Source organism: Quercus lobata, chromosome 8, assembly GCF_001633185.2.
Source record: "Quercus lobata isolate SW786 chromosome 8, ValleyOak3.0 Primary Assembly, whole genome shotgun sequence".
Classification (NCBI taxonomy): domain Eukaryota; kingdom Viridiplantae; phylum Streptophyta; class Magnoliopsida; order Fagales; family Fagaceae; genus Quercus; species Quercus lobata.
Genome location: NC_044911.1, coordinates 36,817,226 through 36,879,037, shown reverse-complemented (window position 1 = coordinate 36,879,037; position 61,812 = coordinate 36,817,226). Strand labels below are relative to the sequence as shown.

General features: G+C 38.7%; 1 protein-coding gene and 1 pseudogene across 1 annotated transcript; one reads left to right on the top strand and one right to left on the bottom strand.

Moving 5' to 3' along the window:
- Positions 1-34,612: 34,612 nt before the first annotated feature.
- Positions 34,613-36,414, bottom strand: LOC115957696 (annotated as a pseudogene).
- Positions 36,415-42,941: 6,527 nt separating this feature from the next.
- Positions 42,942-46,050, top strand: LOC115955782 (receptor-like protein kinase FERONIA). Its single transcript, XM_031074116.1, has one exon. The coding sequence runs from the start codon at positions 43,089-43,091 to the stop codon at positions 45,795-45,797; it is 2,709 nt and encodes a 902-aa protein (XP_030929976.1). The 5' UTR covers positions 42,942-43,088; the 3' UTR covers positions 45,798-46,050.
- The last annotated feature ends 15,762 nt before the right edge of the window (positions 46,051-61,812 follow it).

The window sequence follows — 61,812 nt, the reverse complement described above, 5'->3', positions numbered from 1 at the left end:
AGTTTTTATCCTAGCAGAATTATGAGCAAAAATAAATTTCAAATGACTATAGCATGAAAAAGAGTATGGCACTTGCCTTGACTGGAATAAGAAATGGGCCAGGTCCAGCTAAAACAAGGAGGGCCGTGCGCCTATGAAGGACTAACCCAATCATGCACAGTGAAGAAATCTAATAAATTTGTCAATGGGCCGAACCTTACTGTATTTCTATTGCCAACATTTTTGTTCCCCTAATTCTCATCTTTCTGACAATGCCATCCCTTTTTCTTTTTTCTTTTTTTGGGTTTCTTCAACCAAAAATAAATAAATAAATAAAAATCTTTCCACACAATAACTGAATTAAGATAGTTTTTTTTTGCCTTTATTTGATAACAATGCTGCTTTCACAAATTTTCATCAAAAAATGTTTTACAAAATTCGAATTTCACCATTTCTATCACATTTTTAGAATGGAAGTGTTAGAGATATATATTAGACATATTAGCCCAATGTAATAGGCCCAAACCCATTCCTACTTGTACTAGTAGTCTAGGGTTTAGTCGCCTATATATACTCATGTTAGGGTTCATTGTAACATAGGAAGTTATTGCACTACACTCTCAGACAATAAAGATGTAGCCCTTAAGGGATTCCTCCGTGGATGTAGGCCATCAAGGCTGAACCACGTAACCCTCGTGTTCTCAGTGTTCCTATTCTATGCTTTCTCTTCCGCATCCATTCTAGCATACACAACATGATATAACACATCTCAATGCTAATAATATTTAACATGGTATCAGAGCCAAACTCCGTTCTTGGCATCAAACAAAACATCTCTAGCAAGTAAAGAAGATTCTCACGTGCATACCACCATCTGAAGTCACACATGTTTCTCTGCTGGATCTAGAATTCATCGCATCTCGCAGCCACCGTGGCGCAGTGCTGTGTCCAAGATCCACAAACTCAAGCAAAGCGAGGACTTAAATTATCAGATCTGTGCACATCAAGCCTTCGCCTGATGAAACCAACAAGACATAGGTGCTCCACGGCATATCGCGGCCAAAACCCAGAAACCCGACCTCCAACGGCAGCCGCACGCGCCACCACGCGCGACCAATGGCTCCTGGAACTCTCACACGCGCCGCCGAAGATTCTCAACTCCCAGCTCGGATCACAGTCACACGCGCCGCCAAGCCGGCCTTGTCGTCCACCGATCCACTTGGCCTGAGAATCTGGTAATCATACGAGCTCTCACGCGCTTCCACGCGCCACAGTTGTCTTCGGAAAATCATCCACGCGCCGCCTCAGATTCTGACTTCGGATCGTGTTCTTGGTACACGCGCCGCCATGACGGCCTCCTCGTCCACCGATCTACAGAACCTGAAATTCTGGGGCTCAACCGAGCTCACACGCGCCTTCACGCGCCTCCCTATTTTCCGGCTTCTCCTCCACGCGCCGGCTTCTCCGTCACGCGCCTTCCACTCGCCGGAAATCTGCTGCTGACGTCATCTGGATGACGTCATCACTCCACGTCAGCAGCCACGCAAGCACATCCACGTCAGCCCTAGTCCACGTCAGCGACACGTCATCAGCCACGTCAGCAGTGTCGTCTCGTCAGCACCACGACCCGGACCGACCCGACCCGGACCACCCGGATCTGACCCGTGAGCACTTTGACTGTTGACTTGACTCTGGACTTTGACTTTTGACTTCTTGCGTTGACTTTTGACCAAAAGTCAAAATTTCCAAAAGGGCCTATCTTGCTCAGTTTTTCGCGTAGATTCCGATTTTGGCCTCCGTTTCTTCATTTGAAGCTCCAAAATTGGACATTTGGCACATTCTTCATTGTGGTTTCTTCAAAGGCATTCTTCAAAGCATCTTCAAGTGATCTTCTCATGCTTATCCAACCTCAAGTCTTCATCGAGCTTCCGCCTTGAGTTTGAGGGAGGGTGTTAGAGATATATATTAGACATATTAGCCCAATGTAATAGGCCCAAACCCATTCCTACTTGTACTAGTAGTCTAGGGTTTAGTCGCCTATATATACTCATGTTAGGGTTCATTGTAACATAGGAAGTTATTGCACTACACTCTCAGACAATAAAGATGTAGCCCTTAAGGGATTCCTCCGTGGATGTAGGCCATCAAGGCTGAACCACGTAACCCTCGTGTTCTCAGTGTTCCTATTCTATGCTTTCTCTTCCGCATCCATTCTAGCATACACAACATGATATAACACATCTCAATACTAATATATTTAACAGGAAGGTTGGATATTACACTTTCTGAGAAAATTTTCAATAAAAGTTTCTCAAAATAGTATTATTTTTACTTTAAAATAAGTAATTAACTAATCTATAACCAGTGTTATGCACCGTTATCTTCTTCTTTTTTCTCTCTTTTCTTCAATTGGCAAAACTTTTATTAAATTCAGTTGATTTTTATTATACTTAATATTTATAGACAATTTAAATGGGAATACGAATTTAAAATGATAGGTATGGATTTTTTTTTTTTTTAAAAAGGACTTATATATTATGATTTACAATAAAATCGGTACATAGAGATTGACGGTAATTTTTTTGTACTTTATTAATGACTAATAAGGAAAAAAGATAATTAGTTCATTGAAAGAACAAATCAAAATAATTGATAATGAGAGTGTAGGGTCACGTTTTTCAGCCCCTAGGCCCAAGATGTATGGGACCTTAGACCAGTGAGCCCGGTACAATGAATTTGTAGAAAGTGGATCGAAGAGCTAGGTTTTAGTGTATGGACAATAGTTGGCATGGTGTTCTTCACGATCAAGCTGAGATGAGCTGAGTTTACCAAAGAAGATTGGTCCTCGGTATGGTCCAAGGAGCGTTTTCTAGAGCCTTTGGTATGATAGGGGTCTCAGCTCCCCTCACCTGTCTCCCTCTACCCCCTCTTTATAGTAGTTTCCTTCCTCCTGAATGGGGTTCCTAGGGTAGGTACTTGTCCCATCAGCTCTTCCCTCCAATTGTTGGGAGTGGTTGTAAAGGCAGAAAAGCATGACTATGTCAGGCATAAGGCACTGAATGCAATAATGGCAGCCTTTCCTTCAGACACTTCCATTTTCTCCGTTGTCCTTTTCTGCTTTAGTACTTTTCTTGTTCCGTGGAATGGTCTGGAATGTCACTACCAGTAGCAAGTTACCCCCTTTGTCCTCGGCTACATCCATGCCGAGGAGGGTTCTTCCCATGGCCGAGGAGGGGTTTTTCCTTGGACTGGGCCATTAGCCCAATGTAGACAATGACATGGACCTCCTGATCTTTTACCCCTCACAATAGCCCCTTAAAATCCTGTTGTCCAGCTCCTCGGATGGAGAGGAGGATTTTGGTGACATCGGGCCTCTGTCATGGCTTGCCAAATCTTGTCCTCCATCAATGCCAGAGCCTTTTCGCTTGCCTGAGGCACATTCCTGACTGTGAGACATTCTTTTAGTTTATCTAAGCCGCGTTCTTGTCGTTTCAGTACACGAGACGCGCTTTCATTAAGGTCTCTTCACGAGGTGACGCAAATCCAACGATTGAAGACTAATTTGGAAATTGAGCGAGATTTATCTCACTTGTAATTCCTTCTTGGAGATTTGGGCGAATTGATTGCCACCAGATTTGCCCCCTATATAAGACACATGGGGGGAGATCATTCTCCTTTATTCGCAAGCCCTTGAGTTTTTCAAGCTCTAAACTCTCCGAATATTCCCAAAGTCCCCACTATGATAGTGATTGAGATTTAGGGAGTGAAATGGTCAAGGATAAGGGTGAGGGCAAGGGAACCAAACCCTCTTCAGAAGCCACGGATGTCTCCGAGATTCAGAATGACCTAGTCAAGGCAAGAGAAACAGAGGCCAAAGATATTTCTCCCCCTTGATTGGACAAGAAAGAAGTCTCTCTTCCTTCAACCAAAATCCGAAGCAGGTGTAGGTCGCATCAGATTTTTGGTATGAAAAAATTTGGATTTTCATCCAGCGCTGTATGTCACGTGTGTGCGGATTTGGATTTCTCATCACCGGTACCATCCGTACTTGCTCGATTACTGCTAGAGCAATACTTGCTCAATAGCTATTAGAGCAAGTATGTGGATTTGGCGTTCCTGCTTCTTCTTCTCTTCCACCGCCGGTGCCATCCATACTTGCTCGATTATTGTTGGAGCAAGATTGAGAATTTATCATTCTCGTGTACTGCTTTTTGTAGTTAGCTTCTGATATAGGCTTATCTAAGCCCTTTTATGTACATTGTATTTCTTCTTTATCTAATAAAAAGAAAATTTTATTTCATTTTGCGTACCTTTTCTTTTCTGCAATAATTGTTTTATGAATGGGTGTGCTGGTGTCTTTTCTTTTGAATAGTACTTAGAATTGATGCCGTTGATAGTAAAGAATTGTCACCCTGAGCTTAACAAAACTGACGGGCCCAACAATGCCGACTTTAAGTAAGTTAACTATATAAGATTAATCAGGAAAACAACCGCATGTTCTGTATTGTGAACAAGGTGATCGCCCAAGGACGTGTAACCTAAGGTAAACTGTCCGAGGGGATCGCCGAGTATTAGGGTTCTTTTCCATGTTTCTGATAATATTTATAGCTTTAACTTGCTTTAGGCATCTGGTCCGAGGAAAGAGGCATGATTGAACTTAGCTTAAACGCTTAGAAAGGTAACATCGCGTGTTAGTTTCCACAAAGCCAGAGGTCCGAGGACTACGCAAGACCTTTGTTCCGTCTAGGACTTAGGTTTTTCTTGAAGTAGGTAGTTTCCCCATAGGTTTGAGTCGGAGGACCATGCAAGATCTTGGTTCTGTCTAGTACTTAGATTTTCTTGAAATAGCTAGTTTCCCCATAAGTTTGAGTCCGAGGACCATGCAAGACCTTGGTTCTGTCTAGTACTTGGATCTTCTTGAAGTAGCTAGTTTCTCCATAGGTTTGAGTCTGAGGACCATGCAAGACCTTGGTTCTGTCTAGTACTTAGATTTTCTTGAAGTAGCTAGTTTCCCCCATAGGTTTGAGTCCGAGGACCATGCAAGACCTTGGTTCTGTCTAGTACTTGGATCTTTTTGAAGTAGCTAGTTTCTCCATAGGTTTGAGTCTGAGGACCATGCAAGATCTTGGTTCTGTCTAGTACTTGGACCTTCTTAAAGTAGCTAGTTTCCCTATAAGTTTAAGTCCGAGGACCATGCAAGACCTTAGTTCTGTCTAGTACTTAGGTTTTTCTTGAAGTAGCTAGTTTCCCTATAGGTTTAAGTCCGAGGACCATGCAAGACCTTGGTTCTGTCTAGTACTTGGACCTTCTTGAAGTAGCTAGTTTCCCCATAGGTTTGAGTCCGAGGACCATGCAAGACCTTGGTTCTGTCTAGTACTTAGGTTTTTCTTGAAGTAGCTAGTTTCCCCATAGGTTTGAGTCCGAGGATCATGCAAGACCTTGGTTCTGTCTAGTACTTGGTCATTTAGAAAGTTGTCAGTGCGCGTTAATTTCCCTAAAGCCGAAGGTCCGAGGACCTGACGTAGCTAAGGTTCTGCTTAACCGCTTCAAAAGATTCTGGTTTGGCCCTCGGCTTCTTTCTCCAAAGGGAATTCAGCGAACCGGACTACTAGACTTGCTAGAATTAGCCCCTTGACAAGTGCTCAAGGCATACACCTGACGTCAGAAGCCCCTAGAACCGCGCTCCGTTTAGCAAATCCTTCCCGTGTAATCAACATTTCGAAATGTAGACCTAAGTGGAAGCTAAGTTTTGACAATGACAGTGTGTTCTTGGAAATAATAGGAAAGGCTTTCGCGTAGCTTGCACCACCGCCAAAGTGGTCCTTTCGAGGGACTCTTGCTGATAGGAGCTTGATCCCACTATGATTAACCGTTGCATTCGCTAACGCACAAGCTCTTCCCACAAACGGCGCCAATTGTCGGGTCACGTTTTTCAACCCCTAGACCCAAGATGTATGGGACTTTAGACCAGTGAACCCGGTATAATGAATTTGTAGAGAGTGAGTCGAAGAGCTAGGCTTTAGTGTATGGACAACTGTTAGCATGGTGTTTTTCACAATCAAGCTGAGATGAGCTGAGTTTACCAAAGAAGATTGGTCATCGGTACAGTCCGAGGAGCTTTTTCTAGAGCCTCTAGTATGATAGGGGTCTCAGCCCTCCTCACTTGTCTCCCTCTACCCCCTCTTTATAGTAGTTTCCTTCCTCCTGAATGGGGTTCCTAGGATAGGTACTTGTCCCATCAGCTCTTCCCTCCAGTTGTTGGGAGTGGTTGTAAAGGCAAAAAAGCATGGCTATATCAGGTGTAAGGACGCGATTCGCGGCGGACCGTAACAGTGTCGGGTTCGCACGTAAAAAGGCCCCTAACAATATCATTTGTAGAGCGTGGGTTTGGAAGGCTAGGCCCAGGCTGACAGGCGGTGGGTTTTTCGCGGTGTTCGTCCAAGTTTAAGTTTTCCTTCACCCCTGGAGTCTTTCTCTTGGAGGTGGGCTGGGAGGCTTTGGTTTTTGGCCATTTTTCCCAACCCCCCCTTTAGGTTACTTGTTTTTCCTTTTATATTCGCCTGCGTTCATTGTCCTTCGTCCACGTATAGGGTCAACCTTTCCAAGATTGATACTTGTCCCATCAGCCCATATTCAAAGTCGTTGGGGGTGGTTGTAAAAGCCAAAGAATGCGGCTCTGTCAGGTTCAGAATATTGAATGGCAGTAAGGGCAGCTTTCCCTGGATATTTTAGATCTTTCTTCCTAGTTTCAGTCCTATACCGTTTTTACCCTTCTTTCAGGGGGGACTTTGGGTCGGCCGAGGACTGAGTTGTCCTCGGCGGTATCCAAAGGCTATCTTGTCAAGCTTGGGCCATAGCCCTCCTCGGCTTGGGCCTTCGGATTCTCCCTGGGGAGATGGGCCTGGCCCATAAATCATTTGAGCCCCACAATAGCCCCTCAAAACCCGGCTGTCCAACCTCTTGGTTGGAAAGAGGGGTTTTGGTGATGCCGAACCTCTTCCCACGACCCAATCAATTTGGCCTATTAATAATGCTGGCAGCTGCCATAGCCCTCCTCGGCTTGGGCCTTCGGATTCTCCCTGGGGAGATGGGCCTGGCCCATAAATCATTTGAGCCCCACAATAGCCCCTCAAAACCCGGCTGTCCAACCTCTTGGTTGGAAAGAGGGGTTTTGGTGATGCCGAACCTCTTCCCACGGCCCAATCAATTTGGCCTATTAATAATGCTGGCAGCTCTTCATCTGTCCAAGAAATGCGCCGGTCTATGAGACAGTTTTTGATTTCGCGCTTGATGCGCTCTTATCGTTTGGGTTTCCCAAAACGTGCTTTTAATGACCGCTATTTATGAGACTACTTTAATTCGGCGGTTTGTTTTGATGGGGTGGAGAAACGGAACCGGCATGTTTGTGTTGGCAGATTCCTTTGGAGATCTGAACCTATTAAATGTCTCCCGCTCCACCCTCTGTATAAGAAAGAAAGGAGGAGGTTATTGTTTTTGTAAAGAATTCCTTCTCATCCTCCTGAGATTTGAAATACTTGGCCTCCCCTAGGGTTCATTTTGCCCATTGATTCACAAACTAAATCGTGATACACTTTATCATAACCACGAGTGATGCAGGAGCTAAACCCCTCCCATAAACGCCATGTTCCAATAAAGCTCATTATGGCTCGATCGGGACAGGGATGGCGAAGACTCAAAATCAACCTCACCCTTCTTTCAGTCAAAATCCGAAGCAGGGACTTGTCACGTCCAACTTTCGGCGTGACTGAGTCGAGAACACCTATCATCAGTACCAACCGCTCTCCTATGAGCATACCTAGTATGGCTCCAGTGTGTTGGGAGTCAGGATCAAGGCAGGGACTTGGTGCCCCTACTTCTTCCTCTCTTCCTTCACTGGTGCTATCCTTCGTCTCCCTTTCTTAGTCTTCCCAGCACCAGTTCCATCCTGGTGCTTTCACTTCTCCCTCTTTTGCTCCTTTTTCTTTCTTTTCATCTCTTCTCTCTTCTTCTCCTCCTTCTTTACTCATGTCCTCCATCTTCTTCATTCATCTCCTCCATCTTCTTCATTGATTTCTTCCTTACTATTTCCTTCTCCTTCATTCATTTTTTTTTCAAAGAAGGTTCTTATCGTAATATGAGCAGTATTGAGGCAGAGATTGGAGAGACTTTGAAGACGAGTTTAAAAGACGCCTGACAGTTTACTTATCTGTACTACGGATGTAATTGTTGCTTAGGCAGTTCTCATTTTGTATAGGCTCGCTTGAGCCCCTCTTTGTACGTTGTAATAATTTTTCGTATTAATAAAAATTGTTGTTACTTTATTTCGCATGTTTTGTCTCTATGGCTTTTCTTTTCTTTTCTTTTTAAATTTACAAACGCTGCTCGGCACAATAATATAGCATCTAAATCAATGACGACTAAGACCAAAATACTTGATAATAAAAAGATGTCGCCATAACTTTAATAGAAACGCTTGGCACAATAAGGCCGACCAGTGAAAAGTAATACTTACCCCATGCTAGCCGAGGAGTAAAACGAAGGTTTGATGCCGTGTGAGGAATAACCATTTGAAGATATCTCATCCACCAAATGAACAGCCTTCTTATACGACTTAATGCTAGGGCGTTTCACCACCTTCCTCACAACTTTACTGGTCTTAACCTTTTTATGGTGTTTAAGCCGTGGATGAAGTGACCTGACATTTTTATCAAGTAACCCATCTTACAAAATTCAAACCTTTCCTTGTCCAAGTATTTGGTTTCCCCATTGGCCTGGGTCCGAGGACCATACAAGGCCTTGGTTTTGTCCAAAACTTGTGATTTTTTCGTTTTTGTACTTGGTTTCCCCATAGGCTTGAGTCCGAGGACCATACAAGGCCTTGGTTCTGTCCAAAACTTGTGATTTTTTCTTTTTTGTACTTGGTTTCCCCATAGGCTTGAGTTCGAGGACCATACAAGGCCTTGGTTCTGTCCAAAACTTGTGATTTTTTCTTTTTTGTACTTGGTTTCCCCATAGGCTTGAGTCCGAGGACCATGCAAGGCCTTGGTTCTGTCCAAAACTTGTGATTTTTTCTTCTTTGTACTTGGTTTCCCCATAGGCTTGAGTCCGAGGACCATACAAGGCCTTGGTTTTGTCCCTGGGCCCATATGCTAAACGGGCCTGGGCCGCGAATTTACTGGGCCCACAAATTAAAAGGTATTTCCATAGTCTTTGATCACGTGGTACTTTTTGGCGTCCCAGTGTTCGAGGTGCGCCTTCTCGAGACTCCTTTAACCTCAGGGTTGCAGACGACGTTGGAAATCGAGTCAGAGACGTTTTGTCCGTAGCGTTCCTTGGGACGCTGCGTGAATTAAATGCCACCGGTTTACTTCTGGGTATAAATGGGATAGGGGGTCACTTCACTTGCACATGAACTCTCCTGTTCCCTTCAGAACCATATTTCTTCCATATCCGCGATCTCTCTTTCTAGTGCCACTGCTTCAAAGCAAGATGTTTGAGGCGTGGATGGGGATGAAAGGTCTCCGCACGCCTCAGAGGCACCGAATCCTTAAGGTGATATGGTATGGACAAGGATGGCACAGATTCAAGCCAGTCCTCCGTCTTGACAGGAGGAAGATGGTATTCCTCCTTCTTTTAGCCAAAATCCGAAGCAGGTTCTGGTCATGCCAGATTTTTGGTATGTCAGAAAAAGGAATTTCCGCCATCAGCGCCGTCTGCCTTGTAGCAGGCAAATTTTTGTGGGGGCTCCCCAACTTCCGGCTCCCTGCACCTTTTCTGTAGATGGTGTTAGCCTGAGGTCAGGTTCCCTGCACCTTTTCTTCATCGGTGCAGGCCCCAAGTTAGGTTCTTTTGCTGCCTGAGTTATGGGCGTGCAAAAGCATTGAGGAGGAATAAGGTCTAGAGGCAGCAGCCAACTTCTCCTCTGTGCCACCTCCGCGGCTTTATCTTCACTCTCTTGTATTTTTCGTTACTTACGTAGTTAGCTTCAATGTAGGCTTTATTTTAGCTTTTCATTGTACACTGTACTGTTCCTTTGTCTTAATAAAATATGTGTCTATTTCTCTATACATATCCTTCTTCTCCGTAACCACTACTTTATGCATGAATATTAAATATAAGCTTGCCTTGAATGATATTCTAGGCAGAAAAATGCCTTAACACAGATTCCTACTAGTTTAAACTTACAAATATTATCAAGCATAACAAGGTTAATCATCAATAAATTAAACTCTTGGAACTAACCGGGATAACCGCTGAGTGTTGCGCGATGCATACTAGAGCGATGTCCGAGAACGATAAACTCTAAGTCATTCGTCCGAGAGGGTAGCCGAGTAGCGAGGGACTTCGGTTGTGCTTTTGGGTAATATGTTGCGCCGTATCGCATCAACCCCTTTGATACTGGGGATCTGAGGGTAGACCGAGGAATCCGCGCAATCAAGGTATTAACCCATCTGTTGACGTGGAGTTCTCTTCGGATGGATCTCGAGATTTATGTGCCAAAGTTTTTTTTTTAGATGGTTGGTTCCTCATCCAGGTAGTTGGTTTTCCCATAGGCTTGAGTCCGAGGACCATACAATGCCTTGGTTCTGTCCAAAACCTAGTTTTCCTCATCCAGGTAGTTGGTTTCCCCATAGGCTTGAGTCCGTGGACCATGCAATGCCTTGGTTCTGTCCAAAACCTAGTTTTCCTCATCCAAGTAGTTGGTTTCCCCATAGGCTTGAGTCCGAGGACCATGCAATGCCTTGGTTCTGTCCAAAACCTAGTTTTCCTCATCCAAGTAGTTGGTTTCCCCATAGGCTTGAGTCCGAGGACCATGCAATGCCTTGGTTCTGTCCAAAACCTAGTTTTCCTCATCCAAGTAGTTGGTTTCCCATAGGCTTGAGTCCGTGGACCATGCAATGCCTTGGTTCTGTCCAAAACCTAGTTTTCCTCATCCAAGTAGTTGGTTTCCCCATAGGCTTGAGTCCGTGGACCATGCAATGCCTTGGTTCTGTCCAAAACCTAGTTTTCCTCATCCAAGTAGTTGGTTTCCCCATAGGCTTGAGTCCGTGGACCATGCAATGCCTTGGTTCTGTCCAAAACTTAGTTTTCCTCATCCAAGTAGTTGGTTTCCCCATAGGCTTGAGTCCGTGGACCATGCAATGCCCTGGTTCTGTCCAAAACTTAGTTTTCCTCATCCAAGTAGTTGGTTTCCCCATAAGCTTGAGTCCGAGGACCATGCAATGCCCTGATTCTGTCCAAAACCTAGTTTTCTCTTTGTGTGGGATCTTGGCTTTATGGGAGTTAGCTCCTCAACCAAGCCCCTAAAGTTTATCCATACGATTAACGCTATCAAGTACCTAATTTGCTCTTTACGGGGGACCCTGGCTTTAAGGGTGTTAGCTCCTCAGCCTAGCCCCTAGTCCAGAAACGTAGCCCCTAGTAGAACTTTATACTAGAACTCTATAACCAACGGTCAGAAATAACGAAGAAACTCTATCGACCCACATCTTATACCTACACACAAGCCTTTCCCACAGACGGCGCCAATTGTAAGGACGCGATTCGTGGCGGACCGTAACAGTGTCGGGTTCGCACGTAAAAAGGCCCCTAACAATATCATTTGTAGAGCGTGAGTTTGGAAAGCTAGGCCTTGGTTGACAGGCGGTGGGTTTTTCGCGGTGTTCGTCCAAGTTTAAGTTTTCCTTCACCCCTGGAGTCTTTCTCCTGGAGGTGGGCTGGGAGGCTCTGGTTTTTGGCCATTTTTCCCAACCCCCTCTTTAGGTTACTTGTTTTTCCTTTTATATTCGCCTGCGTTCATTGTCCTTCGTCCACGTATAGGGTCAACCTTTCCAAGATTGATACTTGTCCCATCAGCCCATATTCAAAGTCGTTGGGGGTGGTTGTAAAAGCCAAAGAATGCGGCTCTGTCAGGTTCAGAGCATTGAATGGCAGTAAGGGCAGCTTTCCCTGGATATTTTAGATCTTTCTTCCTAGTTTCAGTCCTATACCGTTTTTACCCTTCTTTCAGGGGGGACTTTGGGTCGGCCGAGAACTGAGCTGTCCTCGACGGTATCCAAAGGCTATCTTGTCGAGCTTGGGCCATAGCCCTCCTCGGCTTGGGCCTTCGGATTCTCCCCGGAGAGATGGGCCTGGCCCATAAATCATTTGGGCCCCACATCAGGCATAAGGCATTGAATGCAATAACGGTAGCCTTTCCCTCAGAAACTTCCATTTTCTCCTTTGTCCTTTTCTGCTTTAGTACTTTTCCTATTCCGTGGAATGGTCTGGAGTGTCACTACCAGTAGCAGGTTGCCCCCTTTGTCCTCAGCTACATCCATGCCGAGAAGGGTTCTTCCCATGGCCGAAAAGGGGTTTTTCCTTGGATTGGGCCTTAGCCCAATGTAGACATTGACATGGACCTCCTGGTCTTTTACCCCCCACAGAGAGAATATCTAATAGAAGTTTAATGAAATTAATAATGAGAAATTAATCTCTATATATAAAATTAAATCATTTTACTTTTTGTTTACATTTTTGAATGTTGCTACACAAACTTTGAAATTTAATATTTTTTCCTGTCATTATTTTAATATAAATTTTTAATCAAGTTTTAATTTTATAATCTCATATCTACATCCTTCATCTGAATCTTGATATATATATATATATATATATGTGTGTGTGTGGGGGTAGTTTCACATACAAATACAATTGTAATAAATATTTATTATAATAAATGTCTATTATAGCGCTATCATAGTTATCAAATTTTATATTTAGAAAAAAAAATTAAAGAGATAATATCAATTGTTTCTGAACTTTTTGGTGTTGTAAGAACCACGAACTGGAAATCCTATTTTGTGTGGTTTGAGGATGATGCCCCCCACCGTTGCTTTAAAAATAGCGACTTTTACGGTGGAGATTCATAGGCTGATATAATTCCCCCCTTGGTTAAGAAATTTGTTTGTTTTTTCCTATCTATTCCTTCGTCACCTCATCATCTTCTTATGGCTGTGTGAGTTGTATCAAGTTTTGTAGCAGGGGTGGTCACATCAATTCATGCAATCTTTTGGCATCTTTTTAACTTTGTCGCTATATATGTGCACTATTCATTCTTGTGTTTTTAGATTTTCCTAAAACAAAAGGTCGAAATTTCATTTTTGATGCTTTCATTTTCTTAAATTAATATTCCACCTATGAATTGATGGTTTGTTTCATAATACAATTTATTGTTTGGAGAAGGATTGTAGTTCTTAAACAGAACTCTTCCTAGGGTTGTGACTCTCCGTGACAGGGGGTATACTTATCTATGAATAGGAGGGATCTTAGAACACACGTCATTCTAATCTCCCTCAAATTTTCCTTCATATATAATATAATTACCACTTTCAAAGAATCCTCATCTTTATTTGGTAATAAACATAGTGATGTTTATCTATGATGCATGTTTATAAGTAATATATATATATATATATATATTAATAAAAAAAAAAGCATCACTAAGAAGTAAAGAGTTTTTTCTCTTTCTAAAGTATATTTTTGACCTTAGTGCGAGAGTATAATTAAAGTGTGTGTGTGTGTTTTTAGCAATTAATATAATTAAAGTTTTGAATTGTTTTCGTTTTGCCCCTTCATGTTTTCATATTAACCATGACATCCATTTTTAGTGGCAATCTTACGGTTAAGTGACAAATAAGTGTCATCCACTAAAACATGTCATTCATATAAGTTCATTATGCTAGGTAATTGGAAAGTTAAATGATAAATAAGTGTCATCTATTAAGACACGTCAATAGAATAATAACATAAATAGATGACAATATGAAAAGCACGTAGCTAAACTGAAAGGATAAAAATTGACAATTTTGAAACTCATGTGAATGTCCAAATTAAAAATAACCCTAAAGTTTAAGGAGAAAAAAAAGGCACCTAAGTATATTTTTGGGGAACAACAAACAAAATAGAATTTTTTGGGTACCCAAGTCTTCCTCAATGCAGAATATAATTTTCCTGATATTAACCTTATACTTTCAAATATCGTTGTCTTGACTTTCTCAAAAAATAATACTCCGTATATATTGTTATCTTGAGATGTCTTTCTATGGAGAAAATTCTTAGGAATGAGACTTATCGCATCATTTTGATAAAATGTTGATATTCATCTATATATATATATATATATATATATATATATATATATATATAAAACCAAAGCCTCTGCTGGCACCACAATTTTCCACGTCAACACAATATTTAAAAAATAAAAAATAAAAATAAAAACATTATAACACCTCAAAACCCTAGCAACCTTCCTCTCTCAAGTTAAGAAATATAAAGCCACAATTTTTGCTTCCACGTCAGCACAATATTTAAAAAATAAAAATAAAAATATTATAACACCTCAAAACCCTAGCAACCTTACCCCTCTCTCAAGTTAAGAAATATAAAGTCACAGTTTCTGCAAACTCTCTCTCTCCAAACGTAAAAATTCAACCCCTTTAATTTCTCTTTATATTTTTGAGGCTTATATAGAGTAATAGTGAGTTATGCTGATTTTGTTTTTTTTTTTTTTTTGTGTATAGATGGTCATAATACTCCGGTATTCCAAGAGAAGTTTGTGTTTTCGTTAATTGAAGGCCTTAGAGAGATAAGTGTTGCAATTTGGAACAGCAATACTGAAAGTTCAAAAACGTGTAAAAACACCCTTGAACGTTTAGACCCCCAAATTACAACTTAACCAATTTAAGCAATATGTCAAACAACTAATGTGCGGAAACTTAACATATACTATAATATGAAATTGGTTAAAATCTATCTAAGCCAACACAAAATAAAATCCACAGCAGATAGTATAAAGGCAAAGATAGAGAGGAAGGAAGATGCAAACACAAAGACAACACGCGATGTGTTATCGAAGAGGAAACCGAAGCCCTCGGCGTAAAACCTCTCCGCCGCCCTCCAAGCGGTAAACAATCCACTAGAAAATACAGTTGGGATACAAGGACAGCAATAGACCCTTCAAGCCTAATCTACCCAGTGCACCTAAGCCCTCCAAGCTTCTTGCTCCAACGAGGTTGCGCCGAACCTTTTTCTTTTCTAGCTTCCCGGATTCCGCTACTAGACCGTAGCATCAACCAATGAAGATTGGTTCCTTCTTAACTGCTTCCCAGAAATCCAAACAGCTATCTCACAGTGATGATGATGGTGAGAACCAGGTTTGGTATAATGCCTCTCAAGGATTTGACAATGGAGAGGAAAAGAGTTGAGGAATTTGAAGAGACTCTAAGGCATAGATTGTGGGTGAAACAATCTGGTTTTTCTTTAGGGTTTCTCTCTCAAAATTCTCTCTGGAAGCTCTCTTTCAATCGTGGGTAAAAGGGGTATTTATACTGGAGTAGGAGAGGAATGTGAAACGTCAGGTTTTACAAAACAGGGGTGGCTCGCGGCTTGACCTCGCGGCTTGACCAAGTCGCGAGATCCAGTCGCGAGATAACCGTATGGCCAGTTGTCCTGTAGTGCTCTAGCTTGCATGACTGTTCACCTTCCAGCATGCTTGGCACGTGTGCTGCGTCTGGTGGCTTTCAGCCGCGAGTCACCCGCGAGTCCCAGTCGCGAGTCTCTGTTTTCTTGCACACTCTTGAGCAATCTTCACTCTATCTCACTCACTACCCTTACATCAAACCCACCTAAATACAGGGTTACTAAATGCTGAATTACAAGCAAATTTGGCACGGAATAAAGCCAATTAGATGGTTGAATAAATTCAACCTTACAATCTCCCCCTTTGGCTATTCCGTGACAAAACCCTAAAACAGACTCTAGACTTAACATGTGAGTTGGGAACAGTTTAACAAAACTCACTCACACCTAACTCTAGAAGCTGTGAAGCACTTGAAACATATGAACATAATACTCCTGAAACACAACAATACACCATGATCATTGTAAAGCAGAAAATCGTAAAATGCATATGAAACAAGCAATATGTGATCAAGCAAAAAATGGAGTTAAGAAACAAACCATGACTTGATCAACCAAGTGAACACCACAAGGTAGTGATCACAGTGCTCATTCACACTTGGAATGAACACAAGGACATACAAGTTAACAAGCACGAGTCAAGACACTTGTATGTACAACACTCAACCAATGCATACTACACAAGGTATATGCATCTAGGAACAATCCTACAAGGGCACAAGAGTGACAGTACATAAACCAAAATGCAGGACATTTAGATTAAAGTACTGATATCAACATAGCATAAAGGCTGCACTAAGCAAGGTACAAACCATATAGCCTACAAGCTATGCATAAAACATTAACCCTAAAAGTTTACAAAAGCACATGGGTACAAACCACAAAACATCCTGAATAACATCATCAAAATATATTAAAGTTTAAACTAAGAGTATAGGTTAAGAGTTAGAAACAACTATACACCAAAAAACACAGTGTCTCAAAAAAAACACAAATACCCAAAACATAAGCATATATAAACAAAGTTTCTGATATTGATAACTTTGACAACTCCCCCTCAACACATTACTCCCCCTTAAGATTTGCTTTTCTGCTTTTCATCATCAATGACATCTCTCCCTTTTTGACCGGAATGGCCAAAGAGTCACTGGTCATGCTGAGTGGTGAAGCTGTCAAGTTTTGCAGACAATACATCAATCTGGTCCTGCATGGCTCTCATCCTGTCAGAGTGCTCAGTCTGGACTTCTCTGATCCCATCAAGTCGTTCCAGAATGATTTGGAAAGCATCTGGAGGTGTATCTGAAGAAGTTGATGCTCTAGACCTTTTGTCACTCCTCCTGGGTGTTGAGGTTGATGCATGCCCTGCTGCCTCTGCTTCAGTCTCCATTGGGACACCCTCTCCTTCATCACCTTCATCTTCTTCTCCTGGAAGCCTAACACTTATCCTTTTGCAGGTAAGCTTGTTAATTGCAGAGGGTGTGGACATGGGACTGATGTCTTGAGGGATTGGAACACCCTTCCTTCTAAAAATCCTCATTAGCAAACTAGGAAAGATCAATTTTGGCCTAGAGGTTGTTCTTGTCTCATCCACAATGGTGTCATATATGTGGGAACTTATGTCTATGAAATTCTTTTCTTTGAGATCCATCAGAAAAACTGCTCTAGCACAATTGATTGTTGTCAATTTCTTAATGGGATAGAGGTTAAACATCATGATTATTGTTAGACACCTCATGTCCACTGGAAAGGCAGTGGTATTCAAACATTTCCCTTCTCTCTGCCCACCTATCCTTTGTTGAACTGTTTCAATAGAAACACCCCTATCCTTGTAATTGATAAATTCATCATCTTCTAATCCTTCAAGCCCTAGTACATCATCTATGACATGTGCATCCAAAATGAATTCTTTACCTCTAACCCAGCAACTTAACTCATTCTCCTTTATCACAGCATTTGAGTAAAATTCCCTAATCAGGGGTTCACACACAACAGGGAAATCACTCAGAAGCTTTTCCCATCCTCTTCCTTCAAAACAGCTGGGGATAAAGGTTTGTCTTAAGTCCTCCAAATCTACAAATCTTTCTTGAATAATTCCTGCATTCAAGAAGTTATCCTTGTATCTCTCAAAGTGATGAACTGACCTAAACAGTTTAGAATCCATTTTCAATCTTTTGTCAGCCTTCTTTGCAGTAGATTTCTTCTTCGGAGGTGAGGGAGTCATCTGTGAACAATCAGAAAAGGCCACAACAGCATAGAACAATATATGTGCAGAACCAGTCAGTACCATGTAATTAACAAAGAGATATCATCCATACAAATGAACTTTGAACACTTAAACAATAAGCTACTTAGATCAATCACATGGATAAACCAAGCCTAAGATAGGAAACACATGAACAACATGGAGAAACTATCCTAAAGGCAGATATATGTCATTGAGACATATAATGGAAAAATGATATGACACACAATCAGTATTTTGAAACTAACAGAAGCTCCCAACAGATTAACACAATAGAACAACCACATTCAGCACAGTAAAAACACACAATATCCAACGGAACATTTTGAAACAACACAACAGCTCAAGATCAGATAAAATAAAAGACACACTAAGCTAAGCACAGGATGAAGACCAAAAAGGAAACGACTATCATCAACACTAACTTTAGCAACAGCATCCGCAAGCTAAGCATGAACAAAGAACAATGGCCAAAACACAAACCCATTTCTAAATCAAGAACATATGCGAAAGATCTAAGGGAAAAACACAAAATCAAGTAGAAATGAGTTCAAAATTGAAAACCCATACCTGAGACTTGAAGAATTCGAACAAAAAGTATGCAACAATGGAGAATGGAAATGGGAGCACGGAGTGTTTGGAAAGGAGATAGTTTAGAGAGAAGATGAACAGTCACAAAAGTTCGAGGGAAAACTGAAAAAGATTTAAAAACTGCTCCTGTTTCTGCCAAACACGCGTTTTTCGCGACTTGATTAAGTCGCCACACAGTCGCCAGTTCAAGCCGCCAAAACACTCAAGGACAAAAAATTGGAAAATTTTTCTAAGTGTTTTTCGCGACTGGAAGGTCTACCCACCAGTGAGTCGCGAGCTGAGCCGCGAAAATCTCTGTTTTCTTGCACACTCTTGAGCAATCTTCACTCTATCTCACTCACTACCCTTACATCAAACCCACCTAAATACAGGGTTACTAAATGCTGAATTACAAGCAAATTTGGTACGGAATAAAGCCAATTAGATGGTTGAATAAATTCAACCTTACAAATACAAAAGACGATTTCATTGGCAGCGGAAAGTAATTACTTTGTCTCATATTTTTATTTTTTGAATTGATTTTGTGTGCTTTTTAGACCCTTTTGGATCAATTTTGTTAATTGGGTGTTTTTTATTTTTGATAGGGTCCAATTGGGGAAGTTTCTTTCAAAGGGTTACGACGACCGCACTTGGTGTCTGTATACTAATAATGGGGGGTAAGTGCTATAAATTACTAACCCTTTTAAGTGTATAATCTGTTTCTAAAATTATCTATAATATTTTGTCCTCCAAAAATTTTATCTCTTTAATTTTAGTATATTGTATTTCTTAAGCTATAGACAAATTTTCTTTGTTTCTTATTTTCAATAATAAATCATTTTATTGCAATACCGGTAATTATTTGAGAAATCCAATATGTTCATATCTCTATAGAATAGAGAATAGTAGAAGCCAATTTTATTACAACTACTTAAATTGAGTTGACTTAATTCCGTACAATTACAAAGTATAACATGAAAGATAATGGAATTAATTGTTGTAATTTTTATTTTCTTTCCATGTTTTGAATTTCCATGTTTTTATTGTTGATGAGAAATTAAGAGTCAGTTGCACAATATGTGTAAATTCTTCAGAAGACTACTTTAAATAGTAAGTCAATGTGTCTCTTACATTTGGGTATTAGTTAGAATTATTTTCAAATGATTGTACCAATAAAAGTGAATGTGTATAAATTTTGTTTAACTATCTCGTGCATCGCACGGATTAGCGACTAGTTAGTTTAAATTACGTAGTTTGATAATGATTCTTAGAATTTATGGTAAATGCACAAACACCTATGTTAATTTGTGGAAATTATTTTCTGCCAAACTCATACGCATATTTGGTTCTTTCAACAACACCGTTCATTGATGTCCATTTATTTATTTATTATTTGAAAAAAAGAAAAAGAAAAACGTTTATAGTCCATTGTTGGATTTTTTTGTTCTTTATTATTTTTTTTTTTTCCCATGAGATAAAACATCAATTATTGGTAGTAAAAAAAGAGAGTGTAATGTAGTAACACGGGTATAGAACTAAAGAAGGCATAACTCAAAGTAGTAGTGCCTAGGTGGATTGAAAGTTAAGCCAGTATTCCTAGTGGAATAGCCGCCCACCCAAATTAGTCATGGATGTGGTTTTTGTGGTCATAGGATTGATGGAAACTCATCCATTATCATTGGAGGAGATAACTCAGATAAGCTCTTCAAAGTTACATGAAATTAATATATTTTGGTCATCTTTGTTATTACTCTATTTTGTTCTAATATATTCTACTCTACATTTCTCGCCTCTTCCCAGGACCCTAAACATGTTTGGGGTACACTGAGTTGGGGATAACCTAAAGAACCTAAGGTAGTTCTTAGTAATAGTACCCATGGGGATGGTCAACCTACCTTCTATGAAGGCAATCATGGGAATAACCACTTCCCCTGTTCTTCTAGCACTGGCTCATTCCCTCTAGGCTGCGTACCTCATACCCACTATTAGGGGGATCCTATACTTAGCGCGGAAACTTCTCATACCTTCCTCGAACTCAACCAGACATTGAAACTTACCCATTTTCCCCATTTTCCTAAAGGGTTTCATAGAAAAATTAAGGAGTTTAAGATGAAAGCTGAAAAGGTTTTAAGAAGACTTACAGGTTTGAAAGAGGGTCCTCAGACAAGATTCTAGTATTTGTAGATGCACAGGGAAACGACGAAAAAGGAGAAAGATAGGTTCAGTGTATAAGCTCTAAAATTGTGTGATCGCTGAAGGTAAGAAAGAGAATTGATTTGAAAATTCATTTATAGTCGTGCAGAAGTTATGAGCGGGAAAGTTCCTGCTCGCAAAACGAGACAGACCCTCCACCGTTCGATTTACATCTTATCGTTGAACGTGGGGGATAGGGGCGTCGCCAAAATTTAATGCTGCCGCGCTCGAGATGCTGAAGCGTCAGGAGCATACCCAAAACATAAAAGGATATGGGCTAGGGACATCAAAATCAACCTTTTCTCCCGAGGAGTCGAAAAGCAAGATTTTGAGGAGTTATTTTTGGGGGCCAGTTAATTAATAATTATTAAAACCGTGTTAACTGGGCCTGTGGTCCCATCCGATGACGTTAAACCATCCGAGGAGGCCTACATAAGGTTATAAGGGGAACCAAATGAAAAAAAGAGTAGATATCACATGAGATGGGTCTAGTATTTGTTCGAGGACAAAATCTTTCTTGGCAATATGTGTCCGAGGACGACCTGAACGCCGTATCATCACAAACTCACTTTGAAGCTACATTACCACTAAAGGTGGGACATTGGGCCAAGGGTAAGAAAGGAAAGATAAACAAATATCTTAAACAACTGCTGCCTTCGCATTAATTGCCTCTCAATCAACTCTCTGGCCGCATTAATGTGGAGGTGATGCTTGAACAGTGATGAAGTAGCCTTATAGCTGCTGGTTGAAGGTTCTAGGAAGTGTTGGATGGGATAGGAAGGGATCCCCCGAATCCAACCTACACGTGTGTGGTAAAGATGACACCAAGAGGGCAGTATATAACATGGAAGAATGCATTGAGAGAAGGGATTGGAACTTTGATACAATAGACTTCTGGAAGAAAATTATATGAAACGAAATAACATGCTTGGTCCTGAGGAGAAATTCGATAATCTTGTCTGTGTCATATCATCTTGAATCGTTAAATTTAATCGTTTTTCTACTGGAATTAATCTAGTTCTTCTACCCACGCTCTATAAATTTATTGTTTGGGCCGTTAACGTTTGAGCCCAATCCGGTTTTGGGATCAATACAATTTCAGTCCCTACATTGCTAATATATTAATTATTTTTATATCATTTAATTAAATAAAAATATGTACTTGTAATTATCTCAAATAATAGAAAAACTTAAGCATAATAATGATTGTACAGATCTTAATCAAATTATATCACAGTTAAAAATTTTGATTATACTTAACATAAAAATGATTATCTTAAGCATAACATATAATTCTTCAGGATTTTTAATTTAAAAAAAAAAAAAAAAAAAAAAAAAAAAAAAAAAAACCACATAATTTTAAATATACAACTTCAACTTCAAACGCCACATTTTCATTATTGTGTTAAGCACTTGAAAACCAAAAAAAAAAAAAAAAACCTTGAGACTGTGGAGTTTTGTTTAGCACAATAATGATTGTATGAGCTTTAATTCGTTACTAGGATAAAACCAAAGCTTTTAAAAAAAAAGTTTTCCTATTTTTTTTTATTATATGCATATTAAAGTGCAAGAGTGACTAAGTTGATACTGCTTTCTAAAAAAAAAGTAGGTTGATACTAAGCATGACAAATAAATTATAGCTTGAATTGAAATTAAATTTGTGGAGACATTCCTATCCCAAAAAAAAAAAAAAAATTGTGGTTGCATAATTTTTTTATATTATTGTTTCTATTTAATAAAATTTCATATCACTGTAGCCACTAAGAAGATACTCAAAGTAGTGGGGCACCTAATAGCACAGGAGCTTGATCCACCTATACTGAAGCTACCCTTCCACCCAGTGTTTGTGTTTGTAAAAACTAGAAGTGGTTCCAAATTGAAATTGATGTTTCATTTGAATGAAGATCCCTGATTTCAATTACTGAAATTCCTTTATGATTACTGTGTGTACTTTGCGAAATGAGTCCTTCATAAAGATCTTCTTCTTGTGACTGTGACTGTGACTTGTTAAAGCTAGCAACATCAGATCGTGTATTGTAAGCCTCCCCCATGTTATTAACTCATTGTTGTTCTTATTATAGTATTAATTAATTTCTCTGTTTTTTGTATTTGGAATTTTTTTTGAAAATTTTGTTGTTGTAATGGAAGCAGGACTAAATAAAAATGAAATGATACTAATCACTGCAATGGTTGAGTCCACAAAACCAAACCAAAAATAAACAGCAAGATTTCTTGGCAATAGCCATTGACTAAGACTCCTAGTGTAAGTGTAAAAAGTCATAAACAGTGCACAATGATCCCATTTTAGTGGGTCTTGGAGAGCTCATTGGCAGTGGTAGATCTTCTTCTTGTAGAGACTTTTTCATTACTCAAACAGACCCACTCTACACATATCATGTATATTTGATATAAGGTAGTGCAGTGCGTATTATACAGATACTTGGACTATTCCCTTGTGTGCAGGAAATCCTTGTCCATTGAAATCTATGATATTTTGTCAAATTAAATGGTACTAATTAGTTGTCATCATAAATAATTATCTTGAGAAAGTAGAAACCAATTGGTGAAGCAATTATTTCTATATTTAAAAATGGTCACTTCGCTTTTGCAAGAGTGGCAGCTTGTTTGAAGTTTACCTTCTTCTTTCCGTGCAAGAGTGGCAGCTTGTTTGAAGTTTACCTTCTTCTTTCCGTGGGCAAACAGTGGGATTGCTAAAGGGTGAGTAAAATCTGCTTCTTAATTCTCTTAAATTGTAAAATGATGTGTCTAAATTATTATACTTGTGTGCACCAAAAATGAGACTATTGGGTTGGGCCTCACTTGGGCTCACAATCTATTTATAAAGTGGGTTTGGATTTCCTACGTTGGGTTGTTCTCAGCACAGAGACTCACCGAAACTATCTCTCTTTATCTCTCAGTTACTCACCTCCCTCTATTCTCTCTTTCTTTGCCAGTCTTTCCAACCCCCTTTCCTCCTTTAGCTTCTTATATTTATAGTCAAGCGATAGTGAAGGGATTATAATTGCTTTCAAAGTTAGTGCATTAGGAGGTCCAATATTATTAATCGTAAGTGGGTGTTTAGGTGGGAGTGGGGTGTGGTGAAAGTGGCCTTGGAACTGGTTCCCACTTCAGTAGATGCACTCAGCAGTGATATTCCCTAGTGCATTGTCGGGCATACAAGGGATGGTGTATCAAAATGCCGTTCTTATTGCTCGAGAACGGCTCGCCGAGCAAAGACCAAGTGGCAAAACGAGGTGCGTGCCAATGTAGACTGTCTACTCTTCAGGCTTTTGGGCAGTGCGAAGCTTAGGCCCATGGCTATTGCAGTTTCGGGCTAGGGCCATGGGCCGCACTGCTGAGTCAGAACCCAAGGTCCAAATGGATCTGGGTACCACAGTGCCGTACACTAGCCCCCTCCTTGATTCATATCCGACCATTGGGAAGAATCAAGGAACTCCAAAAAGGCACTCGCTATCAGAGAACCTTAAAGGGTGGATATTCTAACGATTTCAGAAACTTATTAATGCGCCCTCAAAAGGCGCGTTAAATCTAGCCGCTTAGGTCAGTCGTCATCATTACCTGACGGTTCGTGAACCGAGGCGGCGCATATGTCAGTTAGCATTGGTATCCATAAGGTTTTTTTTGTTTCATTATTGCTAATTAAGCCTCATTACTGCTGGTTGGATGTTGCTCACTCCCCTCTAGTTCTTATAAATAGCCCATCCCAAATCATTCTTTCACTTTTTCACTCCCCATTCTCTGAGTTTTTCTCTCTGCCGTGCATTCATTTGTGCACTTATCCATCAGTCCAGAGTCCCTTCTTCCCTAGAGCCCAAAGTAAGTTCTCTACCTCTTCCTTTTACTTCAATTTTTTCCTTCAATTTTTAGAGTTTAAGATGGGCTTTGCTGTCCTTTTGAACACTGAGGCATCCTTAGCCACTTTTAGGCAAAAATTTGACATTCCCAATGATGTGGAAGTGGCGTATTGCCACGAGAGTGAAATTGTTCTCCACAAAGGGGCAAATACTGTTTTTTTTCCCTTTAATGGTAATTCTGGAGGGTGGGGTTAGGTTTCCCATGGACCTACTTTTACTTAATACCCTTAGATACAATGGGTTGTGCCTAGACCAACTTCCCCCCAGTGTTTACCGTGTAGTTAATTGTGTCAGTAGGTTGAATCAAACGTTTGGTTTGCAACTAGACCACCACGACATAAACCACATGTACAGTCTTTGTGGGAATAAAAGAACCAACTATTACTTAAAGGTTAGAGATATGAGGGTACGACTAATTTCATGCCTATCTGACTCTAATAGGAATTCTGCCTGGGAGTTCATCTGGGCACGCGGCAATTGGCTTGCCGATGAAATCTCTTGCCCCCTCTCACGACGCGAAGTGGGTTCGTACCAATTTCTAACTTGTTTGTTTTTCCACTTATGATCATTTTGTTTGTCTGAATACTGACTCACTGTATTTTTCATTGCAGACGACAAAGTGTTTACCCAGGATCTTAGGGTAGTTCATGTACAGGATCTAAATTTCATACATAGGTCCAAGATATTCGTCCATTGGGATGGGCAGTTCCGAGCATCCCACCTAATCATCGACGTCGAACCTGTGTATACTTCTTGGCAACCATTCGGGTAAGCTCTTCTGGTAGACAGCCCCCTCCTCTCCTACGTCGACATTTGGCACGCGAATTTTCTTCCTCCGAGGTTCACAATAGGTGAAGCTCGGGAGCTTGGTCGGCGGTACACTAGCTCGGACGAGTTTGCGCCTTTGCGGGACGAATCGGTAGAATGCGTGTCCCAACGCCTCTGAGAACTAGCTTACACGCCTGTTGAATTCGAGACTCCTGTTCAGGAAGACCCCGCCCAACCCGAGGCCTTTGCTAAATCTGAGGCACCTATTGAGGTAGCTGAGCAAGTAGTTGTAGAATCTAATAACTCTAAAACTGAATCCGACCGTGGTGAAGACATGGTGACCAGAAATACCATGACAATTGATTGTTTTGTGCCCGGCACAAGGCAAACCGTGCAACAGCAACTCCCTCAAGGTCGTGGTCAGACACCCCCTTCTCCTCCCCCTCCTCCTTCTTCTGGCCGAACCCGAAAAAGGCAATGTACTGCAGAGCAGACTACTACCGTTCCAAGTGATGCCCTAACCAGGACTCCCTTTTAGCCATCAAAAGGTATCACCATCCAAGAGCCGTTGGCTCAGGTCAGGATGAATGTGGTGTCCTCCTCTTGAACAACGTCGGCATGGCAGTCCACCTACCAGCTGAACGGTAAGCCTCTTCCCACTACGACTAGTGTACAGGTGTGGGAGAAAGGTGAAGGGGGCGTGTTAACCAAAACTTGGTGCACAACCTACTTTTGCAGGAGGACGTGCACGCCTTTGAGGAGGGGACGGAAGAATCCATGGGAAGGAGGTTGCAGTGGCACACTACTGCAGTAAAATTTCGTTTCCTGATTTTCTGTCAACCCTTATATACATTCTTTTTATTGTCGTACTGATTATTGTTGTTCTCTCAGGCCGCTTAGCTAGCCCACATCCTTGATGGGCAGTTGAAGGAACTTTCCGAGGATGCTGACCCAGAGAAGGCAGCTAAAGAGGCGGCCGCTAAGACAGCAAAGGACGAGGCAAAAGCCGTCGAGGTTGTCGAGAAGAGAGCCGCTGCCGTAGAGAAGGCCAAGGCGTTGGCGAAGAAGAGGTCCGCAGAACTCAAGGTGAAGCAAAATGAAGTAGATTTAAAGCTGGCTAAAGCAGTAAGCCTGAATGTTGCTCAAGCCGAGGAACAGGCTAACCTGAGGGCGGCTTTGGAAGCTTGTGAAAACAAGTGGTACAATGAAGGGGTTGCTAATGCCTAGAATTCCGTAGAACTAGTCATTAAGCAGACTCAGAGGCTAGCTTTTGAGGAGGGTTGGCTGGCTGTGCTGCAAGCCTTGGGAGTCCCTGAGGACTCTCCTCTGAGGGATCCCGGAAAGATTCCGTTCTCGGATCCTGCTCCTACCGTGCAGAACCCCCAAGGCCCATTGATGAAGAAGAGTCGCCGAGTCTGAGGGAGTTGGTGGAGCAAATTGACTCTTACGTGGAGTTGGATGATATGGAAGTCACCAGCAACTCCCGCGCCAATGATCAGCTTGGCGAGGACATTCCACAGCCTGCAACAAACCAGCAGTTGACCGAGGCCGTCGCTCGAACGTAGCTTGCTGACCCCACTAATTAATTGCCAAACATGATCCCTACCGTTTGCTTTCTTCTTCTTCTTCTTCTTTTATTTATTTTTTTTTATTTTTTTTATCTTAGTTTTTAGTTAATTTGCCTATGTCACCGGGTTGTGGTGACTAAACAATTATTTTATTGTCGGGTTTAACCTTTGCATGGTCACCGGGTTCTGGTGACAAGACAATAGTTTCGTTTTTGTGTTTTGACTTTGTTTGATTAAGTTTTATTTGCCAAACACTTGCGTTAATTATATTTGTGAATGCTTAAGACTATGTTGTCTTCCCCGCTGTATCCCACTATTTTCCGCACATATACATCTTTCTATTGATCAGGTTGGGAAGATCACTTCCGGGCATGCTTGATGTCTGGGGCCAGTTTAAGGAGTAAAATAAGTTAGCCCTTCGGTAATTAGAAACCCCTCTCAGCATATATTTGCTCTCTCGGGCCAGTTGTATGGTATAGAAAGCCGAGACATAGATCCCCGTCCCTAGACAATTTTTAGCTTGGTGATTTTGATTGAACTATAAGGCGAGCTTCCATCCTTAGGTGATGTTTTGGTGGAAAGTTTCCACTTGCCAGAGAACAAGGCTTTTGCCCTTAGGATACCATTTTTAGTATAGGTTTTCACCTGCTCAATGATAATAACAGAACCAAGAAGTAGGATTCTGACCTTTGGATATTTTTTTAATACAAGGTTTCCACCTGCTCGGTGATGGTGATCGAACCGAGAAGCGGGTTTCCGTTCTTAGAATACTTTTTAGTATAAGGTTTCCACTTGCTCAGTGATAATAATCGAATCAAGAAGCAGGTTTCCATTCTTAGAATACTTTTTAGTATAAGGTTTCCACTTGCTCAGTGATAATAATCGAACCAAGAAGCAGGTTTTTGTTCTTAGAATTTTTTTTTTTATAGGTTTCCACCTACTCGATGATGGTGATCGAACTGAGAAGCAGGTTTCCCTCCTTAGAATACTTTTTAGTATAAAATTTCCACCTGGTCAGTGATAATAATCGAACCGAGAAACAGGTTTCCGTCCTTAGAATAGAACAAGCTGCCTTAGTCTTTTTAACTTCTTTTATGTTTGTTGGTCAGCACTACCAAATAAGTAATAATAAAATTGAATGCACTTGCACTAATAAGTATCATCATCATTTTAGCTAATAAAATGTACATATTCGAATTTACACTTCCATGTACGGATGATCAGTGATAAAACTTTTTAAGATTATGGACATTCCATGGATAGGGTAGTGGTTTTTCTTCTAGGTCCTCCAAATAGTACGCTCCCGAGCCTGTGATGGCAGTAACTCTGTAGGGCCCTTCCCAGGTCTGGGCTAACTTCCCAACATTTGCATCTCACATACTCCCCACAACTTTCCTCAGTACTAAATCTCTAGCACTAAATTCCCTTGTCTTTACACTTCGATTATATCACCGGGCAAGTTTTTGTTGGTACACCGCCAATCGTATGGTTGCTGATTCTTTTTCCAACCAATCCAAACGTTCCATCATCAGCTCATTGTTTTGGGTGAGGTCAAATCCTACAACACGGCTTCAGCCCCATACGTCAAAGAAAATGGAGTTTCCCCGGTAGACCTCCTGGTGTTGTTCGATATGCCTACAGGACGTTAGGTAGTTCCTCAGCCCACCTACCTTTTGCATCGTCCAATCTTTTCTTCAACCCGTTCACGATCGCCTTGTTGGTGGCTTCAGCTTGACCGTTGCTCTAAGGATACACTGGAGTGGAATAGCTGTTTTTGATACCAAGATCACTACAAAACGTGTGAAAGGCCTTACTATCAAATTGCAGCCCATTGTCAGATATCAGTGAGTTCGGCACTCCAAATCTCACGACTATGTTTTTTCCACACAAACTTCTTAACGTCTACATCCTAGATATTAGCTAAAGCCTCGGCCTCCGCCCATTTGGTGAAGTAATCAACGGCCACTAGGATAAATCTGCGATTGCCTATTGCCCGGGGAAACAAGCTGAGGATATCTAACCCCCATTGTGCGAATGGCCATGGGCTACTGACGGGGTTCAGGTGACCTGCCGGCTGATGGATCAAAATGGTGTGCTTTTGGCATTTTTCACACTTACGCGCATACTCGACAGAGTCCTTCTACATCTGTGGCCACCAAAATCCCTGAGTCATCGCTCGGTGTGCCAATAAGCGTCCCCCTACCTGGCTGCTGCACACCCCGTCATGCAACTCGGCCAAAAGATCACCTACTTTCTCAAGCTTTAAGCACAAAAGGTATGGCCCCCCGAAAGACCTCCAGTATAACTTACGATCCGCCGACAGCCAATACTGACCAGCCACTCGGCGAATCCTATTAGCCATCTTTTCGTCATCCGGAACTCTATCGTTGGCTAAGAAATCAATGATCGGGTCCATCCAGCATGGCCCGGTTGTTGAAATCACGGCAACATCAACCCCGGCAATACCGACGCTATCGGCCATACTAATGCTTGGCTCTGTTATAAGCTCCATTTTGATCAACCGAGGCACCTCCTCGATCATTGACGATGCTAACGTAATTAGGGAGTCAGCATGTTTGTTCTGTGCTCGACCCACTTGGGCCACCTTTACCATACAAAACTTGTTCATGATTTTCTTTACCGCCTGCAAGTACGCTTTCATCCAAGAATCTCGGGCTTCGAAATTGCCCTAGACTTGGTTAACAACCAGCCGAGAATTCGAATATATCTCCATATCCTGGGCTCTCATTCCCAAAACGGCTCTCAATCCGACGAGTAAGGCCTCGTACTCGGCTTCGTTATTGAAGGCCCTAAACCTCAGCCTAAAAGAATGCTCCAACCGTATTCCTTGAGGAGTAATAATGATGATGCCGGCATCAGCCCCCAGGGCACTAGATGCTCCGTCGACAAATACCTTCCACGGGCAATTCTCTACATGACAAACCATTTCGCTGTCGTTCTTAGGAAAGAATTCTGCAACGAAGTCAGCAAGGACTTGGCCCTTCACCGAGCTTCGCGACCTGTATCGTATGTCAAAGGATCCTAGCCAGGTCCCCCATTTTGCTATTCGGCTCGTGAAATTCGATCTCTTCAACAACATCTGTAAAGCATACTCGGTCAGGACATATACAGTATGGGCTTGAAAATAATGCGACAACCTCCTCATGGCATGCACTAGAGCCAACACCAGCTTCTCCAAAGGTAAGTACCTTATCTCGGCATCAACCAAAGTCTTACTGATGTAATACACAGGTTGTTGCACTCCTTGGTCCCTTAAAAGCACAGCACTTACAGCGTAATCGGACACAGAGAGGTACATGAATAAATCCTCCTTGAGTTCTGGGGCCGTTAACATAGGCGCTTGCATCAAATAATCCTTCAAATCTCGAAAAGCTCTATCGCATTCATCATTCCACTGAAATCCCTTCTACTTCTTCAGAAGTTAATAGAATGGTTGACAGCGATTAGCAAATTTGGAGATGAATCAGTTAAGGGCAGCTAACATCCTAGTTAATACTTGCACCTCTTTCGGATTACTCAGCGGCTTGAGGCGCTTTACAGCTTCGATCTGATCGAGGTTGACCTCTATTCCTCGAGTAGTGATCAGATATCCCAAGAATTTACTAGCCCCCACACCAAAAGCGCACTTTTCGGCATTAAGGCGTAACTTATGCTACCGAGGCACCTCAAACACCCCCTGAAGATCCTTTATATGACGTACTTCCTGTTTACTCTTCACTACCATGTCATCAATATACACTTCAACTGTATGCCCTATTTTATCCCGGAATATCCTCATCATCATTTGTTGGTATGTGGCGTCAACATTTTTCAACCCAAAGGGCATCACAGTATAATGATAGTTGGAATCCGGTGAGATGAATGCTGTCTTTTCTTGGTCCTCGGGTGCCAGGGAAATTTGATGATACCTCTGAAAGGTGTCCAAAAAGCTCATCCTTGGGTGTCCGTATGTGGCATCTACCAATTAGTCAATCTTCGGCATGGGGAACGGGTCTTTTGGGCATGCTCTGTTCAAATCCGTGAAATCTACGCAAACCCTCCACTTGCCGTTCTTCTTCTTCATCACCACGGTATTTGCGATCCACTCTGGGAAGAAGATTTCCCTTATTGCCCCGGCCTCATTCAGCCTTTGAACTTCCGACCTCACAGCTTCAACATGCTCCTTGGCCGATCTCCTCGGTTTCTGCTTCTTAGGAGGGAATGATGGGTCCACATTAAGCCTATGGACAATGAATTCAGGATCCACCCCTGGTACCTCATATGTACTCTATGCAAACACATTTACGTTCTGTATAAGGAATAACAACATCTCTATCTTATCCTGGTCCTTCATGCTTTCTTCGATTTGAAAGTACTTGTCAACATCTGGTAGTATCCTTACTCTGATCATTTCCTCGACACAACTAGCCCCCTTTTCTTCTTAGGGATCCTATAATTGCTATAACAGGGCCCCTTGAGACGGGTCCTTTTGCTCGACCAAATCCTTCCGTTCGGCTTGCTCTTTCTTCCAATTGACCACGGTGACTAGGCATTGTCTAGCCACTTGCTAGCTTCCCCGTACTACAGTAACACCTTGCTCAGTAGGAAACTTGACTTTTACATGCAAGGTTGATGGAACAACCCCCATTGCAAGGATCCATGGCCTTCCTAGGATCGCCGTGTACGGAGAAAACGAAGCAACCACTATGAATGCTACTACTACCTCCTTGCCCTCCATATTCACAAGAAGGGAAATTTGCCCCTCGAGAATTACCAATTTACCATCAAACTTGACCAGGGCTGTGCTAAATTTCGAAAGGTCCTCGTTCTTTAATCCGATCCCCCTGAATGGGTCTGGATACATCACATCAGCTCCGCTTCCCTGATCTACCATTACCCTCTTCACCAAGAAGTCATTTATTCGAGTAGTGATTACTAATGCGTCATCATGTGGTTGAATTGTTCCTTCCAATTCGTCATCATCAAAAGCGATAGGCTCTCGGGTGAGTTTCATCTTCTTCCCAAACGGCTGATTGTCCGAGTAGCCCTCTACTGGCACTACAGTTAACACTCCCTTCCTTCTTGCTATGGTGAGACTGCCTGGGGTAGCATGGATGACCTTAATTACCCCTAAAGGCAGTGGAAGGGGGTTCCCCCTTTGCTGGGTGGTCTGCCTCGTACCTCGGTCCCTTGGATCCACCACAAATTTCTTTAAATATCCATCCTTTAATAACTACCCGAAATGATCCTTCAAAACTCGGCACTACTCGGTAGTATGGCCCTTATCCCGGTGGTAAGTGTAGTACAGGTTTTGATTCCTCCTAGCCAAGTCACCTCCCATCTTGCTCGGCCACTTGAAGTATGGCTCATTCTTAATCTTGTCTATAATCCTATGCACCGATTCCTTGAATGTCACATTTACCTCCCTTACTTACGCTCCTGACTCTTGAATCCTCAAACCCCCCCCCCCCCACCTGGGGCCTAGGCAGGAAACCACCTTGCTGAGGACAATTTACTCGACTGCAGGTTACAAACTGAACACCAAACTCCTGGATCAGCTCAGCAAAGCTGTGAATGGAACCTTTCCGCAACCCATTAAACCATCTCAACGCCGTAGGTCCTAAGCTCGAAAGGAATACCTTACACATCAGTGCATCATTCTGGGTGTGTAAGGACATCATCTGAATATAATGGCTAACGTGCTCAACCGGGTCCGTGTTTCCATTGTAGGAGTTAAACGAAGGACGCATAAACCTATTCGGCATTGGGACCCGTTCAATGTTGTTCGAGAACGGTGATTGGGTGGCTCTAAGTAAGGTGCGGCTCATAGCATCATGGCTGCATTACGGGCTCGTTGCTCTTCGGGGGAGTACGAATCCCTATCCGCATACTCCCGTGAACGCGAGCGATCCCAACGTCGACGAGACTCCCGTGAATGTGAATGGTGCTGATGTTGGTGAGAGTTGGACTGATGGGACCCAACCCCGTAGTGATCTCCCTGGCTAGCAGACCCCCCTTCTTGGTCATCTTGGTCCCCTCTCTAACATTTGCCCCTTGCCTCTAACTCCAAATCTCTCACCAACTTGTGTAGCCGTTCAAGCTCCTCATCCCTCTCATCAAATTGCCCATACCTAGAAGCACCTAACATCGTCCGGTGCGTCTAATATGACCCTTCCCCAAGGCCAGATCGTTCCTCATCTTGCTCACACTCTCTATCCTCACATCATTTTTGTCTCCTCTCTCGCCAAGTAGATCCCCGAAAAGACCCTACAGAACCACTTTCAACATAACTCTCCGAACGTTTATCAGACATTTTCTCGAGTTTGAGTCTCAGTAGAACCACAGCGTTGTAGGAGATCCTCACAGACAGCGCCAATTGTGTGCGCCAAGAATGAGACCATTGGGCTGGGCCTCACTTGGGCTTACAATCTATTTATAAAGTGGGCTTAGATTTTCTACGTTGGGTTGTTCTCGACACAGAGACTCACTGAAACTATCTCTCTTTATCTCTCAGTTACTCACCTCCCTCTATTCTCTCTTTCTTTGCCAACCTTTCCAACCTTCTTTCCTCCTTTAGCTTCTCATATTTAAAGCCAGGTGTTAGTGAAGGGATTATAATTGCTTTCAAAGTTAGTGCATTAGGAGGTCCAATATTATTACTCGTAAGTGGGTGTTTAGGTGGGAGTGGGTTGTGGTGAGAGTGGCCTTGGAACTGGTTCCCACTCTAGTAGATGCGTTCAGCAGTGATATTCCCCAGTGCATTGCCGGGCATACAAGGGATGGTGTATCCAAACGCCGTTCTTATTGCTCGGGAATGGCTCGCCGAGCAAAGACCAAGTGGCAAAATGAGGTGCATGCCAATGTAGACTGTCTACTCTTCAAGCTTTTGGGCAGTGCGAAGCTTGGGCCCGTGGCTATTGCAGTTTCGGGCTGGGGCCATGGGTCGCACTGCTAAGTTAGAACCCAAGGCCCAAATGGGTCTAGGTACCACAGTGCCATACAATACTATACTTCCATTTCCTCTTGTTTCTCCCTCTATCCCTTCACTATAAAGTAAAAAAGAATCATCAATTCAGAACTAGCCACCATATATAACATTAAGCATGTGTAGTTTGTGCACTTTTTTAAAAAAATTAATTAATTTTTTTTAATTAAAAAAAAAAAAAAAAAAAACCTCCATATAACGGCTTGGGATTTTAGCCAATCTATTAAAGATGTGCTACATTACAAGTTTACAAGGAGTAACAATAGAGGTACAAAAAATTTCACAATTTGTTTTCATAACTCATTCAACTATTTAATTGTGATTAACACATTACTAACAAAAGGTCTCACTATTAACATTATTTTTATTATACATCAATTATACATGACACCTCTATAGTTATTGAAAATAGAATTATGAATTTTTTTGTTTCACTAGGCCTATTTGGAGATTTTTTTTTCACTCAAAAGAGTGGAAAAAAAAATAATTAGGTCAATATTGTAGTTTAAAATTATAAATTACTAAATAATGGTGACTGACTTCAAATGATGTAAATTAAGAGTCAAATATAAGCATGAATATAATGACAAAAATCTTCCCCAAACATATAAAATTTTAAGTTACTAGCCTTTCCTGCTCTCACTAGCATGACACAATGATAGTTGTTACTTTTATTGGTAAAAACCTTTATTAATATTATGGATACGAAGTTAGAGTATGTTTTAATATTTCATTAAATTATATAAAAACCTATAAAAACATAGATGAAAATAATATCTTATAAACTTCTTCCAAACGCATCATTAATTTTACAATACATGACCCTTATAAGTGTGTGACACCCACATGCAAATTCAAATTGTAAGAAAGGTATTATACATGTTAGATGCTTGAAATAATTATTTCTACTTTGGACCACAACATCATTGGTTCTTAACACTGATCATGAAGTAAATTTGTTTACCCAAGATGAAGTTCAATCCAACAAACACATGATTTGCAACGTCATTCTTATTCACTCTCTTTAGTACATATATGATATATGCTGGAATATTAACATCTAGAAGAACGCCAATAATTATATTCTTATTTAAAAAGTAGTAATCTTATCAAACTTGCTCCATATGTGAAATATAATGACTTACTAAGACACGCTAAAAATTCAGCTAGCACTTTCTTTTATCGACCTTTCGGAATAGAAATCTCAGAAAACACTGCCCCAACAGACATTAATCCATCCGAATCCAAACTAGCAAAACTTTGGTCTTCCTTGCTTGTAAAGGTGACCCTGGTGTTGCTGTTGGTACTTGACTCTTGTCCACTGCTACTACCGAACATGTCACCACTATCATCTACTGTGGACTTACGGATGAGAGCTTTCTCAGCATCAATCATCTCAATTTCAACCCCATTAAGCATGACCTCTTCATCTGCTGCACTCTCTTGCAACTGCAATGCAAACTCAAGGCCCCACGCCACATCGTTCATCGATGGGCGTTCGGTTCCATTGTCAAGCAAACAATTTGTGGTGACCTCAACAAATTTATTCAAACATTCTGATGCAATTGAACCCTTCAGAAATGGATCAATAATTTCGTTAAGCTTTCAATCCCGACAGCATTGTTTGACCCAATCCACTAGGTTGATTTGCTCCTTTATCGCCGAACGTGTAATGGGTGGCTTTGCACACAATGCTTCACACAACACCACACCGAAAGAATACACATCAGAGTCATCAGACTTCTCAGTTAATTGCTGACGTCGACAATATTCCGGATCCAAATATCCGAAACTACCTTTCACCAATGTGCTGACGTGGTCCTTGGCAATCCATTCCTCATCCAATAAGATATTTGTGGTCTTCACATCACGATGAATGATCAAGTGCTTTGCGCCTGTATGAAGGTAGTTCAACCCATGTGCTGCACCAAAACAAATTTCCAACCGTTTTTTCCAGGAAAGGGGCGGATTATCAATATTGTAGAGATGGTCACGGAGGGTCCCATGGGCCATATAATCATAAACTAGGATCATCTTATTGCCATCATTACAATACCCAATCAGAGACAAGATGCACATGACGGAGTTCAGATAGCATCTCAATCTCGGTCTCGAACTCATGGGCCCCTTGCTGAGACCCAGGCTTTAATCGTTTGATGGCAACAGGATCAGGCTTTGGCCCATCCATCATTGTACTCTTTATACACTTTACCAAACCCACCAACACTAATAATGAAAACATTATCTAAGTTGTTGGTGGCTGCTCTAATCTCAGCCAATGAAAAATAACGACAGAAATCAGAAGGTAGTGTAGACCCCGGGTCTTCGTTGAATTGATCACATGGAAAGTAGATAGGCCCCACCAAGTATTCTCATTACTGTAGTCTCCGTCCTTGGCTCCCTTATCCCTTTGGAAGATGAAGAAAACGACAATAGAGATAATGACTATGCCGGAAACTACACCCGAAACTATGCCAATTATTGTAATACTGTTAATCTTCCGCCGAGTCGGTTGTTTTATGAATGGTTGGAGGAGGGAGGCACCACGGGTTCAAGCCTTAGGGGGAGCATTATGGGAAGATCTAGAGTCACAAAATTTGACACCTGTTAGTTTGGTACAAAAATGGTGTGAGATTGACTCAGATGAGAACAAATGAAAATTTGCCAAACTCAACAAGAAGTGAAAAAAGTGGTCAATATTTTTTGTGCAAGTAGCATTACTCAAGCATTCTGCTGGTAGATTCTCTGAGATTTCGATCTATCATAGTAGCCAATTTGTTGTTGTTGCCCCTTTCGAAAAAGTTTGTTTCTAAACTAGTTTGAAAAGAAACTCTCAAACTCTTTCTATATCTTTTTATTAGATGTTAATTTAAAAAATATAATTGTTGGATTATATGTTTTTTTTAAGAAGATAAAATATCAATAGAAAATCAAAAATCAATAGCTATATCATCAATCAAATATTTCAATTTCAAGTTTTTCGATATAAAATTATGTATAAAAAATTAGTTTATTGATCAAATAGCAAATAACATCTAATTTAAATAACATTTGATATGCGTGTTAAGAATATATATAGAAAATGCAATCTAATGTTTAGATTTTCAAAATTCATATCCAAGAAAAAAATATAAGAAGAATTTGAAGGGTGTCTGTCTTCCACCATCTTTATTAGCAAGTGAGCTAAAATCTTTGCCTAACTTTTTAGTTTTTAGAAGCTGAATTTGTTGCCTTTTACATGGAAGGGAAGGAATAATAAAGCACGAATATCATAATAATAATAAAAAATTTTAAAAACTGCTTAAAGAGAAGAAGGTAGCAGAGAGGCAAGTGAAGAGAAGTTGATATAAAAGAAAGATAAAGACAGTCGTATGGTCTTAGTCTTTGTAGTTAAACTGCTTGTAGTTTAGTTTGGTTTTTAAATTCAATTTGAACTACTAATTTATTCTGTCAACAATTAACCTTTTTTTAATACAAATTTTGTATTAGACCCACTAACTCCTAAACTCAAGTTTATTATTGATAATTACCTGCAGCTCACATGGTGTCTTATTGTAGCTGCTTCCGCATACTTTGGTAGTTTTCATTTAAGCATTAGCACCCGGTCTTCTATATGCCATATGTTGGTATATTTTAGCATCAAGACATAAAAACAACCCATTATCCGATCTTTCAATCCCAAAATTTTGTATAGTCTTGTTACAATACCATCATAAATTTATGATGGTACTATAGCACCATTATAAACATAAAAATTAAATTTTATTCCAAATATCTTCTTCTTCTTTTTTCTCTCTCCAGTCTCTCATCTCTCCTCTCTTTCATTCTGTCTATCTCCCTTATCTCTTGTTCTAATCTCTCATTTCTTCAAAACCATCATGGTCGGACCCCCATCACCAAGCCAAGTTGAAGTCACTCACCATTCCCTGATCCAAGTCCTCAAAAATTTCAACAAAATCTGCCTCCTTCAAGCTTCCCAATGGCGAATCCACTTCCTTCGAGCTTCAACAAAATCGAGCTACCCAATGGTGATCTTGAGCTTCCCGATTTTGGGTTTTTCTTGTGTTTGTGGGTGAAGATTGTGTGGCTTCGCAATCTGTTAGCGATGGAGATCATGGTGGGTTAGTGGTGGGTCGCATGAGTCAAGTGGGTCATGTGAGTCAAGTGGTTTGTGATTCATGTGGGAGTGGGTTTTGGGTCGGTGAGTGGCGGCAGCGCAGTGTGGTGCTTGCTACGGTGGTGTTTGGGTTTTGGGTTTGTTGTGATTTGCTTGGTTGATTTGGATGGTGCAGCAGTGGTGGGGTGGTGGTTGTGTTGTTGATGATGGTGGTGGCAGGTTGTGGATCATGGGTCAGGTGGTGGGTTTGGGTGGCATGGGTCAGGTGGTGGCTACGTGGGGTTATGTGGAGGTTATGGGTCATGTTGTGGTGTGGGTTAATTTCATTAGGTGTGATTTTGGTGGGCAGCGGCGTGGTTAGTAGGTGCAGTGGCTTGGGTCTCATGGGTTGGTGGAGCTCTCTTTCTCTCTTTCTCCTCTTTTTTTGTCTCTCTCCTCCTCTTGAATCAAGACTCCATGGGGTCTCATGAGTTGGTGGAGCTCATGAGTTTGATGTGGTAGATGTGGCAAATCGGGGTGGTGGTTTTGTTGTTGATGGTGAATCGGTGGGTTGTGGTTGTGTTATTGAATGTGGATCAATGGATAGTGATTGGAAAGTTTTGGGTGGATCAATGGGTGGTTGTGTTGTTGATGGTTGGGTTGAGTTTCTATACTAAGGGTTTATTTTGGGTTTGTTTGAGTTTCTGTGCTGGGGTTATTGGGTCTTCACAATGGTGATGGAGGTGATGAGTGGTTAAGAGAGAGAAAGAAAGGGGGGGGGGGAGAAAGATAGACAGATTAGAGTGTTAATGACATAATTGATATATATTGACTAATCCTTTGACAAAATGCACTTTATTTGTAATTGGGTAGATCTAAGATGGTTTAGTACTTCAAGAAACATGTTGTTCAAGTCAAGTATTAAAGTTATGAAGATTGAACCAAAAAACAAATGAAGAAGAGTTATTCATTAAAGCTCGATAGATATTTCAACAGAAAGTATCTATTGAGATTTACTATTAAAGCTCGACAGAAGCTGAATATGTCGAGATCTACGAAATCAAAATTTTCAGATTTGATTTTCGGCCCATGTTGAAATATTTGTGTAAGGTTTCTTTTCTCACAACCCTAGACATATATAAGACTTATTTTAGAGGCCGTCACAATAGGTATGCACAAGAGAACACATGAAAAAGTGACCGAGTGTCTTATTCTTTCTATAGAAGCTACTGCATCTTTTACGTCTTAAAGTTTTGTAACTAAGTGTTTCTTGATCTTCACTATTGATGAAGTGAAGAACTTTATAACCAACAACATCTTTTTCAAGTTGTTGGAGTTAGTCACGTACTGAGATCTGTGCATCATTGGTGGCGTTCATATATTGAAGAGTTCAGAGGTTCTGAAATGGTAAAAAGTTCTACTGTGAGTTCATCTACGGGAATTGTCGAATCTAAGGACAGAAGTTTTGTACTTGATCTGAAACTTCGCTTTATTATAATGGATTGCTTTTTAGGAAGATTTCCCCCCATGTTTTTTACTGTGAAACTAGTTTGTTTTATTGGTTTTTCTAAGTTATCATATCTTGTCTTATTTACTTTTCTGTTGCGCATGATATTGACATAATATTGATGTTTGTTTGTTTTAACAAGGTTTATTCATAATAAATCTAATTAACAACTTGGGTTTTAAACTTGTTAATTCTATCAACCGGGGTCTAAATTTCCCAACATAGAGAAAGACAAAAATATATTTTATTGTGTAGATATATTATTTTAATATGTTGTATAGGAAAATAAAAGTTAGGATGTTGGATGTGTTGTAAAATGATATGATATAATTGATAAAGTAACTTTTAAAATGGTAAAATGAATTTTTTTGAAGAAACCGGATGTTAATACTCTTAGTTTCTTAGCTCTGCTATGTATATAAACAGAGTGCTTTGTTTGTAAAATTAATTGCTTTTGATCAAATTAGAATTATTTTGGATTATTCATTTTGCTAAAGAAATTGTGACACCCGCTTGATGAGCATGTCCAAATGAAATAGTTCAAAACAACCGAACATGTGCTCAAGGTAAATTAAACAAGATCGACAAATAATGAAGGCAACATGAACTTTGTCATTTTTTTTTTTTTTGATACAAAATTTGCCATTAAGTATTTATTTGGTTATCGGAATTCCTATTTGAACAATTAATTCCTGCACATTAAATTTAGGACAAAATCATATATTCATTAGATTTGTGACAAATTAAACATTCTTCTATTATACCACCACGCACCTTTAGCATAATGTTCATTCCATTAGTATAAGTTCTTGTGGGGTTTAGGGGGGCAAAACCCAGGATTTAAGTCTCTAGAAGGAAGTTTCACACACATATACACTTAGATTGGGCTAGAATAAGATTTCTATCTCAGATATGTTTGGTATAATACACAAAGTAATCAAGAAAGAACAAAGTAAACACAAAAGACAAACAAAAAATTAAATAGCTTAGAGGTACAAAATTGTTATACTTAGACAATATTTGGCCCCACACTATTGTTGCTAAAGAGTTATTACAAATTTTTCCTATGATACAGCCAAGTTTGTTGGGTTCTTCAAACAGCAATTTTAGAGAATACCCACAGAATTTCTCATGTTTCTTAGAAACTGATTTTTGGGAGAGAAAAGAATCGGTTATCAAGTAAACATGAACCACCATTTATACCCATATGGTTATAACCCTCAAAAGGCACCAATGGAGAGTTAAAATGTTTCATAAAACTATTCAGAAAGCTAAAAACATTTTCAAACATTCAAAATAATTACCAAAAATTATGTAGAAATTTAATTTTTACGAGTTTCAATCGATCAAAAGGAATTGAACATCAATCAAAAGAGGTTTCAATTAACTTTGTTGATAAATTTTTTTATTATCGCAAAGGTATTTGAGTTCGAATTTTGCTCACAGAAAAAAAAAATAAAAATAATTGGTGTCTTAGGGGGTGTTTGGATTTCTATTTTCTATAAATCATACCTCTGTTTTCATAACTCATAACTCAAAAATGGTGAGGCCCATGGCTCAAAAGTTTGTTTGGATTTCAATAACTCTGTTTCCAGTTTTTGTTTCTATCACTCAATTCTTTGATTTTTGAGTGATGAGTTATGGAAACTGAAAATACATTTTAGCTGTTTTCAATTTCCATAACTCTGTGTTCAATGGCATTTTTGTAATTAAACACACATAGAGGGACCCACTAGTTAGGTCAGCCGCACCTTTTTTTTTCCTCCACTTTTCTTTCTTCTCCTGGGTTCAGTCAGTTCTTTTTTTCTTTTCTTTTTTTCACTAGGTTCGGGTTTCTTGGATTTTTTTTTTTTTTTTTCACTAGGTTAGGTGAGTTTGGGTACTGGGAGAAAAAAAAAAAAAAAAGCTGCACCGAGTGACAAGTATGGGGCCCACAATCAATGTGAAAAATATTGAGTGATGAGTGAGTGATGGTGCCAAATGGGTAGGGTATTTTAAGTGATGAGTGATGAGTAATGAGTGATGGAAATTGAGTAATGAGTTATTAAAAAAAAAATCCAAACAAGGTTTTCATTTTAAAAAAGGCGAAAAACACATTTTGGTCCCTACATTTTCAACCGATTTCCGTTTTAGTCCCTAAGTTTTTTTTTTACTACTTTTAGTCCCTCTCCTGAAAAACGCTTCCATTTTAGTCCTTGCCGTTACATCAGAAACGGATATTACAGATGTAGCAAACGGCAAAGTTAAATAATAATAAACTAATGTCCGCGTGGCCTAAATTAATAATAAAAAATATTTTTTAATGCCACATCAGTATCTAAATTAAAAAAATTAATTTATTAATTTTAACTAAATAAAAAAAATTAAAAACAGAATTAAAAACTAAAAATCTTATGAATTGAGATCTAAGTGTGCCTTGAACAAGAACAACAAGAACACAAACCCAGATCCAAAAACACAAACCCAGAAATTATTTAAAAAAAAAAAAAAAAAAAAAAAAAAACTAACCAAAGCCAGAAATTCCAATCTCAAAGCCAACAACCACCAAAATAAAACCCACAACAACCCAAGCCAAGAAAATCAACCCACAGCCACAAACCCACTAATCACTTTAATAAGCTCTGTGTTTCACGTTCTTCTTCTTTTTTTGATACTGATTGTTATTGTGAATTGTTTTGTAATTATGAGTTGCTGTCATAGAGAAAGAGAGGGGGACCCGAGATGAAGAAGGTTACGGCGTCGACGTCAAACGGATCTGCAGCCATGGAATCCGACGAGGGAACGAAGTCCTCCTCCATCGATTTCGGTACGGCGAAGGCGATGGACCACATTCGGACACTCACCGATGTTGGAGCCATGACCCGACACCTCCACGAGTGCATAGCGTACCAGCGCTCATTGGACCTCGACCTTGACAACCTCCTCTCGCAGCGCTCCGATTTGGACAAGCAACTCCTCCACCTCCAGAAATCTTCGGAGGTACTCGATATACTCTCATTGAGCGAAATAGTGATTAGTGGGTTTGTGGCTGTGAGTTGATTTTCTTGGCTTGGGTTTTTCAGGAGAGGGATTAAAAAGTGGTAAAAAAAAACTTATGGACTAAAGCGGAAATCAGCTGAAAATGTAGGGACCAAAATGTGTTTTTCGCCTTTAAAAAAATATATATATCAGCATGAAGTGTGTCCTATTGTGTCTTAAAAAAAAGGGGAGAAATGGATTTAATTGGATGATTTACACATGATTATTGCACATCATCAATAATTTTAATTTTCATTATTAAAATGAGCAAATAACGTAATTAATCCATCGACTTTAATGAAAAATATTAAGAAAAAATTTGATAAATCAACCATGGCCCCAATCTAGATGAATCAACCTAGGCCCTGCTAGAATCCTTTGTTTGCCCTCTCGGCCCTCTTTCTTTGTATGTGTAGACCTGAGTGTGGGCCTCGATTGTAAGCTAAGGAGAAGTCCATGTGGCGAGAGTTTCTGGTTAGACTGCTCCACAGATCCAAGGATCATTCACTATTTCTCGAGACGTAGCTACCAATGAAAAGGCCCTTAAAATTACAATATCTTACGGAAAGTGGAAGAATTATTTGAGTGCCAAAAGTAGAATATTTATTAGGAAAGAAAGAAGTTAAAAAATGAAGGGCAAGAACGATTATCAAAAAATAAAAAATAAAAGGGTAAGAACGAAACAAATTGTCACGATGGCTTAATCTATTATAAAGTTCTGACTGCCTCTGACAGTACGTAGTATCATTATTTACCTCCTCCATCCTTCCCTTCCTCTCTCTGTCTGTCTCCTCCTGTCCTGTGTGCGTAGTTGGCTTTGCAACAATGAGCAAAACCAGCAAAAAATACCTTTATCTTCAAAACCCATTTATGTTTAGCCCTTTCTACGCCTTCCACTTTTTCTACCACTTTACCAGCCCCATCGCTGGTGAATTACTGGCCCCTTACAACCTTGTTGAGAACATAGCCCTTGACTGTGGCTTCTCTGGCAACAGTACTACGCTAGATCCGCGGACTTGGATCGGAGACATCAACTCAACATATTCTCCATTAGATCCCCATAACTCATCAGCCATCTCTACGGCGCCTCAATCCCGTACCGCGGTGCCTCAGGTCCCTTACAGCACAGTACGCTTTTCACGCTCCGAATTCACCTATATCTTTTCAGTGACTTCAGGCCAGAAGTTCATCCGTTTATACTTTTACCCAACTTCATACCCAAACTTTGACAGCTCTAAGGCCTACTTCTCTGTCAAAGCTGGTTCCTTTACTCTCCTAAGAAACTTTAGTGCTGCTCTTACAGCTAACGCTATTCATTTAGAAAGTTTTTCAAAGGAGTTCTGTGTAAATGTTGGGGATGAGAAAACTCTGAACATAACTTTCACTCCAAGGCCAGATTCATATGCTTTTATCAACGGAATAGAAGTCGTATCAATGCCTCCCAATCTCTATTACACTGCAGCTGAAAAAAATGGGGCTGTATTTATTGGCCAGGTGCAACCATACCGCATCGAAAACAACACGGCTCTTGAGACGGAGTACCGTGTAAACGTTGGTGGAAGGTCTATCTCACCCGCTGAAGACACTGGTATGTACCGGTTCTGGTGGAGCGATGATGGTTACTTGGTTGTGAACGACCATAGTGTTCTACCTGTCAACACCTTTATTTCCTTAAAGTTCAACAAAATTCCAAATTATACAGCACCAGAGGAAGTCTACAACACTGCCCGGACAATGGGTACGAACAAAACCAATAACAAGCTCTATAATCTTACTTGGGAGTTTTCCGTGGATTCTGGCTTTTTTTACATGGTGAGGCTTCATTTTTGCGAGTTTCAACCAGAGATTACCGGCAGCTCTCAGAGAGTCTTTTACATCTATATAGCCAATCAAACTGCTGCAGCGGACGGTGTAGATGTAATCCAATGGAGTGGTGGAAAAGGGTTTCCAATGTTTGTTGATTATGTTGTGCCGATGCCCGGCAAATTAAATCAGAAGAAAATGAACCTTTCCGTTGCACTGCAAGCAAACCCAGATGATCGGCAGACAGCTTACACCGATGCTATTTTGAACGGGCTGGAAATATTCAAAATCAACACCACCGGAGGCAATCTCGCCGGGTCCAACCCAGACCCGACTCCGACGTCATCTACGGTTCCGCCACCATTAATCCAACAACCAACTGGGCGGAAGGTTAACAAGACGACAAAAATTGGCATTATTTCGGGTGTGGTTTCCGGCATATCCTTAATCTTTTTTATTGTCGGTTTCTTAATTTTCCGAAGGAGCAAGGGAGTCAAGGACGAAGACTATGACGATGCGACCAAGTCAACGAAGACCCAGGGGTCAACAACAACAACACTACCAGCTGATTTGTGTCGTTATTTTACAATGTCTGAAATTACAGCAGCAACCAACAACTTTGATAGTGTGTTCATTGTTGGTGCTGGTGGGTTTGGTAACGTGTATAAAGGGTACATTGATGGGTGGGCCAGGGGCAACCCCGTTGCCATCAAACGATTGAAGCCCGGGTCTCAACAAGGGGCCCATGAATTCAAGACCGAGATTGAGATGCTATCTCAACTCCGCCATATGCATCTTGTTTCTCTGATTGGGTATTGTAATGATGGCAATGAGATGATCCTAGTGTATGACTATATGGCCCGTGGGACCCTCCGTGATCATCTCTACAATACTGATAATCCGCCTCTTTCGTGGAAACGACGACTCGAGATTTGTATTGGTGCAGCACGTGGGTTGAACTACCTTCATACAGATGCGAAGCACATGATCATTCATCGTGATGTGAAGACCACAAATATCTTATTGGATGAGGAATGGACCGCCAAGGTGTGTGATTTTGGGTTATCAAAACTAGGCCCCACTAGCATGTCCAAGGCCCACGTCAGCACAGCGGTGAAGGGTAGTATGGGGTATTTGGATCCAGAATATTATCTACGTCAACAGTTATCTGAGAAATCTGATGTGTATTCATTCGGTGTGGTGTTGTGTGAAGTATTGTGTGCAAAGCCACCCATTACACGTACGGCGGTGAAAGAGCAAGTCAACCTGGTGGAGTGGGTCAAACAGTGCCAACGCGATGGAAAACTTGATGAGATTGTTGATCCATTTTTGAAGGGTACAATTGCAGTGGCATGTTTGAAGAAATATGTTGAGATCGCTACAAATTGTTTGCTTGACAATGGAACCGAACGCCCATCAATGAACGATGTTGTGTGGGGCCTTGAGTTTACATTGCAGTTGCAAGAGAATGCAGCTGATGAAGAGGTGACACTTTGGGGGGTTGAAATTGAGATGATGGATGCTGAGAAAGCTCTCATCCCTAATAAGTCCATTGTATATGATAGTAGTGACATGTTCAGTAGTAGCGATGGACAAGTGTCAAGTGCAAATAGCAACAGCAGGGTCACCGTTACAAGCAAGGAAGAACAAAGTTTTGCGAGTACGGATTTGAATGGATTTATGTCTGCCGGGGCAGTGTTTTCTGAGATTTTGATTCCAAAAGGTCGATAAAAAATAATATAAAATGTAAAAAGGTTGTAGCTAAAATTTTAATATGTTTTATTTAGACTTTTAAGTCGCGTTGGATACTTAAACTAGGTTTGGAAGAAAGTCATTTTATTCACATATGGAGTAAGATGATAGTTGTAACTTGTTTCAACCAAAAAAAAAAAAAGTTGTAACTTGTAATGCATATGTTGGATAAAATTACTACTTTTTAATAAGAAGAAAATCATTGGCGTGCATCTTGGCGCTAATATTTCAATGTGTATTAGTCTCATCACATATGCTTTGCGCGTGCGACAAGACTTTTTATTTTTTATTTTTTAGGTTCACATATTTTACTCGTGATAGTTTTATTTTATTTTTTATTTTAAGAAGAAGTTGTATTATTATTATTTTTTTTTTTTATTGCAAAGTTGTATTAGTACTGGACAACTAATGTGAGAGAAAAACGTAGAGGTAAGAGAAAAAACGGTTTTTTAATTTAGCTAAAAATTAGGAGTTTTTAAATTACTAACTTTGCATGCCTAATCATATGTCTAACCCTATTATTTAAGACTTAGAAACGGATGAATTTGGGAATATCTTAGGCATCTAAATTGAGGATCCCAAATGGGAAAAACTCCTTAAATAATGGTATAGATACTAAAGAGAGAGAATAAAGAATGACCTCACAAATCATGTTCCATTAGATTGAGCTTCATCTTCAGGAAGAAAATCATAAATTCAAAGTACATATTGGTACCACTGTAGGCCAACCAATTATTATTATTTTTTTTTCAATTACTATGTGTGAGCAACTCAATAGTAAGCGCTATTCATCCTTAAGAACCAATGATGTTGAGGTTCAAAGTATTAATTATCTCAAGCATATGACACATTACCTCTCTTGCAATATGCATGTGGGATCACACAATTAGAAGGCTATGTATTGTAAGAGTAATTATGCATATGGAAAGAGGTTATAAGATTATTTCTTTTTTATCTACTTCTCTTTAGGATTTTATATAATTTTATGAAATTTTAAATATTAGGTTTTACTTTGTATCCATAATATTAATCAATTTTTTTACCAATAAAAAATGATTAATAACTAATTTAAGTAAAGAGGAAGATGACCAAATTATATTAATTTTAAGTAATTTTGTAGAGCTTATCTCGTATGATCATAGATGGATTCCATGATTCCATTCCATTCATCCCATGACCACATAAACCATAATATTGTAGACATAACAAATTTTACAACTTATTAAATCAATACTCGACAGACTATAATTACAATAATATCATTTTTACATTAGACAATTATTGACATTAGTTTTATTTATATCAAAGTTTTTGCTGCAATATCAAAGATTACCATAAAGTTGCCAAAATAATTGCTGAAATTATCAATCCTTGCCAGACAAGGTTTGTTTCGGGTCGCAAGACGAGCGACAATATTATTTTGGTTTAGGAAATTATATGTACGATGGTCAGAATGATTAGACCCAAGGGTCACGTGGCACTTAAACTGGATCTTGACAAAGCTTATAATCGACTAGAATGGTTGTTCATTTAGGAAACTCTTCAGTTTTTCCAAATCCATCCAATTCTGATTAAACTTATTATGAACATGATCTCCTCAACATGTTTTCACATCATGTGGAATGGCTCTCCTCTACCGAATATTGTCCCAAGTAGGGGGGTGCATTAAGGGGATTCTTTATCTACTTATCTGTTTATTTTGTGTTTGGAACAATTATCCATTCTTCTGGAAAAGGCGGTTCGGGGAAAAACTATCCATCCAGTCACTTTTAGGGGTCAAATTAAAATTTCACATTTATTCTTTGCTAATGATATATTTCTTTTCTCTAAGGCTAAGATTACGAAGTGCCAAAATCTTAAAAACATTTTACATAATTTCTATAATTGCTCTGGCCAAATCATTAGTATACAAAAATTACGTCTCTGGTTTTCACCAAATACATCCACGTGTACTAAAGATCTGATTGCTGGTATTTTTTATATCCCCACTACTACTCAAATCGGAACTTATTTAGGGACTCCTATTTTTACTACCCGCTGGAAGGCTAATGCCTATCAATACTTAGTTGATAAAATCCAAAAGAAAATTGTGGGTTGGCAAGTTAAATATCTTTCTATTGCTAGTAGTGTCACTTTATTCAAATCCACCTCGGCTTCCATCCCTATCCATGCCATGCAAGCAACCCTTCTCCCATAAAAAAATTAGTCAGGAACTAGATAAATTAAATTGTAAGTTTTTATGGGGAGACTCCGCCCACCACAGACATTGTCACACGGTTAGTTGGGAAATCATAACTACTCCTAAGGATGCTAGCAGTCTAGGTATTAAATTTTCACGTCATATGAATATGGATTTACTCATGAATTAGGCTTGGAGGCTTCAACAGTGGCCATCCATGCTATGGGCTCAAGTATTGAAAGCCAAATACTTTCCCCATACATACCTTTTTGAGAGTGCTGTAAAGCCCAAAGTGTCTCACATTTGGAAAGCTATACATGAAGGAATGCAATGGCTTCAAAGAGGAATGAAATGGATATTAAGGGATGGTCAAACCATTCAGGTTTTGGAGGATCATTGGATCTCTAGCAGTCCTCTAAGAAGTCTTATTAAAGGTCCTCTTATGCCAAATGAGGATCAGAGATTGGTGATTTCCTTACGGGACAATCATATTTGGAGGTTAGAGGATCTACAATTTCCCCTACCGACGCAACTTGAACAATTTATTAAAAGTATTATTCTTGTGGTCCAGCTAACTAGATTATCTAGTTCCTTTGTTTGGGCTCACAATAACGGTGTTTGTTCAATCAGTTCTACCTCGAAGTTTTTATACCAACGAGCTAATGTTCCTTTTAATAATTCTATTTGGTGTTGGATCTAGAAACTTCATTGCCCCAAGAAACTCCAAATTTTCATTTGGAAGTCTATGCACAATTGCTTTTTCTCGCCTGAAAGTTGATGGTCGCTGTCCTAGGTGTAATACTCCTTAAACCATTATTCATATCTTAAGAAATTGCCCTTGGGCTAGGATGGTTTGGTGTCAATCTCCGGGTGTCTTGCTTCTATCATTCTTCAACCAAACACTTCAAACTTGGCTTTAAATAAATGCTACATCAGATAATTTTATCCCAAGTCATCAACTTCCTTGGAAGATTTTCTTCCCCTTCCTTTGTTGGCAAATATGCTTAGTTAGGAATGAGCGTATTTTTAACAATTAATCTAGCTCCTAACCTCGCCTTGTCCACAAAGCTGTTCAGTTAGCTACAAATTTTTTTTATTTAGCTTGCCTTGCTAAGACAATTAAAATTGGTATTCGTAGGATTATTAAATGGATCACTACACTGGAGCCTTTTATAAAATTAAATATGGATGGCAACTCTATAGGTAATCCTAGATTGGTTGGTGCAAGTGGTTTGTTACAAAATGGTTCAAGTTCATGGGTTTCGGGATTTTCCTTAAACACGAGTATTGCTTCTAATAATATTGCCGAGTTGGGAGTAGTTCGCCAGGGTCTCATACTGGCATGGGATTTGGGTTTTAAATTTATTCACCTTGAAGTTGATTCTATGACAGTTCTTTCCTAGTTAACTACTAATAATGATATCTCACCAAATGTTATCCCACTAATCTTTGATTGTAGGAACCTTATGGAGCGCGACTGAACCGTCCAGGTGTGTCATGTATTCCACAAAGCCAATGGCTGCACAGATGCTCTAGCAAAAAGGGGACATCAATAATAGTGCCTTTTGAAAATCGATGATACATGTCTATCTTTCTATATGCACCTCGTTGTTAGCCGACGACTTTTCATACATGCTAGACAAAGCCTTTATCAAATCTACTATAGTCTTTTCTTTCACAACATTGTGGACAACTAATCTTGACAAAGTTAATTGAATGACTCCTAAAACCTGTGTATCAAGAAGGTTCTAGTCTTCATCCTTCATGGTTTCAAGTTTTGTCTCCAAATGAGGCAGATGCAATTTCTTTCCATAGAGATAATCTTCAATCTACATCCTCCAATACCCGAAGTCTATTCCATCAAACTTCTCAATTTCTAAAGCCTTGCCTTCTCCTTCGGCCATTGCTTGTACTCAAACCTTAGCTTTGATACCATTTGTTGGGTCCCAAATAATACTATCAACAATATTAGCAATCCAACATAACAATCATACACAAGAACACTAAATTTACTTGGAAAACCCTTTCTTCTTGAAGGAAAAACCATGGGACAAACTCCAAACAATTTCACTATTATTAAATCAATTATAATAATCCTTGTGTATGTCTCACGACTAAAGAAAAAATCTTCTCTTGTTTTCATTACTCTCTCTCACACTAATTATCTTTCTTAAAGGCGGCAACACTTTACTCTCTCCGTTTTATTTTCTTCTCCACACACAACTCTCTTTCTTAACTGTCTTCTTTCTCTAAGCAGCTCCCTCTTGGCTACTCTCTTTTCTTTTCTTTTTGTGTGGCAATACTTGTTTCTACTATCACTTTTTCTCTTTGTGCAGCAATCCTTTTTCTCTATTCTTCAGTATGTAGCACTCTTTTTCTGCTTGTGTGTATTCTTCTTTTTAGCACATGCATGCCTTTTGTGAGAGACCACGCTTCTTGGAAGGGGGTGCTCTAAAAAAAAAAAGAGATTCAGATGCTTGTAAGAGCACCTCTCTTTTGGGTAGTAGTGTGGAGTCATCACTTCTTTTTTATACAAAAAATAAGAAAAAATAAATACAAATTACATTATCAAAATATTTCAAATGTCATTGATTGAATAAAGACAAGTACAATTTTGGTACATTAAACCTTACAAGGCTTTGGGTCCTAATTACAATCTATGCAAAAGAATACAAAGCTTTGGTCCTAGTTACAATCTACCAAAATTAAAAAGACAAAACACTAATCTACCTATCCAAAAATCCTAAACTCAGGGGCTAGGTTACGGAATGGAAAGGTGTTAGACACCTATTCCACCCAGACAGAGTTTAGTCTTCCAGACTCTAATGACCAATATACTCTTTTTGCATGATGTTGAATGATATGTTGAACATACATGACAGTCTCTTGACCAAAATTAATTCAAATAAATTTGCTTATGGATGTGTCCTCTTTTTCAAGAAAATTTAGATCTATTTTGGGAATAAAAAATTAGATTTGTAAAGAAAAATCAGATTTGTTTTTATGTAAAAGAGAGAATAAGATTTTTGTTAAAAAGGATCAGCTCTGTTTTTGTGTAAAGTTTAAAAAAAATAATTAAAAAAAAAAGTGATTTTACAAAGAAAATCATATCTGTTTTTTTATGAATTAAAAAAAAAAAAAAAGACTTATTGAAAAAGGATCCATATTCATGAGATAAATTTATTATACATGCATCACATATTAAAAAAAGACAAGACTTCAATCCTAACTTTCAATTTCTTCTTTTAAATTTCAAAATCTGCAATTTTGTAACCAAGAAAACTTTTTCTAAAAAAATAAAAATCAGATATGTATTTAATGAAAATATAGATCAATTTTTTGTGTTTAGAAAAAATCAAATCTAAAAATACAGATCTATTTTGTGTTTAGAAAAAATCAAATCTGAAAATACAGATCTGTTTTATGTTAAAAAAATCAGATTTAAAAAATACAGATCAGTTTTTAAATTTAGAGAAAATTAGATCTAAAAATTCAGATCAGTTTTTAAATTTAGAGAAAATCATATCTGAAGATATAGATTAGTTTTTAGATTTAGAGAAAATCAGAAATGAAAATACGTATCAATTTTTAAATTTAGAGAAAATCAAATCTGAAAATACAGATCAGTTTTAGTTTTCATAAAAGAATTTTATTAGGCATTGTAGATTATGCAACTTAAGAAAAAGAATTATAATACACAATTACCTAAGCACATGTTAAAGAAAATTCTAGCAACATATTTAATCATGGTAATTATATATCAAGAACAAAACTTAATAAAAGCATGCATCAAACAATAACCAAAATTAATAAAAGAAGAAAAACAGAATACCTCTTGCATGAGCGTGCTCTTCTAATGAAAGAATATTTTAGGATTCAAAGAAATTTGTTCACCTCTTTAAAGCCTAAAATACTTTACTTACAAAAAATAAGTTCCTAAAACAAAAGCCTCCAAAACGTCTTTTAACGTAAGGGGAATTGAAAAGTCAGAAGAGAAGAGCCCCTAATTCTGATTTGTTTTCTCTATTTATAGAGGTTAGGATGCTTCAATGAGATCAGATACGAATTGGGAGTGCCGAATAGCCCTTTTGGGTGCCAAGTTCGCGTTTGAGTTTTATTCCAATTTGGACTCTTTTTTTGAGGATTTTTGAGCCGGGAATTGTTCTTAGACGCATTTTTTAATCTATATTCTTAAAATTAATCCATTTTTCTGGATATTTAAGTCTTTGAAGTGATAATTATCCTGTAGATAAATATTCCAAAAAGTCTTGGTTATCCATAATTTCTTCATTATCTAATTATCCACTTTATTCTCATGCAAGCAAGCCTATTTTTAACACTAACTAACAACCAACCACAAAATTATTTAATTAATTTTAATTGTATAGCCAATCAAAATTAATTTAAATTAATCATGCGTGATCAGTTCCACCCAAACAAAATGCATGCAAGCCGTGCAAACTTGACCATGTGATATCTTTCAATCTGACGGTCCGATTTGGAAATCAGACATACCGTCCTGACCATTAGAACCTCAAGATCATTTTTATGATATGCAATGAATGAATTAATACATGTAATGCAACTTTAAATTTTGTGTATATGAATGGTCACTTTAGCCATCTTCTAAGGTTAATTATGGGTGCAAAATCGAGAATCTACACCTTTTATATACAAAAGAAACTTCAGCTGCCTAACACTCCTAGTAGCACATAAACTCTAATTCTTTTCCTAGGAACACTTGGATTCCTTAATCAACTTCAACTAGAATTATTGTCATGCATTAATTATTCAATATACTAATTCCTACATGCATTAATTATTCAATATACTAATTCCTAAATACAATAGGAGGTTATTGTCATGCATTAATTATTCAATATACTAATTAGGGCTGTCCATGGGTCGGGTGGGTCGAGTTTTTGCCCAACCCGCAACTGACCCGTACAAGATCGGGTGGTCGTTTTTCAACCTGCAACCGACCCATAGCAGTAATGGGTTCATCGGTTCGGATTGCCGGCGGGTGGTCGTCGGTTTCGGGTGAACCCGATTATCACTGAAATCCTTCGAAACGCGGCGAGCTATCCAAGATCCGGTGAGATCTAGTTGGATTCAACGAGATTTCTGCCAAATCATGATGAGAAATCACTGGTTCGGCCAGATCCGATGTTTATTGTGCCAGAAATTGATGGATTTAAGTGAAAAAATTGCCGGAATCTAGAAAAAGTTGCCGCCGGAATCTGGAAAAAGTGGTCAGAATCTAGGAAAAAGTGTCGGAATCTAGGAAAGGTAGTCGGAATCTGGGAAAAGTGGTCAGAATCTAGGAAAAACTTGTCGGAATCTGGAAAAAATGGCCGGATTTTATGGACGTCGGGCGGGTCAAGTTTCACGGGTTTTAGAGGAAGAGATCTGACACCCGACCCGCCGGCATCGGGTTTTTGAAGTCGAGACCCGAGTCCGACCACCGAAGTCATCGGATCGGGTGATTCCGGGTCAGGTGGGGCGGGTTGGGCGGGTGGGTGGTTTATTTGGACAGCCCTAATACTAATTCCTAAATACAATAGGAGTAGCTGCCAGCTTGCACCCAACACGAAAATTATTGCCAGGCACTAATTATTCAATATACTTTTTTTTTTTGACACAATTTATTCAATATACTAATTCCTACATGCATTAATTATTCAATATACTAATTCCTAAATACAATAAGAGGTTATTGTCATGCATTAATTATTCAATATACTACGAGTAATTCCTACCTGCATTAATTATTCAATATACTAATTCCTAAATACAATAGGAGGTTATTGTCATGCATTAATTATTCAATATACTAATTCCTAAATACAATAGGAGTAGCTGCCAGCTTGCACCCAACACAAAAGTGTGTGGTCCTATATTTTTTGTTTTGTATCTAAAAGTTCAATAATTTTTTTTTTGATATTTTGATAGTTATAATAGAAAAGTTTGAACCATATATATTAAACGAATTATCATTGCAGTTGAGTTGTAAAACTATTTGGAGGAAAGAAGGTACCCGCCCACCTTTGCCTCTTACCCGATCCTTTTCCGAAGGCATAGGTCCTTTTCACTAGTCATAGGAAAAGACCAAAATACATTCGTGAGAACTTTAGGGAAGAACTTTTTAAAAAGAAGAGACAAGCATGCATTGTGATGGCCATGTGTGAAAGAATAAAAATGAATGCAAGTCAGTCGCGTTCTTGTATATTTGGATTTTTCGATGCCTAGTACCTTCTTTCTTTATTTTTCTTATTTATTTATTAAGTAAAATACCTTAAGTATAGACGTGTAGCCCATTAGATTCTACAATTACATTCAAACACTTGGGTGCCAATGACGTAAAAAGGAAGACAATGCTTATCTTTTATTCGCCAATTAAATTTAAGTGAGAAATTTAAGGTACTGTACTTAAAATACTGTATTTAAATTTACCTTTAAATACTTATTGACATTAGTTGTTGTTACTTAATGTACTCTGTGATGTCATAGTTTTGTGCTCCATTCACATGGATCAAATTTACTTACCCAAAAATGAAGAAGAAGCAAGGATGGCATTTCTTGCTTCCATTCTCTTTATTTATGTGTAAGGAATACATTTTTCTTTATGATGTGAGAGTGTGTTCTTATGAGATTGTTTTATAAGATTCCCTCTTATAAAGGAAGCACTTGTTAATGAATTAACTACTCACGTTAATTCCTTTTTTTTTAAATTACAAATAGCACAAGTTGTCTCTATACCCTATCACGATTTTAGTCTAATAAGTTTTGTTTATATATATATATATATATATGAGGAAAAGGGAAATTCGAACTCTAGTTCCCATTATAAATGAGACTAGATAATACAATTAAATTACAAAACTTTTAGCCAGATAAAAACCTTTTCAATTGCTACATTTTGATCCCCTAAAATTTGTATTAAAATAAGGACAAAACTTAGGTACAGTACTTTAGATGTTGTTCTTTAGATTTCTCTCTTAAGATTCAGCCATGTGGCTACTTAATTAAGAAATGTACTTCTATCCCATATGAAAAAAAATCCACATGGCAAAATCTTAAGAATGAAATCTTAGGAACAGTACCTAAGTCTTGTATCTAAGTCTTGCTCTTAAAATAAAACCTTTATGGACGTGGGGATAAAAGAACTGAGTGGGAGTATTGGGCCGTGGGCCATGCCCAAAGATGCCAAGAAGCTCGAGGATGGTCAAGCAATAAGAAGGGCATGTGGGTTGAAGGGCTAAGGACAAGGGCCGATAACAGCGAGCAAGTGATGTCTCTTGAGGAGCCAAACTTCCTCGGGAGGCGACATGAAAGTCTGGAGCTCGACCACCCAGTAAATACCATGCAAGAGGCAACCATGCTTTGGAAGATAAGCTTTAGAAAGAGGAGTCAACAGTATACAAAGAAATATCTGAGAAGAAGGCTGCTACGGTCACATTAAATGCTCTGTACCTAACCAATTGGCCGCATTTATGTGAAAATGATGCCTGAACAATGATATTCAGCCTTAAAGCTACACACAGGCTCCAGGAAAGTTCTGATGGGACAAGTATCTAAGAGATCATCCACCTAATCAACAAGTGGAAGGGTAGGATGAAAGGAAAGGGAAAGGGAAAGACTATATAAGTGGAAGGCCTCCATGAAAGGAGAGGGGGGAGGGGATCTAATTTGCAAAAAATACATGGAAAAGACTCTTTGTACTGAGAAACAGTTGGAATAAATATAAGAACTTATCTTCCTCAAATTTGACCGAGGAGTAATTTTCTCTTCAAAGTATATTTCTCAATCTTTCTAGCACTAAACCAATCTACTATGGCCCATACTTGATTCATTAAGTCTTCACCTGTAAAATCCACTCTCTTACAAATCTATTATTGTGGGTTTGTTGGACCATCACTCATGTTTCTTTGGCTAAGGGTCTGATCTAGTCCTTACAATGGATATTTTGGATGGAATTCTAGCAATTTTATTTTAATTCAAATCTTAGAAATCAAATGTAATACTTACAATTTATTGACTAAATTGTGTGTCAAATGACATAGAGGTAAATTGTATATATAAATAATTTGTATTCTTTATTAAAAAGACAAAAATATCCTTATAGCCCTTAACATCTAGGTAGCAATCAATTTAGTATTTAAGTTTTCTTGGCCACTTTACTTGGATATTGTAGTAAATTTTTTTTATTTTCTCTACTTGACAAAGTCACTATTTATAGTTTTTTTTTTATAAGAGTAAGTCACTATTCAAAGGTTGATTCACTCCTATATATACTGTAATACATAGAAAAGGCTTTCTCCCAAAAAAAAAAAAAAAAAAAAACATAGATAACAACCATATCATAAAATAAAATAAAAAAATAAAAATCATGAAGCGGGTTCTAGTTAACTTAACTGGAAAAATCTCTAATAGTTAAATAAGATATCTGAATTTAATTTTTTTAAAATAAAAAATTAATTGATATCTTAATCTGATAATAAGAAACAAAAATCATATTTTCCTCCCAACAAAAAAAAAAGAAAAGAAAACAGCAAAAATCTGAAACTCTATAAATAAAACAAAAATAAATAAATAAAACAAATCATGGATGGTCACAAAGATGCTACCGACAATAATACGCCATCCAGGGGTGGTTGCGTGATTCCATACAAATCGAGGAGGGCACTTTTGTCATTCCACTCCAACAATCAAACTCAATCTTCGCTATTCACCACCAGCTGTATTAATTGCCTCCCTCCTATTCCTATAGGCGACCACACTCAGTTGCCAAGAAAGAGAGAAAGGAGAGTGAACTAAAAAAAGAAGAATGGTGGAAGTTAGGACAAAGAGGGGCATCTTACTATTGATGTTCATAATGGTATTTCTTCTCAAAACAATTTCTTCAAGTGCTGCAGCAGCAGCACTGTACAACAAAAGCAACAACAATGACACAGCCTGCTGCCTCATTGCAGATGACTTGGAGTCAGAGTTTTTGATGGATTCGGAGGTTAGAAGAATGCTGGGCAATCAGATAAGTCCGGGAACTCAAGTGAAGGAAAAGCCTCCGGTTAATTGTGGGCGGGGTAAGAACTATATACCCTGCGTTCCGGGAAAGAACGGAGTTCAGCGGCCAGGCGAACATTGTGATGTCCCTTATAACACGCGCAACCGCGTGTGCAGGCCTCAGCCTTAGACGGTTTTTTATTAGCTGTACTTTCTGTTGGGTAAAGAGAGAATGTAACACAGCAGCTCATGCTACTGCTAAATTCTCCCTTTCAAATGTTAAGTCTTTTTTTTTCAATAAACTCAGGACATCCTGTGAGGTTGTCTGTAGTTCTCTTGTTTTAGTTTAATTCAATTATATCGAAGGTTATCAAAAAAAAAAATAAAAAAAAAAAATCATCAAACGTTTACAGTCATTGAAACACACACTGTGTGTTTAATAGAATTCGGAAGGAAAAAAAATAAAAAGTTCGGTACTTGTGTAATATAATGATGGAAAATAATATATGGTGTGGTATGTGTTTGAATCTCGCTGTGTTCTGCGTTTACATTTGTTTGTTTGTTTGTGTTTTTTTTTTTTTTTTTGGCTACTGCGCACGGCGTTTAGGGGATAACGGTTACTGTTTATGAATAGTAGCTATATATGGTTGACTTTTTAATTTCTTTTATCAATTTTGTGAGTCTCGTGAATAATGTATGACCCACAAATTTCATTTTTTAATAATTTTTTCATTAAATATAGGTTCTATGGTACTATTCATAAATTTAAAAATTATTATTTTCAGTTTTCAGTTTCAGCAAAATAAGTTCTATCTAAACGACCTATAATGTAAAATAATTGATTATTACAATAAATAATGGATATTGTCTCTATTATTGTCATATGCGTTGAATTTTATATTTGTATATTTGTAATAAGTTACTTTTTTTTTTTAATGCTATATTTATATAGTGTTGGTTAAAAAAAATTGTACTTGAGTGATTTTTGTATGTGATGTAGAAATGCTATATTCATAATATTTTCACAAAAAATTATACATGACAATTTGTTATTGGTAAGTAAAAAAATAATTTCAATGATAGGTTTATGGTTTGTTTGGATGGAGGGAGGAAGGAGGGGGAGTGGGAGGGAGTAGAATAGAGTTGGCTAAAAATAAGCTAATTTTGTGTTAAATCTACTCTACTCCCCTTCCCTTTCCTTCAATCCAAATGGACTATTAAATTAGAACCAATAATAACTTCTCACATATGATTTGTTGTGAAAATATTATGAAAACATTGTGAATGTAACACTTCTCTTTTTTTAATGATAATTTCAAATTTTTTTTTTTTTTAGTGGTGGCTTTATGCAACCCAAACCCGTTTTGAGCTCCAAATTTTACATTCCTCCAATTTAACCTATAAGCAATTGTGGTTTGAAATCTCCCCCAATTTCAATTTTTAGTAGATTTTAATAATGATTTAATTTTCATAAAATTTGAAAATATAATCAAGAACAACAAAAGAAACAATAATTCTTCCCAAAATTTTAGGATCAACTATGATCTTGAATTCAGTAATTAAGGTAAGCCACATATATTGTCTTTGTAATCTCCTTAATTGACTTGTTCTTTTTTACTATATCTACTAATATTATTTTAAGTCTTCATTTACCTTATTCCATTCCCTTAACTTGAATTAACGCATTCTCTCTCATTAGTTAGTGCATATTGCATAAATTGTTTATCTTTACATATGATAAAACCATCTTAAACGACTTATCTTTATCTTTTAATCAATAGGTGCCACATATATCTTGTGGTGATTTTTTTTTTTTTCATATCAAATTCAATATTTTCTTGCTATTCCAATAATCCATCTTAATATTCTCATTTATGCTAAACATGTTTCATGAACATGTTACTTCTCAACTGTTCAATATTTAGCTCCATAGATCATACTTGGTGTTTTAGTAGTCTTATAAAAAAATTTCTATAATTATTAGGTAATCTATAATCACACAATATTCATTTAAAGGTGTTCTAGGAATCAATAACGCTCACTTGAAATTTTAAAAATTAAAAACATTTCATAAGTAAACTTTAAGGGTCAACAATGTATATTAGCCAAAAATATATTATCTCGTGATTCATTCTATTAAAACAATTGTATGATAATTTAGGATCTATTTGAAAATAGGGAAAATTATTCACTTTTGGATCTTATTATAAATTTAGTTAGTGTAACCCATTATGAATATGTGCTTTTTGATTCTCCAAAAAAAAAAACAAAACAAAACAAAAACAAAAACAAACGTTCTTTTGCTTTCAAATTACTAAATAACCACTCTTTGGATAGTCTTTGTCATGCATAATGAAGGCAATCAAAGTATGATTGAAATAAATAAAAAGCAATCTCGTTATGATTGTGATTTATGCATAATTTACTTACTCTTATCCCTATTTAAAAAAAGTTTTTTTTTTCTTTAATAAAACAATTTATTTGAACAAAGTAAATTTTTTTTTTTTTAATAAACATTGAACAAAGTAAAATTCATTGAGTCTATTTAACAGTACTTCAATTAATGCATTTAGTAGAGCTACGATGTTAACTAGTCCTATTGGGTAGTACGTAGTAGTGACATTGATGCTGAGTCCACATGAAACTTAATACTTTACTCACCTCTTTTTCTGTGCATGTGTAGACCTGAGTGTGGGCCTCGATTGCAAGCTAAGGAGCAGTCCAATTGGCGAGAGTTTCTACTTGGACTCCTCATGACGAGCCCAGATCCAAGGATCATTCACTATGTCTTCAAGACGTGCCACTACTGAAAAGGCCCACCAAAAGTAGAAGAATAATTTAAGTGCTAACTTAAGATAAAATTAGAAGAGGCTAAGTAAGTGTTTAGTAGAGAAAGAGAGGTTAAGTGGAGGGCTAGAATGAAACAAATTGTCATGATGGCTTAATCATATGTATTAAAAGTCAGGTTAGTGGACACAACGAATCAACACATCCCAGTTCCCACACAATTGCTGGTTGTCAACACTTTTCTACCTAACTATCGTGACAAAAACTTTATTCAAAATAATCTTCACTACTATATTTAACTTTCTATGCTGGAGAGCACTAATACATCCTTAGAAACAGTTTTCCTTAAAAATATTTTTTCCTTATCCATTCAAAAATAAATATATTCCTAACTGAAACCTTTGGCCCAATTTGCTACATCTTCGGATGGTTTTCTCCCACTTCATTTTAATAGGCAAATTCAATGAAAAAAAAAAAGAGAAAAAGAAAAAAGAGTCATTGTGGTCTGTATGTTCCTAAAACATTAATGAACATGAATATGATTTATAGTGAGTCCAAAATAATCTAGTTCGATTGACATTCCTACAATAAATTTAGTGATTTAAGGAGGTTATGCCGAAGTTAGGTGTCAAATGAAAAGCATGAGGAGATTAAGATTAGAGAAAGAGTGGGACAAGCAAATAGAGGGTCCTCCGTAGAATGTCCTCGATTGAGGGAATCCCTAAAAAAGTTATAGATAGTCCGAGAGAGAGGCAGCCCCTAAACCAAATGGTATTCCTTTCTTTTATAGAGGCGTGATTGTAGCCTCTTTTTTTTTTTTTTTGGTGGGATCTCCCACATGATCAATATTATTGAAGGTTAACTGTGAGAGTCAAGATTTTTCTTCGATGGGTGTAAAAACTAAGTAAATAAAAATAATTAAATACATTGATGTGATCTTTTGTACAAAAAGTCTCAATTTTAAATCGATAACTCGCTATATTTGTCATAAACAAATTTTCATGTTCTGCTAATAGTCTTGTAACTCAATTAGTTGACATCTTTTGGTGTTTTTAATGGTGACAATAGGGTTCAAATTTCTCCCTCAAATATCAAATTATTAACAAAGAAAATAATTATATTCTAAATGCATTTCAAAATTGTCTATTCATTGAATGTTACATAACCACCTCTCTAATGTATGCATGCATTGGGACCCTCCATGGTTAACATCATCCCGACTTCCAAGATTTTTTAAAATTTGGAATTAAAACCTATGTTTACTTTCAATAATTCCAAAATTTTGGAATTATACCTTGTGTCGTTAAAATTCCATTTGCTTTTGTTAGGGGCATATTTTGTGTAATTGGTTAATCTTTTGACAAAATGCACTTTACTTGTATTTGGGTAGATCTAAAATGGGTTTAGTACTTCAAGGAACATGTTGCTCAAGTCAAGTATTAAAGACATGAAGATTAGTCCAAGAAACAAGTGAATAAAAGCTGTTCATTAAGTCTCGACAGATAGCTTGACAGAAGCCTGCTATCGAGATTTAATGCGAAGCTCAATAGATAGCTCAATAAAAGATTGATCTATCAAGAATTACGATTTTAGAATTTCCAAATCTGAAATTCGGCCCAGTCTTGCATATTTGTTTTGGGTTTCTTTTCTCACAATTCTAGACATATATAAGGTTTATTTTAAAGGCCGTCACACACGAATACAGAGACCAAGAGACTTATTTCTCTGTGAGAAACTACTGCATTTGTACGCCATAGGGTTTTGTAATCAAGTGCTTCCAGATCTTCATTGTTGATGAAGTGAAGAACTTTACAGTCAACAACATCTATTTAAATTGCTAGAGTTAGTCACGTACTTGGGATCCGTGCAAAGGGTTAGTCACAAATTGGAGGTTTGTGCATGAAGGTAAAGAAGGCTACTACAAGATCAAGTTCAATTGGATATTGAAGTAAAGGCTCAACTATAGGTTAGTATTTCAAGATAGGCCAAGGATAGTTGGTAAGATTCTTCATACTTGTAACTACT

Excerpts from the sequence above, each read along its gene's own strand:
- LOC115955782 (XM_031074116.1), top strand. The coding sequence starts at position 43,089 with ATGAGCAAAACCAGCAAAAAATACCTTTATCTTCAAAACCCATTTATG.